At 44.6% G+C, this 61,680-nt stretch overlaps 1 protein-coding gene across 1 annotated transcript; it reads right to left on the bottom strand.

Moving 5' to 3' along the window:
• Window positions 1-12,728: 12,728 nt before the first annotated feature.
• On the bottom strand, window positions 12,729-61,135 carry DBH (dopamine beta-hydroxylase). Its single transcript, XM_029612528.1, has 12 exons — window positions 60,789-61,135; window positions 57,982-58,128; window positions 57,166-57,423; window positions 44,784-44,960; window positions 44,589-44,691; window positions 36,320-36,486; window positions 33,963-34,106; window positions 32,883-32,921; window positions 30,713-30,772; window positions 30,393-30,520; window positions 23,347-23,506; window positions 12,729-13,640 (listed from the first exon to the last, which is right to left on the bottom strand). The coding sequence occupies exons 1-12, from the start codon at window positions 61,128-61,130 to the stop codon at window positions 13,503-13,505; spliced, it is 1,863 nt and encodes a 620-aa protein (XP_029468388.1). The 5' UTR covers window positions 61,131-61,135; the 3' UTR covers window positions 12,729-13,502.
• Window positions 61,136-61,680: the final 545 nt, after the last annotated feature.

Below are 61,680 nucleotides of genomic sequence, written 5' to 3'. Positions count from 1 at the left end.
AAATAGAAATCAAGATCAAAGGGATTCTGGATGTTTGTAACAGAGGCAAGAATTTTGAATGCCTTCTGATTTGGGAAGGCTTCGGCCCCGATTTGATCACTTGGGAGCCTCAGACCAATATCTTGGATAAAGAGATGCTTCATCAGTTTCACCTTGCGCATCCTTTGAAACCTAAGCCTGGTATCCGAAGCGGAGATCGCCCTTTGAAAGGGGGTACTGTTGCGTCCGTCGCTGCTCGACGTCCTCACTCCGCCCTCCTTACCACTGTGGCGACTCTCTCCGGGCCTGATGGACGGCTTGCTGCCACGGTGTCTTCTTGCCATCTTCCTCCGGCATCCCCGGAGCGGCACAATGCTGTGGATCTGCCATGTTCCTGATGATGTAGGGCACGCGTGCTCCGAATGATGTACCAGCAAGGGCGCGAACCTCAGGAGCGTTCCCCTGAACTGACGTCATCCGCTTCCAATATAAAAGTTCTCAGAAATTGCTAACGGATTGAGTTAGCAAAGGGTTTCGCTACCTATGCTACTCTGCCTCCTCGGACTTACCAGGGGTACCCGCTCCTCGGGGGCCTCGCTCTCTTTTCTCTATTTCAGATTGATGATAGGAACCGGTACTCACTTCTCGAGGGCCCATGTTCCTGAACACTCTCTACTGCCTGGAAGCTATCACAGATACAGACAATTGTGAATTACCATTGCTCTCTCAGAGCTTTCCCTGAAACCAGGTACTTGCTTCTCGAGGGCCTAACCCTTTCCAGCTACTGAGCCTTCTAAAGACCTTATGTGAGATATGTCATCTAGTTCTGGCTATGAACACAGTATACCTGTCTACTCACTATCTATAGTTTCTCTACAGCTCAGCTACCCTGGGATAGTGGTTCCAGTACCTGAGGGACTTCAACCCTGCTGGGCATAGCAGCTCACTACTGCCACCTCTGGAGGTTCTACTTCCTGTCTAATAAAAGAATTCTGTGTCTGTCTCCGTACTCAAGCCTAGCCGGTGGTCCCTCTTGGGATATCCTCCTGGGGGGTGCAGTCATCTGCCATCGGCCCAAGGATTCACCTATCTACATTCTTCTACAGCTGAGTGTCCTCTCCAAGCATTCCACTGGTAACAGATGGCTACTCCTTTCCTACCAGGGGTCTTCAGCAACAGATTCATAACAGATTGCTAACTCCACCTCCTTCTGGAGCTAGTACACAACAGATTGCTACTCCTAGCTCTAACACAGAGCTTTCCTACAAGTTTGCTAACTTCTCCCCTTCATAGGAGTTCAACCATAACAGAGTGCTAGCTCCTCCCTCCAGAGGAGCTCGCACATAACAAGAATGCTAACTCCTATCTGATGTCTCCGTCTATCTGGCATCAGATCCATAACAGATTGCTAACTCCTCCCTCTTGTGGTGTCATTCACAACCAGCTTGTTAGCTCCTCCCTCCAGAGGAGCTCGCTCATAACATAACTTCTGTCCCTAAGCGTGTCTGCCTGTTGATGGCATGGACCTAGTAGGTTTGTTTACTAGGCAGTGCCAATCATGCTCACCATGTGTGATTAGATCCTTGCCAAATACAGAATTAGGAACCACAAATTAGAAAGAGAAATGAGCAGACAAAAACTGAATTAGAAATCCCAAGAAGCCAAACTCTGCAGTGCATCACTGGAAATATTAAAACATTATCGCTCCTCAACACTGCTGCCCCTATCCTTGTCTGCTCCAGATGCTGCTGATTCAAGGCTGATCTAGGGCCAAAGGCGCCACCTCCTTTTACCCACCCTCTGTCCTGCATCTCCCTGGCTCCTGCCCACAATCTCCCAGACCCCCATTCTTGGCCCACCATTCCTAATCCCCCTTCAGCCCACCATCCCCCTGATCCTCTCCCTCTACCCACCATCCCCCTGGGCCCTCTCTCATTTTCAACCTCTGCCCACAATTCCCCTGTGTCCCCGTCTTCTCTTCCCATTCACCTGACCATCTTCCGAGCTTCCACTTCCCCCTTCTGTCTCTCATTTCTCTTTCTGCCCACTGTCCTACCCAGCAAGATGAACATCTCCATTCCCTCTCCCCCCATCCCCCGGCTCCCAGACACCAGCCTCTCCTCCTCATTGGTATTCGCTATCTCTCCTTTGGGCCAGTAGCCCAGTGTGGACACTATGGCAAGGTGACAGCTGCAGTGCTTTCTTCTTCCAGTAGGACAGTTGGCTTGGGGACATGATTCTTTCTGCTTAACTGACCATGCAAGCTCCAAGCTCTAGTCTCGATGTCTGGACTGGAAGAGACTAGGCAGCTGTGTGCAGGACAAGGATGCAGCATTCCCTCGAGATATTGATTTGCTACAACTTCTTCAGCATCCATGCTTGCACTTGTGGCCTGGCAGGGGGTGAAGATGGCTGTGAAGGTTCCAGAGGCAGGCAGGGCCTGGCAACTGGAGGAGGACCAAGCAGTTTGGGCAGTGAAGGGGCAAGAGATGGGTAGGGCTTGGCAGATGGACCAAGCGGCTGTGGTGGCTCCATGCAAACTGAGCTGCCACTGCATGTATCTCTCTCTTGCCTTCTTTTTTTGCATCTGTGTAGAGAAATTGAAGCAGGAGCCAGGGAGGGAGCCCCAATTGGAAGCAGCAGCTGATGCACAATCTGCACCAGAGTCCCTTCTATACCAGGGCTAGACCAGACATTACTATGTTCAGTTACTGTTGTAACTCCACATTCCCTGAATGTTCCCAGATCAGTCCAGACTCCTGCGTTTTGCCTCCCTGCCAGCAGATGGAATCAGAGAAAGTTTTGCTGACATTGCCATTTAACCTCTTGTGCCATCTGCAGCTCCCCAGTATTTCTCTGTCTCCAGCAGATGGTGGATGGTGCAAAATCTGCAGCACTGAAGTTTTTGTCAGGATTTTTTTTTTCTCTTTTGAGCCTTCCTCCCAGGGTTTTTTTTTGATCCTGGTGGTTCTTCCCTTTCTGGTTGAGGCAGATGAGCAGGGCATTGGTGACCCTTTCAGAGTCTCGGTTCAGGCACCCGTGAGGTGTAAATCTGGTGGCCCAGATCCCTCTCCTTCAGAATCACAAGGCCACTCCGGCAGCTGCAGGCTTGGGGACTGATTCCCCTTTGAAGTTTCCCTGGGTTGGTTTATTTATTTATTTTTTTGCCAGGGTTGGTGGCTTCATAAAGTTTAAAAAAAAAAGCAGGCTTCTTCCTCCTCACTTCTGTGACTCAGGTCAGTGTGCAGGGCCCTTCAGGACCTCCATTAGCTTCCGATGGGGTGTGGGTCAGCCTGCGTGTGTGTTGTGCCGTGGCAGAGGAGGGGCTTTCCAGGGACCAGAGTAGGCAGCACGGTTACCGTGGTCATTTTGGATTCTTTTATGGCTGTTCCTTCACCATCCGAGGGGGAGGAGGAGCCCCCTATGGCTATCCCCGATTCATGCCGGTCCTGATCGGGGTCAGAATGACTCCGATGAGTGAGGAGCTGAGCACTGAACAGCCTCAGCCATTTTCAGCTGAGTTTGTACTTTTACTGCATGAGGCCTATTTGATCCACCAGAAGGGTGTCGGCCATCTCGACATTGAAGCGGTCAGTCGGAGGGGCATGTGAGGGGTCCCATTGCAGACTCAAGGTTGACTGGTCATGTCCCTGTGCTTCCAGAGGGGGAGAATTCGGAATGTTCTGAAGGTTTCCTTGTGGGGGCAGGGATCCCTCTTACACAGGATTTGCTGTTGACCCTGGCCCGGGAGGGGCTCAGCAGGAAATGGATCCGGAGGACATTCCGGTTTCAGAGGGCGACGATCCTAAGGTTGTACATTTGTTCCACAAGGATGAGTTGGGCCCACTAATTCCTCAGGTTCTGCAGGAACTGGGGCTGAAAGTGGCGCAGGAGGATTCGGATCTGGAAGGCACTGATCCAGTTCTGGATGGTCTGCAGGGACCACCGAAGACTTTTTCTTATCACAAATCAGTCAAGAATCTTGTGGAGAGGGAGTGGGATTCTCCCGAGGCTGGTTTGAAGGTTGGGAGGGCTATGGCAAAGCTCTATCCCTTACATGAGCAGGCGCTGGAACTGTTAGCCATTCCCAAGTTGGATGCAGCGTTTTCTGCGGTCACCAAGACGACTATCCCAGTCACGAGTTCTGCAACATTGAAAGATCTCCAGGATTGTAAGTTGCAGGTTCTTCTGAAGAGGATTTTTGAGGTGTCAGCCTTGGGCCTACAGGCTGCCATTTGTATGAGTTTTATGCAGAGGGCCTGTTTACGCTGGATTCAGCAGCTTCAGGAGCCTCAAAATAACTCTGGAGTAGATGCAAATAGGGTGGAGCATATAGAGGCAGCAGTGGCGTATGGGGCAGATGTCTTATATGACTTGGTAAGAATGTCTTCTTGGATTATGGTGTCCGCTGTCTCTGCCCGCAGGTTACTATGGTTGTGTAACTGGTCAACGGATGTATCCTCCAAGGCTCAGATGGGGTCCTTGCCTTTTAAAGGAAAACTCTTGTTTGGTGAGGAGTTGGGGCAGTTGATAAAGAGCTTGGGGGAGAATAAGGTACATAGGTTGCTTGAGGATAAACCTAAGGGTAAGAGGTTTTTTCAGGTGAGGTCTCATTTTTGTGATAACAGGAAGTCCTGTCTGGCCAGAGGTCTGTCGGAGCCACAGAAGCAGTTCTCGGCTCATGGCCATTCCTGGGGACAGTACTTTCATGGGGACAGAAGGCCCCTCTAAGATGCTGCAGGAAGTAGTGCGGCAGGAGCAAAATTTTCCCAATGATGTGAGGCTGATCCAGTCCATCGCTCCTTTTATACGGGGCTGCTTAGCACGGTTTTACATGGACCAAGATTACACAGGATCAGTGGTCCTGCAGGTTATAAGAGAAGGTTACATGTTAGAGTTTGCAAGGCTTGTTTGGGATTTGTTCCTGGTTTCCCCATGCGAATCGTTTAGATAAGCAGCTTGGATTTGCGAAACACTGGACCAGTTGCAGCAACTGGGGGCAGTGGTCCCCATCCCTCACAAAGAGCAGCGGATGGGAAGATATTCCATTTACTTTGTTGTCCCAAAGAAGGAAGGTACTTTTTGGCCAATTCTAGACTTAAAGAAGGTGAATGTAGTGCTCAGGGTTCCAGGTTTTCACATGGAGACCCTGCAGTCCATTATTGCAGCAGTTCACGTGGGTGAGTTTCATGCCTTGCTGGATCTGACGGAGGTACCATCTTTTTTGCCAAAGGTTGTTTCGGCTTTTCATGTAAATCAGACAGTAGAGCTTCCAGCCTTTCCAAAGGTGGTTGCTTCAGCCCCTCACGCGAGGGAGCTTAAATTGTTGGATGTACACAGGACATTATTAAGGTATCTGGAAGTTACTAATGATTTTCTTAGGTTGGATCATCTGTTTGTCCTCTGGAGTGGTCCAAGGAGAGGTCTTCAGGCGTCTAAAGCTACCATTGCATGTTGACTTAAGGAGACTATAGGGTTGGCTTATTTGTGCAAGGGTTGGCTGGTTCCTGAGGGGCTACATGCTCATTCACCATGCTCTCAGACTGCTTCATGGGTGGAGGCCCAACTAGTTTCTCCGCAGCAGATTTTTAGAGCAGTGACTTGGAAGTTGCTGCATACTTTTGTAAAGCATTATCATCTAGATGTCGGGGATATGGGTTGTCGTTCCATCGACGAGAGTGTTTTGCGAGCAGGACTCTCCAGGTCCCACTCAGTGTAGGGCGCCTTGGTACATCCCAGGAGTCTGGACTGATCTGAGTATGTACAGGGAAAGGAAAATTGGTTCTTACCTGCTAATTTTCGTTCTTGTAGTACTGCAGATCAATCCAGAACCCGCCCGTTCTGTGGAGGAGGAGAGTTGTTCGCTCAGTCTAATTTCTGGTTATATATAATGCAGAGGCAGAATTAAAGTTAATTTTGTTTTTATTGGATTTTGGACATTTTTTGGAAGTTTCATTCTTAAGCTTTGATACAGTTCAATATTGAGGAGCTGTAGATGGCACAAGAGGTTAAGTGGCAGAGTCTGTAAAACTTTCTCTGTCTCCATCTGCTGGCAGGGAGGCAAAACCCAGAAGTCTGGACTGATCTGTGGTACTACAGGAATGAAAATTAGCAAGTAAGAACCAATTTTCCTTCATTCAAAGAAGTACAAAACTGGACTTTCCAGTCAAAAACCAGAAAGTTGACAACTCTAAAGGCACTAATTTACCAAAGGAGAGCACACTGCATTGATGGCACTGAAAAAGCATGCGTTTATAAAAAAAAACAAAAAAAACCACATACTGCACTGATAGGAAGTTTAGCAGACCATTTCTCTAGCATTGCTAGATGTGGTAAATCCTGAAGCTGTAGGTCAAACCCAAGACTTTTGTTTGTTTCTGTATCCCTTACTACAATAGAATATCATTCATATAAAGGGCCATTTTATAATTGTGCAGGATGGGGTAAAGTTTGTGTGTAACTTTTACATGCAGGCTTTACTCTACATTTTCAAAGCAAATGTATGTGCTTAAGTTTTATTTGAAAATGCTTGGGTAGTTGCCCATGACTCTACACAAAATAACCCGTACCAAGTTGCACTTGGTCTTCATGGGTTAATGTATGCTTATACTTTTGATAATAAAGTTTGCAAGCAAATTCCAACTCTAATCCTGCCACTCTCCTTCCCCTCCAGAACCTGTATCCCCAGTATACGTAAAAGTATGTGCAAAATTTGGTTGTACATGTACCTTTAAACACAGTGAACTCAGGGTAATATTATAAAGAACATTTACACACATGAAACCATGTTTTATGCATGTGAATTAGTTCAAAAATTCAGCCCCTGCAAATCATTGTTGCAATGGATTTTCAGGCTTTGCTCTTATCCCAGTGAAATTATGTATATCATCTATCTTGAATGGAGATCTTGCAGTTTGGCTGGGGCTCTGGGCCATCACCCCATAAAGATGTGCCGGTGTTACTGTGGGGAGAAGATGGTTTTTTGGAATAGTACAAGGGTTGCTGGGGAGCTGGGTCTCAGTGGCTGCCAATATTCTGCCAATCCCTTGCTCATAATCTCTGAAGGGAAGTTCTGAGCCTGTAACCCAGTAGGAAACGAAACCGTTGGTGTTGGGGAAAACTGTGATACCAGCTTGGCTCTTGGCAGCCAAGCTTTCGATGATGTGCTAAGACTGGGATGGAGACATCACTTGCTAGCTCCCTCTTTTATGACTCACCACTTTAATTAAGACAGCTATAGAGGTGGATGTTAGAGGAGATGTATAATATCTAGCACAGGAGTGGCCAACTCCAGTCCTTGAGAGTCACAAATAGGCCTGGTTTTTAAGATTTCCACAATGAATATGCATGAGATAGATTTACATGCACTGCCTTCATATTTATTGTGGATATCCTGAAAACCAGGCCTGTTTGTGGCTCTCGAGGACCAGAGCTGGCCATTTCTGCTCTAGCACTTTCTCTGATTAGGACCCAATCAAGGACTGAAAGAGAAAAACAGAAGGCACAGATGTATCTGTAAGATATGCTATGCATGAGTTTGCAAGGGCTCAGCTTAGAAGCAGTTTATAACAATTCTCATGGAAAATCTGTAAAAAAAAAAAATATATATATATATATATAATATATATTTATATAATATTCTATGTTAAGTGAAAAAACATACAAGTATTTATCAGTTGAGAAAATGTATCTCTGTCCAGCTCCAGGCCCTGCTTCCTATTTCCACCTGCCTACAGTGAAAGAGAGTGGCGCTGAAGGACAGGGAAAACTGAGCTTAGCATTCAGAAATACCTATAGTACCTGATGTAATCTGCTTTGAAGTGGCTGAAAGGCGGAATAAAGATACAATAATAAAGGTAAAAACCATAAAGGAGCAATCTCAAGGCACGTGTTCAAAATCATAATAAAACTTATGTATTTGAGAATTCTAAGAAAAATAAGTGCCCTGGTTGTAATATGTGTTTCCACTTGACTATAAGTCTTCCTCAGGGGACCCCATGATGATCGGGTATCCTCTCAATCGGCATGTCCTTAAAGGGGTGTTTCCAAGGGCCTGAATGAAAATTGCCTTCAAACATAGCTAAAGGTATGTGCGGATTGAGCCTCACTAAAAAGAGGCATTCCTGTGGGAGCATTCAGGTTGGGGGAATAAAACAGATCAGGGGCATTCCATTTCCAAAACTACATGCGCTCAGCTACCCACAGAGGTAATAGGTACAAAGTGCACAGCTGCTTCTAATATGCATACTTTGCTCATTTTCAAAGGGAAACTAGGCGGGAAGATTCGCTTTGAACAATTGTGGAAAGCACATGAGTTGAAGCACTCGCATAGTTTGCAATTGTTAGGTGCTGCACCTAGAAAGTGAGAACAACCTGTGACACCACTGAGGTAGCTGGAAATACCCAGAAGCCTCTGCTGTGGGTTCCTGAACCTCCCAGAACCCTCTGCTAAATGTTACCACATTATTGCAAGAATATATTGTAATCCACCCAGAAGAGAAGTGCTGGTAGTTAGGTGGACTATACATTACTCTACATAAATAACCTAAGTTCAGGAAGAAACACAAGGGCTCAAAAACAATATGAAAAGGCCTATAAGCACTAAAATCTAAGCAAAACATTACTTCTAACCTATGCAAACTACTTATAAGAGAATACAAGGTACAGTTACGGTACATTCTTCTGATAAGGGTTCATGCCATTTAGCGCCCATCCACCACCAGCCCTCATGCTCCTATTTGTGACTGGTGGTAGATGGGCACTAAATGGCATGAGCCCTTATCAGAAGAGTATGACTGCATCTTGTATTCTCTTAGAAGTAGTTTGCATACGTCATAAATAGCGTTTTATTTATGATTTTAGTGCTTAGGTAGGAACTTGGGCTTGATCTGAGTAACTGCATTGGGTCACCATGTTGCTGAGGGTTCTCTGACCCCTTAGTCCTGTTTATACTAGAATATGTCCTATCTCTAAATGCTCTAGGATTTACAACTCTGCTTTTCATAAGAAAGGAAAAAAAAAAAGGCCCGTCTCAGAATGCCTGGCAACAGGATTGACAAAACTAGGCCTGGGATGTCTCTTTCCACTGGCATTGTGAAACTCCTTTGATTTATTATAAAGGAGCAACAGGAATAGCGGAGAGTGATATCTCTGCATTTGTCATGTGCACAGTGTTACGGTCCCTGGTCTCTTGTGGGCTGATAGGTTCTGATTTATAACCCACCACTGCAGAGTCTGTCATTACAACCTGTTACGAGCTGCATCAAAGCAGAATCAATGTCTCGGGAAAGTATGTTCGGGGCGGGTATTCATCACTGGACCTGTTTTATAATCTTATCTGCTGCTGGCTGCATTCAATATCATTAGCTGAATGCAGTGCCCCTGCAGGCACCAAGAGAAGGGGGAAAGAAGAGGAAGAGGCGTTCTATGCAAAGCCATGGAGTGTGGGCTCTAATCCCAGCTCAGTCTTCCCTCTACGGCCTTGGGTACATTGGGTTTTTGTCCTGAGGCATCTCTCACCTTAGTGCTGGTAAACATCTTGGAACAGTCTCTGTCTCTTTATTGCCCCTTGTCTTGTGAGTAGTGCTTCTGGCTGCATCAGAAAACGAGAGGTCCTTGGGGAGAGGTTTGAGTTACATGACAAAAGGAGAAACAAAACTGCCAGAATAGAAGTCAAGTCAGTCAGCTGTATTGTCAAGAACGCTTTGAAACGACTTCTCTGAAAACTAGTTTAAAATCCATTCAGAATACTTTCCTCAGGTCTTGGGTCTGTCTTCCTGCTGATGTCTGCAGCTTCCGAAGGAGCACCAGGGCAGCTGAACTAATCCTTCAGTGAGGGATCTGAGAGACCACTCTGCTAGTGCGGTGGAGCTTAGGCCTGCTCGAGGGACCCTTACAGAGTGTAGGCTTTGGTCATAATACTTTGCAGCTCCCTGGGCACTTTTGCCCAACTTTCCGTGCATTCACCCTTCGCTGCCTTTCCCTGTAGGCTTTTAACCACATCACATTTACATTGCCTAAATATAACTGAGTAATGAAGCTGTTCTATCATCCTTTACAAGACTGACCATCACTGCTGGGGCTACAGAAACTGAAGACCCCCACCAGTGCGTTCTGTAGCTGTAAACAGAGCCAGCCCTGAGGCATAAGCAGACCAAGCAATTGCTTAGAGCCCTGAGCAACTCAAGGGAGACCCTAGACTCATTTTGTTTTTTGTTATTATGTTTCTCTCAGACCTCCGTGTTCCTTCCTCTGCTTAAGGCCCCCCCAGTGGGCCAGCACTGTCTTGGCAGTAAATAGCTTGGGTAGAAGTGACTCCTGCATTAGCAGCTAGAATTATTTTACTGTTTCTAATGTTTATTTTTCACATAAAGCATGTTGTGGTTTCATTTCTAACAATTCCTCCATTCCCTGTTCTCGAAAGAGACCGGCCCTTTCCCCTCCCCCCCCCATGTTAATGCAATCTTCCTGTTCTCTGCATCATGTTCTGCTAGGTATCAGTGACTTTGCCTTCATTAATACCAGCATTAATCAATCACACCAGAGAAACCACAACATTCTGTATGAAACTCTTCTAAATGATGGTTGGGGAAAGGGAGGGTATGAGGGGAGTGAGATCTGAATGCGTGAAATCTCTCTGCATCACTGCTGCAGTAGACTGCAGTCGGTTTCCAAGTTCACCTTGCTCTTTTTTTTATTTTTTATAAAGGTAGAAACTGGGCTGGCCCAGTGGCTCAGGTGATAAGTGCTGTGCACTGCCATGTGGAAGGTCCTAGGTTTGACTGTCAGGTCTTTGGCTCCTTAGGGCGACTGACACTGGGGATGCTGCAGAGGTAGCGTTCATGGCCCCAGGGGTGGGAGAGGGGAGTCATGGTTGTTGCTTATTAGTGACACCTACTGGCTGGTGGATTCAGGGCCCATGACTTTAGGGTTCCTGAAGGAGACCTAGTGCAGTGACTGGCCTAACAAAAGTTGGGAAGGAATATAAAAAAGGGGAAACAGGAAGGTTCATGGTTTCAGATTCTAGCCCTGATCACAACCGAGTTGGAAGCGCAAAGGAGTGGAAAGAAACTGCCAGGTCAAAAAGGTAAAAACTGAGGCCGTCCTGGCGGTGCACTCTGCCATGCAGAGGGACCTAGGTTTGATTACTGGCTCAGCTTTTCTGTTCCCTAGTTTGGACAAGGCTGAGGATACTGTGTAGGCAGTGAGTCACACCTCCGGGGGCAGAGGGTAGCCTCTGCCATTGCATAACAGCGATGCCAACTGAGCGGACTCAGGGCTCTTGCAATGACTGGGATAGGTGAGGATAGGGTAACAATAATAAGGGGGGAGGGGAGCGGAAATCCAGGTATTTGTGAATAGAAGCTTATGGCAGCGTAGCCCAGTAGATGTGGTTCTGTGACATCCCTTAAGTTCCATAGATGGCCTTCTGTTTTCCCCTCCCCCCATAAACACAGATTTATTTCTAGGAGTATCCCAACACCTCCCCACCTTTACCATGTGTACAGTGCTCCATACATCTGGTGGCACTTTAGAAGTGATAAGAAGTAGGGATGTGAATCGTTTTTTGACGATTTAAAATATCGTCCGATATATTTTAAATTGTTAGAGCCGCGATACAATAACAATTCCCCCGATTTATCGTCAAAAAATCGTAAATCGGGGGAAGGGGGGAAAACCGGCACACTAAAACAACCCTAAAACCCACCCCGACCCTTTAAAATAAATCCCCCACCCTCCCGAACCCCCCCAAAATGCTTTAAATTACCTTGGGTCCAGAGGAAGGGTCCCGGTGTGATCTTTTACTCTCGGACCTCCGGTGCGTTGTAGAAATGGCGCCGGCGCTACCTTTGACCTGTCATATGACAGGGCAAAGGTAGCGCCGGTGCCATTTTGTTTTTTTGTCCCCCGACGGCAGGAGCATAGGAGATCGCTCCCGGACCCCCGCTGGACCCCCAGGGACTTTTGGCCAGCTTGGGGGGGCCTCCTGACCCCCACAAGACTTGCCAAAAGTCCAGCGGGGGTCCGGAACGACCTCCTGCAGTCGAATCGTGTTGCCGTACGGCCGGCGCCAAAATGGCGCCGGCCGTACGGCAACAACGCACTAGAGGTCCGAGAGTAAAAGATCACACCGGGACCCTTCCTCTGGACCCCAGGTAATTTAAGGCATTTTGGGGGGGTTCGGGAGGGTGGGGGATTTATTTTAAAGGGTCGGGGTGGGTTTTATGGTTGTTTTAGTGTGCCGGTTTTCCCGCCTTCCCCCTTCCCCCGATTTACGATTTTTTGACGATAAATCGGGGGAATTGTTATTGTATCGCGGCTCTAACGATTTAAAATATATCGGACGATATTTTAAATCGTCAAAAAACGATTCACATCCCTACTTCTTATCACTTCTAAAGTGCCACCAGATGTATGGAGCACTGTACACATGGTAAAGGTGGGGAGGTGTTGGGATACTCCTAGAAATAAATCTGTGTTTATGGGGGGAGGGGAAAACAGAAGGCCATCTATGGAACTTAAGGGATGTCACAGGCTACAGAGGTCCCATATGTATATAAAATTGGACCTTAAAATTATTGGCCAAACCTGGCTAACAAATGGTGTGAAGCTGTAGGCCAAGTTGATGGTGAATTTCTATGTTAAAAAAAAAAATGTCCCCTGAACATACAGGAGGAAGAATGAGGAGATCAAGTTCCTTCAAATATTTTTTTTCATTGTTTTAAAATTAACATCCAAAAGGTTGACCAACAGAGTATTAATAAAGGACCCTTTTTAATCAGCGTTTCCCCATTGAACACAAAATGGGAAAAGCCCTTTAGTACATTGGGCTCAAAGTATAGAAATGCAATAATTTAGCTCCAGTAATTTGGCTTTTACATTTAATTCATTTTCCAGACCCAAGATCAATGCAAGTTACATTCAGGTGCGTTAGGTATTTCCCTGCCCCAGAGGGCTTACAATCTAAGTATGTCCCTGAGGCAATGGAGGCTGAAATGAATTGCCCAAGGTCTCAAGGAGCATAAGCAGGAGAAGCAGGATTTGAAGGCCACCTGCCCTGGGTCTCAGTCCATTGCTCACCCTTGGTGGGTGAAATGCACTTGCTGGGGGGGTGGCTTTTTCTGCTAGCAGGTATCAGACACGCCCAGCAACCATCTTAAGAAAGAGATGGGCAAGTAAGACTGCCCATGGCTGCCTGTGCAAACGGCTCTGTACCATTTCTAGATACACAGCACTATACACATAAGAGTTTTCAAGGAGAAAAAAAATAGGGAACCATAGCAATGACGATACTGAAGAATTTCCTCCTATTGAAATAGCAGTAGGCAGCAGAAAGGGAGGGGCATTATATATGTATGTATAGGGAAAAGAACCGCTTTATGGTATAGTATGTGAGGTGGTTCACCTGTCCACTTCCTCCCTTCCTGTCCTCATCTGTGGCATCACAAGACTGAGCAAATTAAGACCAGACCAAGCCAGATTATTGACCTTGTATGCACTGTTTTAGGACCGGATATTCTGTGTCAGACACTTGTATTCTGTCTCTTTTCCTTGACGATGATGGGTACTGTTTCAGGGGGGCTGGTGGAGGATTGGCAGTGAGGGGAAGGCCTTGGCAGATACTGGCTGATTTTAGGCAGAGGCTGCTTCTCCCAGTCACCCTGTGGGAGAAAGTAAAAAAGAGAAAGAGAGCGTGATTATTAAGTCTGGGATGGACCTTATTCCTCCATCACTATCACCAAGGAACCAGCTTTTCCTTCTTTGTTAACAATGGGAAGATGCTGCTATTATCTGTCTACTAACGTCGGTTGTTGAAGATTTATTAAAAATATGATTGGAAATTGTTGCCATAATGGCCTTAAATTAAGAATAGAGAAGACTTCAGTGGGACAATTTTCAAAGATATTTACCTGTGTAAATGTCCTATCTGAAAATTGCCCTTCCTCTATACGTATAAAAGTGCACACACTGTTCCACAACAAACATACTTTTAGTTGTATTTAGGGGAGACATTCTTGGGAAAGGGGGGGCGAAAGTAGTCTTTTATATGGGACCAGAAGATAGATTGCATTTTCAACTTAATGCACATAACTTTCCATGAAAAAAATACTTGCAGAAAAAAGCAAGTGCCAGTATTTGTGGGTACTTTCTCTTTGAAAATTGGTACAAAGTACCTGCAAGCTTTGTCCCACCGCAGGCACGTATTTGTGATATTTGCTCTCTGTGAATGGGCAAATGTGTTCAGAGGGTCATAAAGAAGTTCCTTGATCACACAGATGCCTGGTTGGTTCACTGGTCTTGTTCTTGCCAGTATGAACCAATCAAATGTGGTACCTGAGTGATGTCATTTGTCCATTCTTAACATGGTGGCTTCCTGTGGTAGAAAGGGTCTGCTGGAAGATGTTTGGAAATGATGTCTGTCTTTCTGTTTCCTCCAGGGTGATTCATTCTGTGTTCGCTGGGGAGGCCTACTGAAGCGGCACCTGACAGCACACTGAGCAGGCCCACATTTTTTTTTCTTGAATCGGCTTCTGAGTCAGCCACTGCTCTCCCACAGAGAAAGCCAGCCAGTTTGTTTTCCCTCTTTGCTCACGTGGAGGCGGAGAGTATATTACTAATGTTTGTCCCAAAAGATTATTTGTTCCTTCTCTGTAGGAAAACATTTCAGTGAGATACAGTGTAGAAAAAAATTCTTGAAAGCTATGGAAATATGGTGTGGAAACAGATGGAAAAAACAGTAATGTGGGATTTGCTAGGTAACAATTATCTACATGTCAGAGTAACTAAGGGCTTCCCAAACGTTTAGCCAATGTGACCCCAGAGGACAACCAAAACAAATTAGCAGGAGTGCAGTCACCCTCTAACAATCACTTTACTCTCACCCCTCCCTGTACTCCAACTGATCTCCTCTCTCAGCCTCTTCAGTCTATCCTTTCTCTCAACCTCCACCCCCTTAAGAGGATCTCCTTTCTTAATCTCTTCCCCTCCAGCAAACTTTCTGTCTTTCCCTTTGCCTCTGCAGCTGATGCCCTCTTACCTAATTCATCCCTTCTCTCTTACCTCCTCTAGCCCTTTTTGCTTCCCCCAGCTGATCCTCTCGTCCCCATGCCCTTCTTATAACCCCCAACTGATCCTGTGACATCCCCTTCCTCTCCTCATCCCCTATCCCTTCTTTCTCAACTCACAGCCTCACTGCCTCCCCTACAAGCCCTTTTCTCACAACCCCCCAGTTGATTCCCTCACCCCAGTTCCTCACTTACATTACCCAGTCAATCTTCAGTCATTCCCCCTCACACCCTCCACAGCCAATGATAACATAACATTAGAACATAAAATATGCCATACTGGATCAGATCAAGGGTCCATCAAGCCCAGTATCCTGTTTCCAACAGTGGCCAATCCAAGTCACATATACCTGGCAAGTACCCAAACATTAAGTAGATTCCAAGGTACTAATGCTGATAACAAGCAGTGGCTATTCCTTATTGATTAATAGCAGTTTATAGATTCTCCTCCAGGAACTTATCCAAACCTTTTGTAAACCCAGTATACCAACTGCCTTAAGCACATACTCTGGCAATGAATTCCAGAGCTTAATTGTGCAATGAGTGAAAAAGAATGTTCTCTGATTTGTTTTAAGTGTGCTACTTTCTAACTTCATGGAGTGCCCCCTAGTCCTTCTATTATCTGAAAGAGTAAATAACCGATTCACATTTACCCATTCAAGTTCTCTCATGATTTTGTAGACCTCTATCATATCCCCTCCCTCAGCCATTTCTTCTCCAAACTGAGCAGCCCTAACCTCTTTTGCCTTTCCTCATAGGGGAGCCATTCCATCCCCTTTATCATTTTGGTTGCCCTTCTCTGTACTTTCTCCAATGCAACTATATCTTTTTTGAAATGTGGCGATCAAATTTGCACACAGTATTCAAGGTGCGGTCTCACCAGATAGGCATTATGACATTTTCCATTTTATTGCCATTCCCTGCCTAATAATTCCTAACATTCTGTTTGCTTTTTTGACTACCACAGCAACTGAGCCAACAATTTCAATATATTATCCACTCTGATGCCTAGATCCTTTTCCTGTGTGGTAGCTCCCAATATGGAACCTATTACATTGCGTAATACAGCAAGGGATATTTTTCCCTATATGCATCACTTTGCATTTGTCTACATTAAATTTCATCTGCCATTTGGACACAATCTTCCAGTCTCACAAGGTCTTCCTGCAATTTATCACAATCCACTTGTGATTTAACTACTCTTAATAATTTTGTGCCATCTGCAAATTTGATCACTTCACTCGATACCCTTTTCCAGATCATTTATAAATATATTAAAAAGCACTGGTCCTAGTACAAATCCCTGAGGCACTCCACTCTTTACCTTTTTCCACTGTGAAAACAGACCATTTAATCCTACTCCCTTTTTCTTGTCTTTTAACCAGTTTGCAATGCACAAAAGGACATCGCCTTCTAACCCATACCTTTTTAATTTTCTTAGAAGTCTCTCATGCCAGACTTTGTCAAATGCCTTCTGAAAATCCAAATACACCACATCTACCAGTTCACCTTTATCCACATGTTTATTCACTCCTTCAAAAAAATGTAGCGGATTTGTGAGACAAGAATTCCCTTGCTGGCTGTGTACCATTAGATCATGTCTATCTATATGTTCTGTGATTTTATTCTTTGTAACAGTTTCCACAATTTTTCCTGGCACTGAAGTCAGGCTCACCGGTCTATAGTTTCCCTCTCTACCTGATCCAACCCTCAAAGCCTTCTTGCATCTGATCCCTCATTTCAAACAGCCTCCTGACCAGAGTCAGCAGCAACATTTTCTTTTGGACCCTGGACTAAAGGTGGATGACCACTGGTGGGAAGAGAGGGTAGGCTTATGATGGGGCAACATTTTTCTCTTGGATAGTTTCAGTGGTGGGTGAGGATAGAGGAGCAGTGGAAATCTCCACCACCCCATGCACACTCAGCCCTCTCCACCCCCATGGCTGGTCCCAAGACCAACAGTGATCTGCAAACAGAAGCCTTAATAATGAAAGTCAGTATGGGGGTCTGTGAGCTAGTGCAAGCTCACAAGCATTTCAGTGACCCTGATCCCTCCTCACACAGGGCTTCCTGTTATCACAGAAATCCATGCAAGGGCAGTACCACTGCTAGCTCACAGGCTCCATGCTGACTTCCACTACTAATCCTGCTGCGACTGCTGGTGCCTGAAGACTTCTGCCATTTGAAGCACTAGTGACCCCAACTGAAGGTTTCGTGACTCCATTTGGGTCCCCAACCCACAGTTTGGGAAGCCCTGAAATACATGATTTGCATTGCTGGAGTATAGGACCTTTTCTGATACCATCGGGCCAATACAGTAAAGTCCGCGGGAGAGCGGGCAAATGCCCGCTCTCCTGTGTGCGCGATTCAGTATTCAAATTAGGGTCGGCAGTAAAAAGAGGTAAAAAGAGGCGCTAGGGACACTAGTGCTTCCCTAGCGCCTCTTTTTGGACAGGAGTGGCGGCTGTCAGTGGGTTTGACAGCCGACACTCAATTTTGCCGGTGTCGGTTCTCAAACCCGCTGACAGCCACGGGTTTGGAAACCGGACGCCGGCAAAATTGAGCGTCCGGTTTTCAACCCGCAAGCCGCGGGCCAATTTCAAATTTTTTTTTAACTTTTTGTAACTTTCGGGACCTCCGACTTAATATCGCCATGATATTAAGTAAAAACTGCTTTTCTGTGCACTTTCCCGGTGCCGGCAGAAATTAGCGCCTACCTTTGTGTAGGTGCTAATTTCTGAAAGTAAAATGTGCGACTTGGCTGCACATTTTCCTTTCTGAATCGCATGGGAATACCTAATAGGGCCATTAACATGCATTTGCATGTTGCGGGAGCTGTTAGGTTCGGGGGGTTGGATGCGCATTTTCGACCCCTTACTGAATAAGGGGTAATGCTAGCTCATCGAAAATGCGTGTCCAATCGCGGGTTAACAGTGCGCTCCGCTGGAGCACAGAGTACTGTATCAGTCTGATGCATGAGAGGTACAGTGAACTGTTCCAAAGTTGTGGGAAGAACACCAAACAGCCTCCAGTCAATTGGGAGAGACTGAACCAGTCCTGATATCCTAAAACTCCTTCCCTGATGCACACAGCGAGATATAGTGTGGGTTGGGTGAGAGACAAAATGTCTCACTACAGCCCTGCTTCTAGTCTCTCTCGTCCTAAAGATGGTTGGACTACAAATCCCAGAATGCATTTGGATGTGTCAATCAGTTTCTGCTGATCTGGAACCATCTAATGACCCTAATTTGATTTTATTACTGAAAAGAAAATATAAAATATACTTTGAAGTAGAAAAAATATTTTCTCCATAGATTTTACTATTTTAATCCATAAATTCTCTAGAAATTCAGTTATAAGGTGGATTCTGTATTTCCACTAAAACAGTCTTAAGCATTATCCAAAAATTCCAGTGTCTTGGAATGAAGTTGCTGAATGCTTGCATCTTCGTCCTTTAAAACTATTGTTGAAGAGCTCCTATGTGCCGCGCTTTGTCTTTTGGGCTTTGTTCACAGTTATTCAGTAGAGCAATCACGTGGCTTCGCTCAGGCTTGGAAGATGGATGAGCTTCAGGTTTTCTTAAAATCCTGTTTTGCTGGATGCAGGGACCTTTGCAGCAGTGTGAGATTACAAATTCTAGGATGGCAGTCATTGTTGATCTGAGGTGGCAACGCTATTCTTCATACCATTGACGTCAGAGAGATTATGTGCTACTTAATCCTTGCCTTCTCAACATACAACCCCATCTAATATGCAATAGAGCTGTAGGAAACTAATTATGTTTTTCAGCTCGGTCAAATGCTTCTGTATTTCCCTGCAAGATCCCATTTCTCAGCTTGATCTTCCAGCCCTGAAAAGGTCAGTGTCAGATACACACGCAGTCAAGACTGATCACCGTGTATGACCCAGCGGTAATTCTCGCTATTCCTGCAACATCTGTGATATAGTCTTGTGTCCTGCGCGGAAGGTGGGGGATGGGGAGGCAGAGCTGGGACTAGGGGAGAGGGGCGGCTGCCCCAGGTGTCAAGCCCAAGGAGGCATCATCAGAAAGGTTGCTTTTACCTATGGCTCTGCCCCGAGAACTCTGTTTGATAGTGCCGAAAATCTCAGGCTACAGAAATCAGCCCTCGGCTTCCTACTTCAGCCGCTTCCTCTCAAGCAGCATGTAAAGGTACTGAATGGGTTGGATGAGAGCCTGGAGTAGACAGAGCACAGTGGAAAGCAAAGAAGAGCTCTGCCTAATTCAGTACCTTCTATCTTGTCCCCATCCTCTTATCTGCAGGGAACAGAAAGGGGGTGAGGTGGGGTGGGGTGGGGACTTGGCGAGGACCAACATAACAAAGACAAATTCAGTTTTATCTGCATTTTTCTTTTTCTAATTTTGTGAATCCTTATTTTGTATTTGGTGAGGGTCTGGGTTCTATATGTATGACGGAGGTGAAGGATTCTGCTGAAATGTAGGTTCTGGGGTAGGGATCTGTAGTAGTACAGCTTGTTCTGTCTTCCCACTAGAAGATGTATTAGATTTTTAGGCCAGGTGGAATATTAGGAGTGTTGCCTTTTTGGCAGGGTTGTTGCTGTTTGAGTTCTGGGAGTTAATGCTGTGTTGTTTGCCTTATAGTTTGCAAGGGACTTTGCAGGGTGTTGTGTTACTTCACAAAGTGCTGCCTGGTAGTGGAGGGACTTTGTGTCAGGCTAATTGGATGATAACGTAATTTGAATGTTATTCCTATGCTGAGTTGGAAAGAGAAAACATTCCAGTTCAGCCCAGCCAGTCATATCAAACATTACCTTCAGCCAATGTCGCATGAATATCTTTTAATTGTTAAATTTAGGTAGTTCTTGGGATCTTTTTTTTCCCCCAGTCTATTTTCAAAAATCACAGAACACAAATTCGTCAGACCGTGACATGATTTCTGAAACGTATATTTTGCAAAACAAAGTTTAATTTCTAAAAGTATGCTGTCCAGTAATGTGATTTTACAGGATTGCTCTGGGAAGGGTTTTGGTGGGGACTTAATGACAGTTGAGTTTAATAATAAAAATTCAGGGGGAGCCTATGATTCTTATTTACAGCCTTAGACACTATGATTCATCTGCCTGGTTAACATCTATCCTTCAAATGTATAAACCATCAAAACAATTGTGATCCACTACCAAAAATCGTCTTGAAGTCCCAACTGGCAAAAATTAGATATTATAAGAATTAGGGCAATACCAGCTGCTGGCCCCTGACTTTGGAATAGCATTCCCGAGCATTTCAGGATTGCCTCTACCTTAAAATCTTTCAAAAAAGGTTTAAAGACTTATCTTTTTATGTTCACTTTCAAATCTGAAGATGGGGAAAAAGTTAAAACTTTGAACTTATTTCTTATGTTTTTGTGACTCTGTCTTTTACATTATTATTGTCAGATTTCTAATGTTATTATGATCGGATTCCTGTAATCCGCTGTGAGCACTCAGGTAACTGTGGAATATACATTTTAAAAAATGACATGAAATGAGCCTGAAAATTAATTGAGGAGGATGCACAAGGCTGAAGGATCTTTTTGGGGGGACCCTCCAGCCACTCATGTTTTCAGGATACTGCAATGAATAAGCTTGTGTAGGAGAAAGGTAGGGGCTGCCTCATGGCCCTGTCTTGATTTTAAGTTTCTTCAGCTATTGTTGCTGCCACTGCAGATGGATCTACAACACTGGAGGGAGGAGTGACAGAATGAGGAAGAGGGGACGGGGGCTGCCACTTGGCAGGGGTAAAGAGGGGAGCCAAAGAAGGGACTGATGTTATGCAGTAGACTGGATGTGAATAAAGAGAGAGGGGGACGCTGCTGCTGGGCAGGGGGTGGATGAGGGTGAAAGGGGGGAGTGGGGAAGCAGGAAGACCTAGGGCAAGTGGTGGTGGGGGTTGCAGGGCAAGGTGTAGGGGAGAAATAAGAGGATTCAGGGTACAGAGTGGAGTGGGGGAAGAGGGGGGATACAGGGGAAGGAGGGGAGGGGAAGAGAAGGGGATTTCTGGGCATGGGATGGAGGAAGAGAAAGAGAGGAATGCTGGGTGGGAGGGGAGAGAGAGGTACTTTGCTGAAGCTGCCAGCACTATAAGGACAGCAGTGCCTTTGAGAAGAAAGCAAACACTAGTAGGTGAAAGGGAGGATGCGTAATTCTGTATATCTGTCCCTGGTGCAGAAAAAGCTGGTCCCAGCTCTGTCGGGAGGGGAGCCATTGAGTTAAGTGTAATTCTCTCTGGGTTTGTTTTTTTCTTGCAGCTCCCTTCTCTCTGCAAAGCCATGTGCTGCAATTACATCCTGTCACTCAAGAGGGCAGAAGGCATCTCCAGTGAATCTGAGGAAGGTTCTCATCCATTGCTACTTCACGTTGGGCCAGTAGGGGTTGTGACCAGCAAGGCTGCTGGGCCTTACTCCTCAGGCTGTGAGTGTAGTTTCTGTATTCCGTCTGTTTAGTTGAGCCAGCACTTAGTGCTATAAAGTGTGAAAAAAAAAGGCATAGTCCTGGAGCCGGAGGCTAATTAATTGCCTTGGTGCACAAGTAATGCTAGTTTAATGTTTGTTTTCTGGCAGAGAAAAAGAAAAAAAGGAACTGTGCATTTAGCCCCTGGTGATTGCATATGTGGCCAATGGGAGAGAGAGGAAAGAGGCCTTGGCCACTGGACATAACTGGCCCTCATTCACCTAGAATCTGCAGCCTGATGGTAGTGTGCGTTTATTAGGTGAGCATAAGCAAGGGACAGCGGGGCTGAGTTATCGTCTCTGGCCATTTACTCAATTTCATAATTCAGCTTACAGAAAACAGCCGATCAAGTTCAGACTAATTCAGGTAAATGCAGCTGGGCTCTTCCACTGTTAATTTGCAATCACCAGAGTGAAATACACAGAAAAACAATCCTTCAGATCTTAAGCAAATACACTCGATAGTCGGCACTGGGGCTTTCTAGTCAGTCTCAAGCCATTAAAAGGTGAGTTATATTGGAGAAGGGAAGAACTGTTGAGAGTAACTGCACTGCACTCCTGCTTGACATCAGTAATGAAAGTGGAGCACAGCCAAAGGCCCCTGGATGGCTGAGATTCAGAAAGGCACTACGGGTCTCTGTCTCCTGACACCCTGACAGGGTACTGTGACGCTGCGGCCCTGCTAATTACTGCAGTTGTCGGTTTAAAAAAAAGAAAAAAAAAGTAGAAAATTCTGACAAGTCGTCTTTTTTTTTTTTTAATGTATTTTTAGGCTGGAGAATGAATGCTTTATAATTATGCTTGTAAAACACCAATCTCAGCAGGATGCTAATTAGTTTCTGTCTACGAATCAATGCAACCCCCAAAATGAATTGGGAATGATAATTAACTTTGCTTTACAGACCACTCCCCTTACAGCTCATTTATTTTTTTTTTATTTTGGAGAGAGTGCATTTGATGACTCCTGTTTTGTGGGATGATGAATGAGTTGGGATGGCAGTGGCTGTGGTTGTTATAGAGCACAGGATGGCTTCTGTACAGAGTTCTGATGGAGGCTTTCATGGTATGTCACCTCCCTGAAGGCAGTTTTGATAAGGAGGGGCAAATCGATGTGCCCTGGACAGCTAATCGGGAGGAAAATGCTGAGAAGAGAAAGAAGGAAAAGGAAGGAAGAGAAGGCAAGATTAAAACAGAGGGGTGGGGGAAGGTTAAGACAGAGAGGAAAGAGGAAAAATACAGTGCAGTGTGAAAAATTAACTCTCTATTCCTTTCTTTCTCCAGGTCACAGGTCACGTTGTAATTTTCACTACATTATCAATCTGTGATGATTTATTAATACCCGAAGTTCTTCTAGAAATCATCAGCCCAATATTCAAAATGGCACTCTGCCAGCTAAGCATTACTAAGCCAGCTAAGTGGCACAGCTGAATATCTGGCTACGGTCAGCATGCACCACTTAAGTAGCTTAGACAGCTAAGTTTTAGGCTGGACAAATCAGGGGCAAGGAATGGGCGGATCGAGGAGGAGTGGCGTTGGACAGGTAATTAACTGGCTTACTTGATATTCAGAATTAACTAGCTGATATATCCGTCCAACTCTGGTTGGGCCAAAGGGCTTTCCTAAAGTTAGCCAGTCATACATAACTGGCTAGCTTTAAGATAGCCAAGTATATTGATATATAACACTAGTTAGCTGGCTCAGTATGGGCACATATAGGTCTAACAGCAGCACAAGGCACTGAGGTTATGAGTTAATTTGAATGAGGCTTCCCCTTGAGATCTGGAGGCAATCAGTCCCCATACTGGGCACCTAACCCATGCTGTGACGTGACAACTTACAGGGAATCGGATTGCAGAGGACTGGTTGCAGTGCATGGAGATGGGAGCAGAGCTGTACAGTGCCTTCAGGACATCTCTGCTGAAGGGGGTCCAATGGATAGAGGAGAATTGCTGGGTGACCGATGCCTGGGGACACGTGCAGATCTCATCATCATCAAACCTATGCAGAACAGTCAGGAAATTTTGGTTCAGTACTTCGGGTCCATTGGTTCATACTATATTTCCTATCATGCCATGAAAAACAAAGTCAGGGAAACAGTCAAATGTTCTCTTGTTCTTTCCATTTATGTTACTTTCCTGAGTTTCCAAGCATTCCTAAAGAATGTAAACCATTTCATAGATTCATACCAAGGGCTCTAGATTTCTACCTGCGTCTCATAAGAACATAAGAAGCTGCCATACTGGGTCAGACCAAGGATCCATCAAGCCCAGCATCCTACCTCCAACATCCAGGCTACAAGTACCTGGCAAATACCCAAACAGTAAGTAGATCCCATGCTACTGATGCTAGTTATAGCAGTGACAATTCCCTACTAGTTACAAATGAGAAGGCAATTGTCAAAGCAGTTTCTGAAGGTATAAAGCATTTTGTCTGCATAAATCACCTGTCTGAAAATGGCCCACCCTGTGTGCAGGTAATACTACATGTGTTCCGTAGGCGTGTACTTGTAATGGAGGCATTTCCAGGGAGGGCTTCAGTCAGGGAAAAAAACAGGAGCGCAGTTTTGGTTAGGAAAAAGTAAGTTCAAAGCTCTGCAGGTGAGGCAATTTTCTAAATAAAAGCAGGCAAAGAATGTTCCTTTGAATATTTGTGCAGAGACCATGGTAAAAATTACCTGTAGACTTTGCAGACATTTTGACAATTGCCCACACTGTAATTTCCTTTGTCACAAAAATTAATCTTGCTAATGTGCATCATTTTCTGTTTTCCATACATAACTTCTATGTTGGATACATCAACTAGGATGTCCAGTTGTCTTTTTGTCGTATTTACAGTCTTATTTTATCTGTCCAGATCATTCTCTTTGTTTAGTGCCATGATCAACAGACATCCTCCCAGAATGCTCTTGAAATAATTCTCTAAAGTTGGTCATCCTATCAGGAACTCTAAATTAACGCAATATAAGAGCTGCCTGTCCTTCCCCTCATTGCACTGTCTACATGGGAACAGGATGAGAAAGGAGTGCAGAGTGGCCTTCAGTCTGCTCTTCAGATCCTCCACCCTGGCTCTGGCTCTACACCACTCTAGGAGGAAGGCCTTACCATTCATCATCTGTCCTACAAATGAAGAGTCAGTGACCCCCCACCCAATACACACAACAACAGATTCCGAAAATTGTGACTTTTCCACTTTTTAGGAGTACCAGATATTCTGGGTGGGGGAGACTCCAAAGTATTATTTCCTGAGGTTTGTGGAAAGAAAGGTTGGATTTTCGGATCTGCATTTCTGGGCAATGGTGTAGTGCTGGGACTGGTACAGGTAGTAGAAAAGATATCAAAATGATGGTGCTTCTGGTGGTGTCTTATTCCCTTAATTTTAAGAGGGTTTTGATTGTTTGGGAGGTGTCCTAGGGCATTTAACCCTAAGCCCGGGGCATTTTGGCAGGGGCCTCCCTTTTCTAGGATGGAGATTGGAAGAGAAGGGGACCTCCAGGATGTAGTGAACCTGGAGTAACCAGCCTACAGGCTGGTGGGTCTAGAGACCACCCCAATATGGAGGGTCTTTTTTCCCCTTAAGGGAAAAGACCTGAGGCTGATGGTATGGAGAATAGGCATTTCCTCCCCTTGAGGAAATGGCGAGGAAGAAGGAGTTCTGAAATGAGAAGTTCCCTTCCAAGGTCCAGGGCATAGAAAATACTGGAGAAGTGGAAAAATCTGAGTGAAAGGTTGAGTGGCCAGGAAGTCATGACTAGACTTAAGGCTATAATCCTCATGTCCCACATAGATGTGAGTTTGGTATTTAAAAGGAAGAGGAATCTAAGGGGAATACTGTACCTATCCTATGTGTTTGGGATGGTTTGGGATGTGATAGAAAGTGGGAAAATTTGGATATGGAGAATGTGAGGAATGTAAGCCATATAGTCCAGTAAAATGTTTGGTTTGGGGAGTTGGATGATCTAATTCCCATTCAAGAGAAAGCTGAAAGATTGATACTTTCACTCTTTGGGGAACCAGATATGTATACTATGGAGAGGATTTACTGAGACGGTTGTATCCCATGAATTATAAGTATTCAGTAAGAAAATGCCTACTCTCTTCTATGCCTGTATATTGTGACTGGCTTGAAACCCAGAAATAAAGTTTAAGAGTTTGGGTTTACCTGGGCGTGATGTGACTTTGTTGTTGATGCCTTGTTTGAGCCAGCATTGAGGGATAGTGATAGGGTCAGGGTTCATGGAGGGGAGGAGGTGGTCTCCCTGACCGGTCAGGGGAACGTGAGCTACCCCTGCTGTTTCTATTCAGGTGCACTTTACCATCTGTACGACCCATAAAACCTGCTAACTAAATTTAGGGGTTTGATCTTTTTCACCCAAGATAAGTGATTCTTGGTAATTTATGTGCCCTGGAATGAAGTGGGCTACAATTAGAAGCCTGCAAAACCTACTGGGAACCTCTGCATCTTTTCTCCCGGCTTGAGCAGATGTATTAATATGTGTTACTGGCCATCAGTAGAACTCTCTGTTGCGGTCTTAGCGGTGGACCCTTGGGCCGGTCTAGGGGAGTGAATAGATGGAAGATGTGGGCACTCCGCTGAGAGGCAGTAGGACGGGAGGCGGCGTCAAGCCGGACGTGGAGGTGAGTCTTCGCCCTGGAAGCCTGTGGAACCCCCCTGAGAGGAGCTCGTGAGGTCCCAGGCCACTGGGACTTAGGAGATCACTGAAGAAGAAGTGACGACTTCACCCTGGAAGCCTGTGGACCCCCCAAGAGGAGCTCGTGAGGTCCCAGGCCACTGGGACGTAGGAGATCATTGAAGAAGCAGCGAGGAAGAGGCGGTCCGAGGTCGAGGCAGGTGGCAAGAACAGAGGTCAGGAACAAGCAGAGATCAGGAACTAGTGAGGCAAACCAAAGATCCGGATGGAGAATCCAGAACAGGAGCTGAAGATTCGGACAGGAGCCGAAGATCCAAACACTGCAGCACGCGAAACCTGTTGCAAGGCAATTCCTTGAGAGCAGACGCCGGCTTAAATACAAGCCGGCGTCTGACGTCATTTTAGGGGCGGGCCGCGGTCTGGCGGGAAAAGCCCTTTAAATTGGGCTTCCCTGCACGTGCGCGCATGCACCAAAGGGGAGGGGTCACGTTCTGGAGCTCAGCGGCGTCTCCCTTGTGCAGACGCCACCGCGAGAAGGCCTGGGCAGGCCCGACAAGGCGCGCACCCCGCTGCGGACCCCCTGAGAGGCCAAACCCAGCTGAAATGTGCCGGTGCTGCCGTTCCGAGGCTGGAGGTAAGGACCCGGTTGCAAGACGTGCGACCGGGATCGCAACAGTACCCCCCCCCCCTCTTACGACCCCTCTTAGAAGGACCAGGTTTGCCAGGGTGACTGAGGTGGAAATGGTGCAGCAGGGACTTGTCCAGGATATGACAGGCAGGTTTCCAGGTGTTGTCCTCAGGACCACAGCCCTCCCAGGCAATCAAGTACTCCCAGCGCCTTTGATAGAACCGGACATCAAGAGCCTCCCGAACTTGGTAGATGGGATCAGACTGCACCGCCAGGTCTGCCAGCTCAGGAACCTTAGAGTGAAATCTAGAGAGAATGAGAGGCTTTAGCAGAGAAACATGGAATACATTATGAATGCGCATAGAGGAGGGAAGGCGTAAGCGATAGGATACCAATCCTACCCTCTCAGCCACGCGGAATGGACCGCAAAACCGTGGAGCCAGCCTTCGGAATGGGTCTCGAAGATGGATATTCCTGGTACTAAGCCATACCCGCTCACCTGGAAGAAAGACTGGTGCGGGTTGGTGATGACAGTCTGCCCATCTTTTGGCCGTACTAGCTGCCTTGATAAGCTTGTCTTGGATGGTGAGCCAGAGATTATGCAGTTGTTGGGCCGACATCTGAACTGCAGGCGAGATACTGGGAGTGGCTAAAGGCAGTGGCGGTTTAAGTTGTTTTCCAAACACGATGAGAAACGGAGACTTGCCCGTTACCGAATGGGTGTGGTTGTTGTAGGAGAACTCAGCTAGAGGTAGTAGACTCACCCAGTTGTTCTGTCTTTTTTTTGCAAAGGTGCAGAGAAAAGTCTTTAAAGAGCAATTAGTGCGCTCTGTCTGTCCATTGCTCTGGGGATGGAAGGCTGAAGAAAAGCTGAGTTGCACGTCAAATTGCTTGCACAAGGCTCTCCAGAATCGAGCCGTAAACTGGGGCCCTCGATCGGACACAATATCCTGAGGAAGTCCGTGGATACAAAAAATATGCTGCGCGAAGAGTTGAGCGAGTTCTGGTGCAGACGGTAGTTTGGGTAGCGGGACAAAATGTGCCATCTTGGAGAAGCAATCTACCGTGACCCAGATAACAGTATTCTCTTCAGACGTAGGAAGATTTACCACGAAGTCCATGGTGATGTGTGTCCAAGGTTCAGTGGGTATAGGCAGTGGTTGTAGCAACACCCATGGCTTCCCGACTCAGGATTTTTGTCGTGCACACACGGGACAGGAACTAACATAGGTACAGGCATCTTGCCTTATAGTAGGCCACCAGTAAAAATGGTTGAGCAAATCAAGTGTCCTTTCGTGGCCCGCATGGCCACCTGTGAAGGATTCGTGAGCCCATGCCAGAGCTCTCTTGCGGTCATGACATGAAACCACGGTCTTCCCTACTGAGCTTACTGAAGTGCTGGACAAAATGACTCTAGCCGGATCTAGGATATACTGGGGCTGTTCCTCTCCCTCCTCCTGTATGGAGATCCTGGACAACGCATCTGCCCGCACATTCTTGCAAGCCGGTTTGCAGCGGAGCATGAAGTCGAATCAATTAAAGAATAACGACCAACGTGCTTGCCTGGAGTTCAGCCGTTGTGCTTGGCATAAGAACTCTAAGTTCTTATGGTCCATGAAGACCGTAATAGAATGTGCTGCCCCCTCCAACCATTGTCTCCACTCTTCAAACACTAATTTGATCGCTAAGAGTTCTTTATCCCCGATGCTGTAGTTACATTCAGCAGGGGAGAATCTTTTAGAGAAATAAGAAGAAGGTAACAGTTTCCCAGAAGAAGCATATTGACTTAACACAGCTCCCACAGCCACATTAGATGCGTCCACCTCCACAACAAACGGGCGGAGAGGATCTGGGTGGCGTAGGCAAATGTCCTGAACAAAGTCCTCTTTGAGGTTCTCCACCGACAACTATGTACGCCCCAGCTGCATGGGCTCTTCAGAGCATGCCGAACCATGGCTGGGAGCTGTAGTCAGCGGCCTAGAGAATGCAGGTGCCAGTGATACCGTGCGTCAAAAGGGTCGTCTCTCCTTGGCCCGTTGCTGCAAGCGACGGTCAATTCTCCCTGCCAAGTCTACCAATTCTTGAGGTCATCCGGAACGTCACGAGTGGCCAGCTCGTCTTTTATCCGTGCCGCTAGCCCTTCCAGAAAGAGGGCCCGAAGGCTGTCCTCACACCAGCCCACCTCGAGGGCGAGGGTACGGAACTTGATGGCGTAGTCCGCTAAGGAGCGAGACCCCTGTCTCAATTGTAGTAATTCCGAAGTGGTGGTGGCCAGTCGTGCTGGTTCATCAAAGGCTTGCATAAAGCTGGTCACAAACTGTGGCAGGTTGTCTAAGAGAGGATCGCTTCGCTCCCACATGGGAGAAGCCCACAACAATGCCTTCCCGTCCAACAGAGACAGGATGTAGGCCACCTTCATGGAATCCGTAGGAAACTGGTTAGGTAGCAAAGAGAACCGAATGAAGCATTGGTTCAGGAAGCCACGACAGGCCTTGGCCTCCCCGGAGTAACGAGAAGGCGCCGGCAGCTGAGTCGAAGTAGCAACGCTTACCACCGGTGGGGTTGCTGGAACCTGGGGAGCCTCCGCAGGTACTGCGTCCAAACGATTGGCCAATCGTTCCACGGTGGCCGCCAGCACGTCAAGCAATGTTGCTGTTGCTGTAACCATTGGGCCATACCGGGAATGGCCTGGAGACCTGACAAGTCCGCCGAGTCCATGGCCTTGCAAACTGTTGCAGTCTTAGCGGTGGACCCTTGGGTCGGCCTAGTGGAGTGAGTAGATGGAAGATGTGGGCACTCCGCTGAGAGGCAGTAGGCCAGGAGGTGGCATCAAGCCGGACATGGAGGTGAGTCTTCGCCCTGGAAGCCTGCAGAATCCCCCAAGAGGAGCTAAAACTTAGCGTGTGCCCCAAAGGGGAGGGGTCATGTTCTGGAGCTCGGCAGCATCTCCCTCATGGAGATGCCGCCGCGAGAAGGTCTGGGCAGGCCCGACAAGGCGCGCACCCCGCTGCGGACCCCCCGAGAGGCCAAACCCGGCTGAAATGCGCTGGCGCTGCCGTCCCGAGGCTGGAGGTAAGGACATGGTCGCAAGATGTGCGACCGGGACTGCAACACTCTCTCCTTCTATTCAACCTGCCCTTTACTGAGCCATAATGGCATATGCAGGTAACCTAAAACCTAGCTGACTCTAGGGTCATTTTTATATTGAAATATATGTGAGATTTATAATTATTATTGTACACCACTTAAAGATTTTTTTTATAGCAAACAGTATATTAAATTGAATGAATAAATATTTGAACCCATTATCAGTGCATTATTTCTTCACTAACCTGATCAAAGGAATAGAGCTCTCCAAAGCTAGACACAGCAATATTAAGTTAGTCCAATAAAAACATCTCACCTACAACGTGTTTGTTGACTCTATTTCTACCTGAGCCATGGAAGAGATGACCCATCAGCGTCACACTTGTCCAGCACATTGGTGGTTTTGCCTCTCATTCTCCCTAGAGATCTGGAAATTTGTCAGTCATAGGGATGATAAAATTGCTGTAATTTAAAAAATGTCTTGATTTCAGGCAGAACCAAACCCATGGATTTGCACTCACCTGTTAATGAGATGGAAATATTTCTGCAGGTAGCTGAGCTCTGTGGTGCTCTTACAGAGTTCCAGTCTTGTCAGTGGATAGTAATGCACATAATTCACACACATTTCCTCAAAGATACTGAATCCACCCTGCAACATTAGACAGATTGGAGATGAGTGGCTCAGGGAAGAAAATCTCTTGAAGTGTGAGGAGGTCAACATCAAATGGAGAAGGGTCAACAGATAATGAATAGGGGTCAATATAAAATACATATATAATGTATTATGGTCTAAATGCAAAGAATAGAGTGTTATAGTACAAAATATGTAATAATAACTTACTACTGTGGCTTTCTCCCTCTCTTCTGTATTATAAGTGCAAGATGTGATGAGCAAATCTCCCTGTGGATTCAACAAAACACAAACTGTTTCTATGTTTAAACCTGAACAGTTTAGTGTTAGAAGTAATTGCTGAATATATCGAGGGGGTAATTTTGTAACAGTCTGCATAAATTAGATAGCAAAACAGGCCCAAATTATTACATTGAAACTACCCACAAATTAGATGGCAAATAGCAAATTATCCTATCAAAACTACCCACACACAATTACACCTGCTAAACTGTGCACAGAAATTTTAGGCGCATACTTTTGAAAATGGAAATGTATGCACGAAAGTGTAAACCTCTCCCTAACCCTGCGCCAGGAATGCCTCCACGTATTCCAAGTAAACTTATACATGAACGTAACAAATGTCTGTAAGTTTACCTGCACATCAGGCAGGCAATTTAATAACAGGCCATTTCTGTGGGTAAAACACTGCTTTACTAGAGGAACTACCTTTGAACATGGACCTTTGCTAAGCGTGGCAGGAGGGGTAAAATGTCTGCCTAACTCTGGTCAGGGAACACTGTAAAAGAAAACCCAGGCAGGACTTAGCAGACAGGAATAACAAAAACAAATGATGGAGTAACAAGCATGATTATTTTTTCTCTTGCATTTCCTCCAGTGGCTTCGGTTACTGCTTGGCCCAGGCCTAGAAACAGGAAATATAATGGTGGATAAAGATCACATCTACTCTGACCCTTTCCCCTTTCTGCTGCAATTCCTCAAACACTGCTTATTTTGTCCTTGCTCCCCCACCGCTCTGGATCCTCCGTGCCTCTCCTAGGCAATTCTTGAATTCCAGTAATGTTTTGGCCCCCATTTTCCCAATTAAGAGGAAGCTGTTTCATGCTCTCTCTTCTTCTCCTCTCTTTGCAAAACTTTTTTCTTCTTTAGGTTACTCCAGAGTCAACTTGCTTTCTTTCAGTCTCATATCATGACTTCCTGTTCTAGAACTTCTTTCTACTGAAGGTTTGCTTCATGTGCATTATTTATATCTCTAGGGAATTTGAATGTCTCTAACATATCTTCCCTCACCATCTTCTAGAATATACATATTTAGGTCCATATGTCTCATAAGGCTTGTGGTACATGAGGAGAAACAAAGAATGCCTTCAGAACATTTAGTCTGCAGAATGGGTGTCCTAGGAGTGGAAATAACTTATACATTCTTATACAATATTTAATATAAAGCAGCCTACAAGGTGGGAAGAAACGTGTTATCAGCAAAGTGCAGTCACGTGTATATATGATCTCTGTCTAGGATTCGCTACAAAGGAGACATTGTTAGAATGCAGAACTTTCCAGTAGTGGAAGGTCTGAGGAGGTCCTTATAGGACAGTGATTAATGGTGGTTGCCTTCCCCAAATGGGGATGGATTTGGTTGCCTTCCCCAAATGGGGATGGATTTGGTGATGGATCAAAAGGTGTTTCCCTCAAGGCACAGCAGAGAGCTGGAGAGAGAGAAACTAAATAGATCTGCATTCAGCTCAAGAAGTTAAGGGCTGAACTGTGGAAGGTGTGGGTTTGCTAGGGGAACAAAGTGGGCTCCCTTCAGTATGAGCTGGATTGCCAGCTAAGTGGATAAGGACCCTCATAGCAAAGGGACACATCCTATCCTGGGAAAGCCCGCAGCCTAAGTGTGATAAAGGAGATGTTTTTCCTGCTCTTCATTGGGGATGAAAGGCAGAAAAGGCCTCTGTGAGGGCTTGAGAAAGAAAACTCTTCAGTTTGGAATGTATTTAACTGACCTGAGAAGAGAGGAACTATTTGAAAATCCCTTGACTCTGGCTATGAAGCGGATTTTCCTGTGTTTTCATACTTTTGGACTGTGTGCTAGTTTTCCTGTTTTTTCTGAGATGGGATTTTTTTTGTTTTGGACTTTTCATAAATTCCTTTTTTTTCTGGTTTGGGATACAACTTGAGTGTGAACAGTTGATTTCTGTGTGCAAGTCTCCCCTTGGGCCCCATAGCATTCTGCTATTCTCCACTGGAGGGAACCGTGATTCTGGATCTGCAGGCAGGCTTTTACCACCCCTGCAGTTGCCGAAGGTGAGGCGGGGTGTTTACATATGAAAGTGGACAGAGTAAACTGTTGTCCTTACCTTGTGCTAACAGTATTACTTACCGGGAGAACATCGACTACTTTTCTTAGCATGCGAATCTCCTGAGGGTAACAAAATAGAAGTCTCTGTTAGCAGCATAGAATAGATGGTTAAAATGTGGGTAGCTTTGAAAAAGTTGAACAGGAACTGCTATTGTCTTTCTTCATCTGTGTAACCAACAGGCCTGGAAGTGATTCTCCTGGAGCACAGAAGTAGTACTTAGAGGAAACAACAATGCTGGTGAATCCTTGTCCGTGCTGTCACCCTTGTCTGTGCTCTGCCTTCCTCATTAGATATAACCTCTGGAGATTAGGCTTTCCAGCAAGCCTTATCTTCAGGGCAGCAGCCTCAGTTTAAGTTTAGAGACTCTGTTCTCTTATATCCATCCCTGTAGAACAGGGCTTCCCAAACCTGTCCTGGGGACCCCACAGCCAGTCGGGTTTTCGGGAGATCCACAATGAATATGCATGAGATGAATCTGCGTATGCGGAGTCTCCATGATATGCACATTTATTTCTTGCATATTCATTGTGGCTCTCCGGAAAACCTCAGGGCAGGTTTGGGAAGCCCTGCTGTAAAGTATGATGGCAACGTTATTATTTAATTAGATTTAGTGTCTATAAAAATGTTGCTTTTTTGTCTAAATCCCTTTAACATACATACGCATGCACACAAACTGTTATGCATTAATGACTCAGAAGGCTGGGCATGCAACACCTAGCTTATAGTATTGTGTTCACCATTTCCTAAGTATAAACCAGTTTCAAACAAAGGACATTCAGCTTTGTACAAATTAATGGAACATCTAATCAAAGTGGATGACAGTATTTCCCCTACAGTATGAGAAGGATGAAGAACATGAATGGCTCTATAGTCATTCAATAACCTCACAGAATTGGACAAGGTGCTCATATATTTGAACTCATTCATTATGTTTTCATTTTTTGGTCTGAAACCCAATATATCACTCATACTTATTCCAATGGGGGTTCACTGTAGATACCCAGGGATTTTCCAGCCCTCATTCAGCTTTGCTTCCCACAAAACTCCACATCCCCCCCCCCCCCCCCCCCACACACACACACACGTGACTCTATGCCTACCTGAAAGTGTGGGCTGTAGTGGTTATCCTGATTCACAATTTCAACTTCCTTTCCTTTGCGGATTAAAACTGTCATCACTTTCCTTCCTGTCAGGTGCGTGTGGAGCTGAGAGGCAAAAATGTGGATCCCGTCTGGGGGCAGGGTCTAGAAAGATCGGTGTTTGGGAGATGTTCAGACTTGTGCTTTGGGCAATAAATATTAAATCATCCACTTCTAAGACTAGCTTTTCTCATGCCATCACTTGCAGCCTCACTCTGACCTCCCCGCCTCCCTTCCTTGCTCTTAAATTCCATCCCTATCCCCCCCCCCCCCCATTTTCCATCCCTGCCTCTCCTCAACGTAACTTTCCATTCTCCTCTCCTCACTCCTACCTTCTATTCCTGTCCCTCGTCTTCCATCCCTGCGCCCCCACATCTTCCCCCCTCACTCTTTTCAGCCCTGCCCCCCACCCCCTCCTTTCATTCCTACCCCCACCTCTTCTTGCATCCTCACGCTTACTTTCCGTTCCTGCCAGGATCTTGCTGACGGGAGAGCTGTGCTGGAGCCCAGCACTTCTAAATGCTGCTCTCTGCTGCCAGCGTCTTTTTCTAACCCTCTCACGTGGTTCAAACAGTGTAGCGGATGGGGCCTCAACACTTTTAAAAGCTGTGTCCTGCCCCTTATTATTTGGCCCCAGTGCAACCACACAGATTGCACATCCCAAAAGCTGGCCCTGATTCTCCAAAATAGTCATTGAATCTGTTAATTTGTCACAGAAGCCAGATTTTGCAATAATACATTTTTTTTCTAACAACTTAGATGTCTCCTGGCACGTCCCTTATAAAGAGGGACCACTCGATTGAATTGCTCAGCGTTATTAATAGGATGGCCAGATGCTTCCTCCCTTTTTGGATTAGATTGAGCTCCTCATGCACTAATGTCATCAATCCAGCATTTGTGACATCACAGTTCCTTTCAAGAAAGTGAGCTGTGACAGTACAAATGTGCTGGGCTGTGACATCACTGCAGGAGCCAGGAATAAACGAATGTGGTATGAAGGCGCTTCAGCCTAGTGGGCCTTCAAGGGGATTGAACAGAATTAAATTGCCCAGCACTGTCATGTTTATAATTACCTAGTGCTTAAATCCTAGATATGTGTTGCCTCTTTGAATTGAAAGGAAAGGTAAACGCTGGTTGAGATTCAGTTCTAATGCATTTCATACTGAACTGCTGAAACATGTCTCAGATCAGCAGTGTTGTTGCAAGGAATGGGCCAGAGAGGCAAGGCTTTAAACTTAAAATGAGGAAGCTGAGAGTTCAAAGCCCCATGCCTGCCACTAAAACACTTTCGGTGGGCCAGCTCTGTCCCGATCAAGAGGTAGTGGGTGCAAAGTACCCAAGCTCCAGGTTTGATTTGTCACTTGTGTCCTCTGAGGTGGGGGGAATAAGGGAGTTGAGAAGATATCTGTGAGGAAGGGGAGTTGGAGGAAAGCAAAGGTGATAGGAGCTGAGGAAAAAAGCAGAGCTGTGAACAGGATGTGGGTAGGAAGGAAGACGAGGTGAAGGCTTAGAGCTGTGGAAAAGATGAAGTGTGTAAGTGACAGGACAAGAGGAGACTGAGATGAGCCAGGGCAGGGGTGGGGGTCCTCAAGAGCCACAGACAGCCCTATTTGCATACAGTGGAGGTGGTGCATGCAAATCAATCTCATACATATTCATGATGGATATCCTGAAAAACCAGGCCTATTTGTGGTTCTTGAGGACTGGAGTTGGTCACTCCTGAGCTAGGGATTAGCAGAGGTAAAGAGAGAGAGAATAGGGAAGAGAGAACAGGGTGGAGAAAGGAAAGTTTATTCTTATCTCATCGTTTCTAGGCTCTATTAGGTGATCTTTCATGTATAAAAACTATTGCCTCCCTCAGTCTTGGTCTGAAAAGTCTGCAGCAAGATACTAAGTAGCTCCCAGACCACAAGAATAAAAACTGCTATTTCTTGTTGGCATAAGCCCTGACCTGTATTAACCATCATAGGAGGAAACCAGACGAATGCAAAAGACCTCTGGCACACGCCCAAAAGGAACTGGAGTCCAGTGGATTTTAGATTTAACTACTCGCCTTCTCCAAATCCGAGCACAAGGAGTGTTACAATTCAGGTGCTGTAGTTATTTACCTTGTCAACAGGATTTAAACAAGACTTCCCCTGCTTCCATAATGGAGCCCAGCGTAATGCTGTCTCTGGGATCTGCTCTCAAAGTGAAGGTTTGTTCATATTTTGAACCTGGCTTTAACATGCACTCTGGGTGGCTCCCTGTGTGTACCCTGGACTGCACCTTAGCATCTCTCCAGAGTCAACCTGGCCGGGCACTGCTGCCACACTCACCATCTGAGTGCATTTCTCAATGCAGTAACCAGACAGCACAAACTCCTTCTGTTGCGGTGGGATCGCCATCACTGGGGTGTACACCAAGCCCAGCTCCATGATGCCAGCATCGTACCTCCTCAGGGTGGGGGTGTAATGGAGGAGGATCCCGGAGGAATCGCGACGGCCTGGCAGGAGGAGAGGAAGGGTTAGTACAGGGCTGCGATGGGCAGGGAATGGAAATAGCAAGTTTAAATAGCCTGAGCAGCAATGCACATGCTTCGTCCATTTGTTGGAATGAGGATTCTTGTTTTGTGGTTTTTGATGATACTTTTTTTTTTTTTTAAAGCCTCAATTCTCTACAGACTTTGCTGTGATATTGAGACAGCGAAATGATACAACTGATCCCTAGAAAGATTCTTCCTTATCTGAGGTTCCTGGATGCTGAGGAGTATGACTGCACAGCCCTGCCTTACATCTGTAAGCAGCACCAGTTTGAGCAATTCCGAGGCTCATTACAACATCAGATTTGGAGGCAGGCACCTCCTTACTCCCAAACACACATTTTGTGGCAGGGAAATCTATAAAGTCAGATTTGGAGAACTTTACTGGCATGACAATTGTACATGTGTTGCCAAAGGAATATACGAAATCATTAAAATAAAAAGGAAGGAAAAGAAGGAAAAAAATTACAAAATGGTAATAAGTAAAGGTGGAGGTTACAGAAAATACAGCATCAAGGACATGTCTTAGGTTTTTGGTGTTGTCCCTGCTCAGGTTTAATTTCTGGCTTGGTGACGGGATACTGCAATATTTTGTTGCTATAGCTGCTGTTTCTCCTCTTTCCCCCAGGATTATAAAGAGTTTTTCTTGCTCATTCTTTCTGAGACATCTCGACTTTTCTCTGTTAGCTTTTGGAAATGTGCATCTCTGATATCTTTGTACTTTGCACAAGTCAGGAGAAAATGCATTTCCATTTCTGCTTATTCAGTGTGGCATTGTATTCAGATTCTTTCTTCTTGGGCTTTCCAGTTTAGTTTTTGTCTGCATCTTTCTATTTTCAGTCCACTTTAGTTTATAACTCCATCTCAAGCTTGGTTTAAAAAAAAATCCAAAAAACACAACATTTTATCCCTCATCTGGCTTCTCTTCTCTCCCAGCCATCCCCTCCCCACTTTTTTGCCAAACAAATAAAAAAAATGTCCTCTCGCCTTGCAATGCACCTCCTTGCAGAGCAGGGACAGTTTCAGCACCCTGCTGGGGCAGCAAAATGAACAGCTTGTTTCTTTAAGCCCCCACAATGCAGAAGTAACCGCAAAAGTGTGACATGGGCAGAAGCAACACAGCGAGGGTCGGGACCAGTCGGCTCATTTAGGGTCCTCAAGGATGGCATGGCCCAGTGTCCTCACACTGATTGCTATAGCCTTAAACTGGCACTGCCTGTTAGATACGGCGAGGCATCTACAGGACACATTTTCACAGGTTTCCTCAAAAATAACCTTGTCCTTGACCAGGAGGTATTAGCTTGGGAGAAGCTTGGTCTTCCGCATGCCAATATTTGCATCCAGCTGAAGAGTAGGCTCAGGAGTAATCTAAGGCGATATTTCTTTAAAGAGAGAGTGGTGGCTGCATGGAACAGCCTCTCAGTGGAGGTGGTGGAATCAAGAAAGCATGGGACAAGCACAGGGATCTCTAAGGAAGTGGTAGAGATTGTAGAGCTGAGCAGGAGATGTTTATTTATTTATTTAAAATCTTTTAGATACCACCCAGGGGCGGATTGTGGGAAAATAGTGGCCCGGGGGATTTTTCTCCATACTGGTCCATGGGTACCCAATTACACATACAATTTGGTGAGTCACCAAATACAGAATAAAGGGACAATAAAATATACACAGAAATGCACAGACAAACTAAACTGGAAATCACAACAAGTTAGACTGTATGTAATGCAGCAAAGGAAAAACAGAAAATACCATCATTCCTCATAAAACATCAAACAATAAAATCAAGAACTATAAAACATCAATCACAATAGGAAAGTCATACTAAAAATATATATTTCAAAACTGCTGAACAATAGAACCTCCAGTAATTTAACTCATATACAAATTTTTGAAAACTTCCCAAACACCAATAAAATATTTCAAAAACAGCAGACATCAAATAATATTCAATAATTAAAACTAATCAGGATAGAAAACAATCCCCGGTTCTCCATACCTGAGAACTTTTAATTCCAGTCACCTTGAGATGGTCATGAATTAGTTGTTCTCTAGTGCAGTGGTCCCCAACCTTTTTTGCACCAGGGACCGGCTTCAAGCAAGACCATTATTCCATGGCCCGGCAGGGTGGGGCAGGGGCGGGGCTTTGGTCATATGGGGCGGGGTTATGGATGGGGTTGGATTTTAGTGCATACTTATCATTTAATTATGACATTTATAATGTGAATGTGACTCAACTTACCATAGGTTCAGAATGAGTGGGAGCACCGGGCTTGTTTCCCTGGATCAGTGGGAGCACTGGGCTTGTTTTCCTGCAACAAGACGATCCCATCTAGGGGTGATGGGAGACAGTGACACCTGAAGTGTGTTCCTTATGTCCAGTCTACTCCGTAATCTCGTGTCTGAGCGAGAGTTGGCCCTTTCTTTCATGCGTATATGTGAGGTGGAAGGGGCTCTCGCCTACCCATGAAAGGCATGGCGGCTCTCTGCCTTTGTTAATTCTGGTTTTGTGGCTCTGAACGTGTGAAAGGGCATTACCCTGTACAACTTACCATACAAAAAAGATATTTTGGTTCTGATGACATCTGAGTAAAAGCAAAAAAAACTCTTTTTACTACCAGGCAAAATAGCCTTCCTTATGGAAAGACAGTAATTTACCACTAATGCATATCCTATTGAGAAAACACAACAAAACAATTGATACAAATGCCTACATGCTAGTTAAATACCTCACCTCGGTCACACACCCTTCACCAAGTACAGAAAAACCACAAATTATAAATATGGAGACAGAAAATGGAATGGAAAACCAAAAAAGCCACTCTTCATTTCTCCAGGTTCGCACTGAATGCAAAGAGAAATATAACACCTAACAGACTCTCAGGATTTGCAATAATGCACACAAACTAACCCGCACAAAGTTTCACCTGTATTATGGGACACACTCAAACAATAACAACCCTATCTAAGTAATACACGTATTAAACCAGGCCCTAAACACTAATACATTTCCTATTGGGAAACAGAATAAGCCAAGCTGCTATAGAGCCCCACACAGAAATAATTGTAAAGCTACACTAAACATGTTACAAAACAGCTGCTGAACAGAATGATATCCAACAATTAAAACTCATAAAAATTATTAAAACATGTCCAAATATCAATAAATATTTCAAAACTGCAGACATCGCATAATACCCAATAATTAAAATGGCAGTCAATCAAGAAAAATAACCTTAAAAAGCCACCTTTACTACCTTCTCCAGCAACTCTCCTACTCCTTTCCCTTCCAGGCCAATAGCACTCACCAGAAGCAGCAAGGGCTGCTGAAGCTCTGTCCTCACAGTCCTCTTCCTTAGCGCCCACAACCAGTCAAACCCCCCCCCCCCCCCCAATTAGACCCCACGACCAGTCTCGGTCTCTCTCTCACACCAGTCATCTTCCTGACCAGTCTCTCTCTCTCACACACAGAAACACATCACCACCCTGACCAGTCTCTCAATCACACTCATGGTCTCTTATATACAAGCTCTCAATCACACACAAATGCTCTCGCACCCATTCACACCAGCTATCACCCTGACATCCATTCACACCCTCACACACAAGCTCTCACCCTGGCATCCATTCACACCCACACACACAAGCTCTCACCCAGGCACCCATTCACACCCACACACACAAGCTCTCAGCCAAGCACCCATTCACACACAGACCACAGCACCAGCACTCAGCCAGGCACTCATTCACACACAGACCACAGCACCAGCACTCAGCCAGGCACTCATTCACACACAGACCACAGCACCAGCACTCAGCCAGGCACTCATTCACACCCAGATGCACCAGCTCTCACCAAAAACTTCTTCCTTCACTGCAGGGATGGGCTCCAGTTCCGCCGCGGCTTTACTCTGGCGGGCCTTCTTTTTTCGCCACCATGGGAATGGACTCTCGTGGTGGCCTCGGTTGGGGTCCGGTTTCCTCTTTGCTGCCATGGGAATGGGCTCCCATGGCGGCTTTGCTTCATCAGGGTTGGGTTTCCACTTCACTGCGCGGCCTTGCTTCATTGGAGTTCAAAAACTTCTATTCCTCCCACCCCACCCCTGGGCATTCAGATGCCTGCCTCACCGGCCAATCAAAGGCTTCCTCCCTTCTTCCTACTCCCACTGGTAGGGAGGAGGCTTCCGATTGGCCTGCGCGGGGGCAGGCAGAAAGAAGGAGGCTTCCCATTGGGCAATGGGGGTAGGAAGAAAGGAGGCTTCCAATTGGCCCGGGGGGGGGGCTGGAAAAAGGCAAGAGGAAAGTAGAACGGGGTAGTGGGACACTGGGAGATGCGACACACCGGTTGAGAAGCCCTGTCCTACAGGGTTGTGTTAGGCACAGCGACTCCGCAGGCATGGGGCCGCTGTGAACACCAACCATGTGATCGGGCCAATCAGCCCACCGGGGAATGCCCGAAGCCCCGATAGGCCAATCCGCCCCTGATACCACCTGTACAATTATTTATTAGATCTAAGCGGTTTACAAAAAATAAGAAGATACAAAAGTTGAAGAAATGGAAAACTACAATAGGGTTTACTGAGATAGTTTAAGAAGGGTTAAAATATAATATAATATAATTAAAAAATAAATAGAGTTAAAAAGAGCTAAATACTGTAATAGAGGTAGCTAATATTCAGATCATGTGTTGTGTGAAATGCCACTAAAAGCGGAACAAAATAAGTGCATTTTTAACGCTTTTTAAAACTCTTTTAGATTTGATTGAGATGTATATGAGCAGATTAAATAGTCCGTATGGTCTTTTTCTGCAGTAACATTTCTATGTTTCTATGGATGTGGCCTCTTGGTCTCTGTGTACTAAACTTACACTTATGGGTATCTATGGTTAAATATGAGGACTACGGAGGAGCAATAGCAAGTTTATTAGTTGCTTTTGTCTTCTTTTATGGTAGCATTTCCCCGTACCATTTACTGAATTGTAGTTTTGGTTTTAGGATTAACAGCACAGCGGTTTATGTAGAGAAAGGAATGGTTGTTTTTGTTTTGGGATGCTAAACTGAGGGGCCATCCAAGCTCCTTTTTAGTTGTGGGCTCCCAGAATAGTCCTGAACTCCAGTGCCATAGGTGAAAAAAAAGTGCCATTGGCCCAAAAAAGCTCCCGAATGCACTTTCATAACACGGGGCAGTTTCAGGGGCTTCGCTGACTCCTGGAAGGATAGGTGTAGGAGGACAGAATTTGAAGGCTACCCATGACACTTTTTGTTGTGTGCAAGGAGAATGTGCTGATGTGTTTACACCCTGGGCTGAGATAATTAAGATAAAAAGTTGCAGGCAGAAACCAGCACCAGATCTGTGGTGCCAAAGCACAGAAATATCAGTGGATAATGATTCTTCTTGATAGTAATCTAAGGTCCATATTCACTTACTAGCTGGATTGCTAAATTAGTCGGATAAACTTATCCAGCTAGTTTTGGAGGGATATTCAGTGGTGCGACTGCACTATTGAATAGAGAAGGCTGTCTTATCGATAGCCGGATAAGTTTATCCAACTAACTTTAGGACAGCTCTATGGCACGATCAAAGTTATCTGGCTATGATATCCGACTAATTCTGAATATCAGAGCTAGCCAGATAACTTATCCTGCTAATCTAAATCCTCCTAGAAATGCCCCTGGAACATCCCTACTTTGCCCGACTAACCTTTGGTCGGATAATGAGATACATTAAAAAGTTGGCTAAATGCCTCTGAATATGGACCTCTCTGTGTTTAAGGCAGACAGTCGAGCTCACATAGGCTGAACACTGGGAAGAGAGGCAAAGCGTTAAGGAAGGTATGGAGGGATGGGAACCACCAGTTTATTAGGATCACATCTCATCAGAACTGGGCAGTAAGTTTCAGCTGGTCCTGTAAGAGATCCCACTGTATATTTTTGACTGGGTTGTGCTAATTGGATGGGGATTCTCAGGCTTGGAGCCATTACTGAAATGTCTCTCCACATTTATAGAAGTCATTACCGCCTACCCTCTAACGCAGGGGTAAGGGTAGGCGGTAATTTAGCAGGTTAAAGACGCAGCTAAACTGCAGGTTAAAAAGGCGATAGTCGGGACGCACGTTACTGTATGGGAGGGAATAGCTAATCGGAGCGTTTACATATCATATACATGCCGCGGGCGGAAAAGGTTACCCGTTGATTTAAAGAAGCGGTAAGGATGGGTTAAAAGGGATAGTGAATCGTGGGTTGGACTTACGCGGCCAAATTGCGGGTACAAAGTGGGTTAGAGATGGGGTAATCACGGCCACGCTTTACTGTATCGGCCAATTTGGGCGGTCAAGCAGTGAAGGCGCATGAGCGAACGCCGTGACCTCGGAGATCCATCCGGGTGCTCAGGTCACGGTGTGCGCTCATGCGCCTTCGCTGCTTGAGCGCCCAAATTGGACGTGCGTTCATGCACCTTCGCCGGTGTTTGGGCGCTCAAGGGTCAGGGGTGATGTCACAAGCTGCAAGATGGCGCTCGGGAGGCAGTGAGCGGCGGAACGGAGGGAGGCAGGCAGGCAGGTGAGCCGGAGCTGCCCCGCATGCAGGAAAGTTAGGGGAGCCGCCGCCCTGCCCCCTCCCGCGCACACACACACACACACACACCCCCGGCCCTGGCTCCGCCGCTCTGGCAATCTTCCAGTTGCCTGCCGGTGCGATTTTTTTGGCATGATGAGCTCGCACCGCCTGTACGTCCCATTTGGGCGCTCAAGCCAGTGAAGGTGCCTTGAGCGCCCAAATTGGACGTGCGTTCATGCACCTTCGCCGGCGGGTCTGCTGGAAGCCACTTTCGCCACCGGCTGTCCCCGGGAGACAGGGGAGCCGCGGTGGGCGCCTCGGGAGGAGGGGAGAGAGGACTGGGGCTGCTGGAAGCATGCAGTAAGTTTACTTTAGTTACAATTTCTATTTTCTTAATAACATGTCGAGTCGATTTTCGCCCTGCGCCTTGCTTCGGGAGGGGGGAAGAGAGGACCATCCACTTCCTGGTACCTGTCATTTCAAATGTCATTTGAAATGACAGGTACCAGTGCACCCATTTTACTGCATAGGCGCTGTATAGCGCTCTATACAGTAAAATGGATTGCGCTTCATGGACGCTTCTTGGACGCGCTTTGGATGCGGCTTGCATTTGCATGCCATTTAAATACTGTATTGAGCGGTATGTGATCTGAACTGTGCGTGTGGCAAACGAGGGTGTGCCCAGCACTATCGCACTCTTTCTACCGCGTCCTTACTGTATTGGCCTGACTCAGGATAAGACTTTGGCTAGTATGGACTCATCTTTGGGAAAGTGCTGGTGGGAGATGGAAGAATCCCATGACATCCAGAGAGATTTGAGAAACTTGCCCCCCTTCGGTACATCTTCCTCGTGATAGGTGCCAAAAATGGTGCAAAGTTAAAGCTCCATAAAAGAGCCCATCTGAAAACTGAAAATCTGCAAGACTGCCCACCAGCTGTTCTGGGCAACTATCTATAAATTCAATACATCAACAGTGTCACAGGTTTGGAAGTTAGAGAAGACGTTCCATTCAGAACTAAAAGATGCCTACTTTCTTGGACATGCATGTGTGTGGTCCCCAAATGTGTGAATCTGAAAAAAAAAAATTACCCCGGCAGAGTCCTCCTATCTCTTTTTCCCCCAACATGCCCTGAAAATTGGACGTGGATGCAAAATGTTACTAGGGTCAGACAGACACACCAATTTCATATGCCTTCTTTTCCTTCAGAAAGATAGACCAATAAATACATTATTTAGTTTTAATAGGGACTTTTGTACAGAGTTCTGCTTTCTTATGATTCTTTGTGACCAATGTATTCAGTCACCTCACGCAAGTGTCCAATGTATCCTTAGTTCAAACACACAATCACCAAACAAGAGTCAAAATGATATTAATACTACTACTTATCATTTCTAGATGTATATATATTAATAAGACCTAAATAATTAAAGAGAAAAGAAACAGGTTTTATAAGTCACCTGCTTCCAGTCTTGTCTTTCTGAAAGGTTTTTCCTATGCTCCTGCATGCTCTTACCTTCTAGCTGGAGCGGATTGTGGTAATGAACCTCAAGACGTAAGGATCTTGAGGATCCAGCTCCCCCAAAAGCCAGGCCGACATCATCTGGGTAGGGGAATGCCTACAAATGGCAGGAGGAGAAAGTGTGAGAGGAGGAGTGGCTGCCCCAGAGCAAGGAAAGGACAGTGGTGGCCTCCAATCTGTGGCACAAACCTGAGCACCCATGGCCCAGGCGGCCAGGACATGTCGACAGAAGTTCAGCCGTTCTGGTTTCATCTTGGAGTCGCAGGGCCCATTATAGTGGGGGTAGGTGTTATAGTCTGCAGCGCATTGGAAGAGTTCAATATGATGGACAATGGCCTCATTACCTTTGGTGATTGTTGGCTCATACTGCAAAGAAAAGTCAGTCATTGTCTTCACCACCATTCAGCCAGCAACATAGTCATTAAACAAGATGGTCAATGTTGCCTATTTAGCTCTTTTCCAATAACATAAAATGTAATGCTAAAAGAAAACTGTACCTTCTATGTACTGTATAATATTTCAAAATTGCACATGGCAAGCTAGAACTACAGAAAATGCATTGTTATAAATAAACTTTCAAAATATTAATAGAAAAATCAATAATCATTTCTACATATATAAAGATCACTTTCAAAAAATTATTACATATCAAGCTTCATAACATATAAATAGCATAATACAAAAAACACACAACCCTATCAAAACATATAAAAAGAACAAAAAAGGATCATCAAAAGAAGTCCACTGATATTATTTAAACAATATAGGAAACTTGGATTTCTATAAACAAAAAAGTAAAAAATCCCAGAGAGACGCAAACGCCCAATTTGTAAACCAGTTTAAGTGAAAACCCAATTGAAGATCCGATCCAATCTAAACTATATAGTCCACCATCAAATGATCTCACCATAAGATTTATCATTCTGCTATAAATATAGCGGAATGATGAGCTGTGGCCAGAAAAGGGGCGGGGGAGTGATAGTGTACAGCTGACTGAATTGCAGTGGTGCATTTTTGCCCACCATAGTTGCAACTGCGCCACACACTATCGCCCCCATAGTGCCACTGCAAAAGGTGGTGTTATTTCTGGTGCTACTGCTGGCAATAATGTGTAAAACATCGCCTGCAGCAGTATCGGTATAACATTTTTTGTTACCCCACCCAAACCTTGTCGTAACCCTGCCCCTTTCCTCTTTTAAATGTTAAAGTCACGATGTGGTCGTTATCGCAGTTTGAAAAATGACCCCCTCAAAAGGCCATATCTCACAGATAATAAAATTAAATTCATCATTTCCAGCAATCAATAATTCTTGGCCAAATTTTTGTTGGCTTGAGATCTGGAAATCCTTTGACGTTAAATTTGCCTGGTAATCCTCCAACAGTTAAGCCAAGTTTTTAGCTTGAATGCTGGAATCCTTTGATGGTTAAAATCTTATAATGGTTAAGTCCCAACATGGTCCATGTTTTGCCCTTTAAAGGGCTGCCTCAGGAGGAAAATCTAAAAAAAACCACTATATAACCTACAACCCTTAAGTCAAAAGACAAATTTACAAATAAACACAAATATTTAAATACCTTACACCATATGGAACCATTCTGGCCTAAACCCAACAATCAACCAATCAGGAATCACAACATCATTACATCGTGCAGCAATTAATACTCCTCTTCTATTTTCTATAAATAATGACATATGACTTATAAGAAAACTCTCTACTCTAGTCTCAAATTAAATCCTAAAGGAGCAACTGTTTTTAAAGAAAAAATCCAGTATTGTTCAGCTCATATAAAATGGTTATTAAAATTATCTCCATGTGGGTATATCTTTAATTGCTGTATCACAAAAATACTCAGCTCCTCAATCTCATGCTTAGCATGAAACCAATGGTGTGTTAAAGAGGCTTCCAGATATGAACCATATTCAAACTACTGCGATGCGCAAAAATCCAGGTTCTCCAAGGGCTTAAGGTTTTCCCAACATATATAAGGGAACAAGGACACAAAATAATATAAATATCATCATATGAGGCACATGTATTTATATTTTTAACTGTAAACTATTTTGACTCAATGATAAAGTGACATATAAATCCTAAAAATAAATAAAAAAAATATCTTTTCATAGTACACGGATGATCAAAAAGGTTGATGACAATGAAAGAGCGCATACACTACATGAGCCACATGGATGATGTTCACCTACTACATCTAAAGCAGATACATCTCAAATCAGAGGAGTATAAGGTACTTCCGAAGGAATGAATGCATTAAAGGACTGACCAATTATCCCAGCATTACCAAAAAATTTGAAGAACACATATCACTGTGCAACAGGTTTCTTTTGTAATAAAAGATCCCGATTTATAAAACGGATATATTTTTAAGCTCTTCTAAAACTCTAGCCAGTTAACCACGATGAAGAAAATGCTCCATCGTATCTCATGCCTGAAACTTAAAATCAATCAATGAAGTACAGATTCTGTGCAACCAAAAGAACTGACTGACAGGAATATTCTCCCTCATCCTCCTGGGATGACAGCTGTCAAACCAAAGGAGAATTCCTGTCAGTGGGCTTATGAAAAACTGAGGTCACAAAGATAGTTATTTACTAAAGGTTTTCTCCCATTTTGTGTTTATGGGAAAAATACTTAAGGGTAGATTTTAAAAAATTGCGCGATCGCGTACTTTTGTTCGCGCACCAGGCGCAAACAAAAGTACACTGGATTTTATAAGATACACACGTAAATCTGCGCGCGCCGGCCGGCTGCCCCGCTCCGTGTTCTGATCCCGGGGGCTGGTCCGGAGGCCACGGCCATGCCCCCGGAATGCCCCCGTGCCGAAACCACGCCCGCGTCGCCGCCTCCAAAATGCCACGTCACGCCCCCGAAACGCCGCATCATTCTGCCACGCCCCCGCCACGTCCCCTCCTGCTCCTTTTAAAAAACCCCGGGACTTACGCGTGCCGGCGGCCTATGCAAAATAGGTGCACTAGGGCCCTGCGCACGTAAATCCAGCTGGATTTACGCGCGCAGGGCATTTAAAATCCGCCCCTTAGTAAATAACACCTGAAGTCCCCATCCACTAATTTAACCCACATGTTCAGAAAAGAAATCTGAAATACATCCAATTAAAAAGTAAAACATAAATCTGGATCACATGAGTTAAAAAAATGTAAAAAACTCCTTAAAGGTGTCAGTGGAAGCTTTATCGCTAACCTCATACATAATAACTAAGCAGGATTCATACCTGGGTGAATGGCTGCGGACAACGTCCGAAAAATAATAGATATTATGTGGTTAGTGAAAAGCCACAAAATCCCATCTCTCTTCCTGTCATTGGATGCAGAGAAGGCCTTCGACTTAGTACATTGGCCTTTTCCTTCCACGTCCTTCGGAAGATGCAATTTGGAGATTTTTTTCAAAGATGGATACAGCAATTATATAATACTCCCAAAGCCTGTATAAAAATAAATGGAGGCTGTTTGAGGTACGAGACAGGGGTGCCCCCTCTCTCCTATTTTGTTCGCCCTATTTCTGGAACCCCTAGCAATAAAAATTAGAGCCAACACGGCTATTTCAGGAATAGAGATGGGAAACCATTCCTCTGAACTCTCACTATTTGCAGACGATGTATTACTAACAATAACAAATCCAACAAACTCACTGCTAGTCACTGTCCAGAAGCTAGGAGAAGTTAGTTCAGCAGCCGGATTCCGTATCAACTGGGATAAGTCCGAAATACTAAACATCACAGTTCCTAATAAAGAGGCACCGGCCCTTAAAACATGCATGCCATTTAAATGGGCCCAATCCAAAATCAAATGTTTAGGGATCTACATAAGTAATCAAGAAGACTTTAGTATAAATTATAAACCTCTACTGGTAAAATTGGGCAAGGAAATGGAAGAATGGAGTTAGATACCACATCTCCTGGTTAGGATGAATAGCAACTATAAAAATGAATGTGCTACCTCGCATTACATGCCTGTTCCAGACACTCCCAATTAATGTCCCGACAAAGACGCTGAAAGTCTGGCAAACAAAATTATTGCATTTTATATAGGGAGGCAAACACCTGAGAGTGGCTAAGAGGGTTTTATATCAACACAGATCAAGGGGTGGTCTCGGAGTACCAAATTTATTGTGGTAACTGGCAGCGGCACATTTGAGAGCTATAATAGATTGGCATAGCAAGGATAGGATTAAAATCTGGGGTAAACCTTCTGCAATTTTTAGTAGGGGCACAACCAATATCCTCATTTATATGGCAACCAAAGAGATCAAGACGGCTACCGAGACAGATACCACCATCACTGGTGGCTGTTCTAGAGGAATGGGAGAAATGGAAACCCTCTTTGGTGGGAACGAGGGAATATCACTATAGCACTCCCTATTCCACGATCCGCAATTCGCCCCAGGGAAAACAAACCCCACTTTCAAACAATGGCAAGCCCTAAGGATTACACACTGGGAACATGTTTGGAACCATGAAGGGTTGTTAGCTTCCCAGAACTACAGGCCAAATTTGGCCTACCGGACCAGGCATTATTCCCGTACCTCCAATTACGCCATGTTGTGATGCAAAGATCCGAGAGCATCTCGGGCAAGGAGTCCCCTATTTTGAATCTCTATGCAGACATGCCAGCCCTGTAAAGGGAATAATTTCCAAAATTTACAATTTCCTAAACAAAGACCTACCAACCAAGCCAGCCTATATTAAAAGCTGGGAACAGGAGTTACAAAAAGAATTAACTGCAGAACAATGGCTGACCATATACACCAATATTGCTAGGGGACTAATCTCTTCCCAATTACTAGAAAACAGTTACAAAGTATTATACCGATGGTATCTAACACCAGAACACCTACATAAAATTAACCCGAAGCATGCCCAAACATGCTGGAAAGGTTGTCACACCATAGGCTCCTATATCCATCTCTGGTGGGAGTGCCCTAATATACAAGCATACTGGAGAGCGATCCAGAACTGGTTAGAACAAATGATCCTCAATGAAATAGTACTGAGCCCTGAGACCTCTTTATTACATACACCTCTTACACACATAGGGAAATATGATCAGCTGCTGGTAAGAGCTATGGGGCAGATTTTAAAACCTGCGCGCGGGCACAGATTTGTTCGCGCAACCCGGCGGGGGCAGTCTGGGGAGTGGGGCGTGGTGTGGCCTGAGCCTCCAGGCCACGCCCTGCCCCACCCCCCAGACTGCCCCCGCCCCCCAGACTGCCCTGCCCCGCCCCTTTGTGCAAGCCCCGGGACATATGCGTGTCCCGGGGCTTACACGCGCCGCCGAGCCTATCCAAGATAGGCTCGGTGCGCGCAGGGGGAGGCGGGGTAGGTTTTCGAGGGTTGCGCACATATCTTACGCGCATAACCCTTTGAAAATATGCCCCTATATGTGTAGCGGCCAAGCGAGACATTGCATTTCACTGGAAAACACCATGGACTCCCACTCTTTCCTTTACCCAAGATAGAGTTGAGCAACTATATGTCTTATATAAGATCTCTGCTAATCTACATAAATTTGTACCTAAATTTAACCGCATTTGGTCCCCTTACACGACATGGAGGCAATCTGTAATTGAGAAAGTTAAGGACTTAAGGAAAAAGACAAAATCCTTGTATAATTTAGTTGAAGTTTGTTTAGAGGCCTACAAACCTCATATCATGTCTCATGCACTTGGTTAACCCCTTGTTGCAATTGTGGTCAGGTGGGGTGGGAGGGGTGGGGGGAATTGGGGATAGCGCTTCTGGATTTAAAGCGTGGGATACGAACCCTTACATTACATTTCGATGTTTATGAGAAATATTGTAATTGATATATTGGTATTCTGTTTATGCTCTGTTGGAAAAATAATACATTTTGAATTATATATTAAAAAAAAAAAAGGTGTCAGTGGAAGCTCTCCATCTAAAAAATATATCATCAATGCATCTAAACCAGATGACCACATTTGCTGAAAAGGGAGATGTATAAACAGAGCAATCTTCAAATACAGTAAAATATAAACAAGCGATATCGGGAGCCATAGTAGCATCCATTGCACTTCCTTTAACCTGCTGGTAAAAGCTCATCTTTAAACCAAAAATAATTTAATGTTAAAGATATACGAGCTAACTCTACTAAAAAAGCTAGCAAGAACCTGTTGAGAAGATGGTCTTTTTTCAAGATTAGTCTTGAGAACCTGGATAGCTTCAAGTTGAGGCATATTTGAATATAAAAACCCTATATCCAGACTGTCCCTTCAAAGTCATTCAGTCTTTTAGAAGTTATCTTTATTCACTTTTAAACATACAAGAAATGTATGTGATGTTTCGGTATTATCCTATACTCCTTCAGTTCGAGATATATCTATGCTTTGGATGCAATGCTGGACATCATCCAGGTAGCACATGCAGTGTATGCACTCTTTCATTGTCATTAATCTTTTTTGATCATCCGTATACTATGAAAAGATATTTGAAGAGTTTCACTGCACATGTCTCAAGTAGTGTTATTTATATAAATTTTGTGTCCTTGTTCCCTTATATTCGTTGGGAAAACCTTAAGCCCATGGAGAATCCGGATTTTCACACATCACAGTATTCTGAATATGTTTCATAACTGGAAGCCTCTTTAACACACCATTGGCTTAATGCTAAGCATGAGATTGAGGGGCTGAGTTTTTTTGTGATACAACAGTTAAAGATATACCTGCATGGAGGTAATTGCAATAACTGTCTTGTGCGAGCTGAACAGCGTTGGATTTTTTATTTAAATACAGTTGCCTCTTTTAGGACAACTTGAGATAAGACTGGGGTATTTTTTTTTTAATTCAATCTTTAATGAGACCATAATGTACTATACAATCAAAAGTACAAAAATATCATATGAGTAGCTGAGAAGCAAAATTCAAACTCTGGCTAATAAACACCATCAAAGTCATTCTATTATACAATAATTGTAGTAAGAGAAAAGCAAAGCGGAACATAAATATAGACAGCTTCTGCTTGTCCTAGTACTACAGAATTTCTCTAGTACTCAACTCATGATGACTCAAAATAACACATGTAACAACAATGTGTCTCATATGTTTTCCTTATAATCCCCCTTTCCCTAACCCCCCTCCCCCCCCATCTCACGTGAGAGTACCATGAGAGGAGCAGTCCAACCACCCACACCAAAGAGTGTGGAATAGGCATTCTGTATATCTAGGCTAGTCATGCTTACTTTATTTTCCACTGGGTGTAAGGAGACCATATTCGCTGAAAAGAGGGGAGACGCTTATTCTTCTATGTGGTAATTCGGCCCAAGCGATAAAGCTCTTCTGTGCGGGCCTAAACTACTGCAATGGAGGGAATTACCCTAGTCTTCCAAACCCGCACTATTTCGCACCTTGCCACTGTGTATACTAATGTAATTAGCTGCTGCTGATATTTGTCTCCTAGGGGGCAAGGTTCATTGAGCAAAATTATCTTGGCAGAGAGTATAATCTCCATCTGCAAGGTATCCCTAAGCCAATCAGTAATCGCCCGCCAGAATGTTTGAACAAAAATACAATCCCACCAAGAATGGAAAAAAAAGTGCCAAATTCACCACACCCCTTCCAGCATCTGAGAGCTCAGGCCGAAACCTGTGGAGGCGTGAAGGGGAAAGACACCAGCGATATAATTGCTTATATCCATTTTCGATTAAGGAGGCTGAGATTAAATCTTTACTTGTCTGCCTGAAAATTTCTGGCCAAAAATCTTCCTTCTGTTCACCTCCAAGATCCCTCTCCCAAGCCTTGATAAATGAGGGTTTCTGCTCCAGGTCCCGACTGAACAGCTTATGAATTCTGGGCATAGGTTGATGCACTTTATCTGCGAGTTTGCGCATAGATTCAAATAAGGTGGTACCTCTTGTTAAGTCTCCCTTCAACCCAGAGGTTGTTACAAAGTGGCACAATTGGGCATAACGATATACTTCGCTATCAGGAAGATTATATTGCTCCAGTAGTGATTTGAATTCTAACAATCCACTGGGGCCCCAGAGCTGTTCGCATTTAAAGACACCCCTCTTGACCCACAGTGAGAAAACCTTATGTGCTGTTCCAGAGAGAAATGACCTATTATGAAAAGAATTGATGGAAAAGGTCTTTGAACCTAGTAATGTTATCTTCCACCTTTCCCAAATATGCAATGTATGAATTAAGGGCTCAGGGAGCGAGGAGATCGGGAGCCATGTTTTCCTAGGTTGCCACAGTAGTGCAGTGAGTGGCATCCAACCTATTATAGCCTGCTCCAGATGCACCCAGGGTTAACTTTCCCTCTCTTTATGACAATCGATAATAGGTCTTATTTGGGCTGCCGCATGGTACCACTGAAAGTTAGGGAGCCCTAGACCTCCTTGTTGTTTATGTTGGAACAATATCCTCTGAGCTAGACTAGGGTATTTCCCCTTCCAAAGAAAATTTTAAAAGCCTCTTCTGCCATTGTTTCATAACTGAGGATGGGATATCAATTGGGAGGGTTTGAAAAAGATAGCTAAATCTAGAAAGTACGTTCATTTTTAAAATCACAATCCTTCCCAACCATGATATGTGGTAATGATCCCATTCCTCTAAATCATTGTTCAGACAGGATACTAGGGGTAGAAAATGTAATTGATAGAGGTCCTTTGTAACTCCGAGATATACCCCCAAATATTTTATCTTTAGCCCACTTAAAAAGGTAAGCCTTCCAAAGCTCCTTTGCATGTAAATCAGGGATTGATATATTCAGTATCTCAGATTTGTCCCAATTTATAGAGAACCCAGGGCGATTGATTCTGCAGGTCTTGTAATAGTGAACACCACATCATCAGCGAACAATGACGGCTTGGAGGAAAAATCCCCCACCTGAATTCCCTCAGTCTTTGGATTATCTCAAACACTCTGGGCTAAGGGGTTCTATGAACAACACGAAAAGTAGGAGCGACAAAGGGCAACCCTGATGGATTCCCCGACCCACTGAAAAAGCCACAGAATAACCTCCATTTACCTTGACAACTGCCTTGGGAGATCATAGAGTTTATATAACCATGAGAGTTTATATAACGCATTCTCTGGAGAACTTTGAATAGGAAGGGCCAGTGAACTAGATCAAAGGCTTTTTCTGCATCAATTGCCAACAACATTTGAGGAATTTGATGCCACCTAGCTCACCAAATGGAATCTAAATGTTTGCGAACATCATCTGTCGCCATCCGGCCAGGAACAAACCCGGCCTGGTCTGGGTGGATAAGACAGGAATTAAAACTATTCAACCTGCTGATTAAAATTTTGGCCAATAGTTTTAGTTCAGTGTTGAGGAGAGAGATAGGTTGTATGAACTGCACAATGAGGGATCTCTACCGGGTTTCACAATAATAGTGATGCCTGCCAAGTTTGAATTCTGCAGCAAAGAACTATCTGAGCGCAGTGAATTAAACATGTTAGTTAATGGGGGAGCCAGCTCTGTTGCAAAACTTTGATAAAATCGGGCTGAAAAACCTGGGTATTTTCTTTTTAAGTCATATGTCTCTACACACGAAAAACAGAAGGGGAGTATCCATTGCAGCATGATGAAATGGTTTTGCGATTCCTGATTGGTTGATTGTTGGCTTTAGGCCTGAATGGTTTAATATGGTGTGGGGTATTTAAATGTCTTGTTGTTTTGTGATTGTTTAATGTATATAAATTTGGTATTGGTGTTCTTTGTAGAGATATGCTTATGCTTGTTGTTTAAGCATTTGAAAGCTGCACTGAAGTGGGTAGCTCATTATACTCGGGATGGTAACTTTTAAACAGGTATGCAGGCGCACATGTGTGAGCGTTTGTTGGCCTGTGTCCAAGGATGCGACCATTTTATATCATAAATGCATACATGCGTGCATGTTTTTAAAAAAGCCTGACTGAGCGCACATGTGCGCGCAGTTTTAAGTGGATGTGCGCAAATGCTGCTTCTATCGCATAAGTAGGAGTTTTTAATAGACATGTGAGCTGCCATTATCAGTTTTCCTAGTTCATTCCCAGTTTGCCCAGGTAAGGGATAGGACTTCCAACTCTCCCTAATTTAATAGCCTCCCTTCTCCCTTGTTAGCCCCAATCTTAAAATCGCACTAATCCACCTAGAAGTTTTTGTTTTAAACTTACACGTCATCTATAACAGTGGGTTATAAGTTTTTTTAGATTATTCCCTCTAAGGCAGCTTTTTATAGGGCAAAACATGGACCATGTCAGGGCTTAACTGTTAGAGAATCTTCAGTGGGGCTTGCCCGTCAAAGGATCTCCAACTGGAAAATTGGGCATCCAAATAGCAGATGAAATTTAATGTGGATAAGTGCAAGGTGATGCATATAGGGAAAAATAACCCATGCTATAGTTACACAGTGTTAGGTTCCATATTAGGAGCTACCAGCAAGAAAAAAGATATAGGCATCATGGTGGATAATACATTGAAATCGTCAGCTCAGTGTGCTGCGGCAGTCAAAAAAGCAAACAGAATGTTAGGAATTATTAGGAAGGGAATGGTGAATAAAATGGAAAATGTCATAATGCTGCTATATCGCTCCATGGTGAGATCACATCTTGAATACTGTGTACAATTCTGGTCGCTGCATCTCAAAAAAGATATAGTTGTGATGGAGAAGGTACAGAGAAGGGCGACCAAAATGATAAAGGGGATGGAACAGTTCCCCTATGAGGAAAGACTAAAGAGGTTAGGACTGTTCAGCTTGGAGAAGAGACGGTTGAGGGGGGATAGGATAGAGGTATTTAAAATCATGAGAGGTCTAGAACGGGTAAATGTGAATCGGTTATTTACTCTTTCGGATAATAGAAGGACTAGGGGGCACTCTATGAAGTTAGTATGTAGCACATTTAAAACTATTCAGAGAAAGTTCTTTTTCACTCAATGCACAATTAAATTCTGGAATTTGTTGCCAGGGGATGTGGTTAGTGCAGTTAGTATAGCTGGATTTAAAAAAGGTTTGGATAAGTTCTTGGAGAAGTCCATTACCTGCTATTAATCAAGTTGACTTAGAAAATAGCCACTGCTATTACTAGCAACAGTAGCATGAGATAGACTTAGTTTTTGGGTACTTGCCAGGTTCTTATAGCCTGGATTGTCCACTGTTAGAAATAGGATGCTGGGCTTGATGGACCCTTCCAGTATGGAATGTTCTTATGTTCTTATATAAATAAATTGCGCAAACGGGAAACAGCCAGAGTCTGCCTCCTTATTCTTTCTGGCTGTTTCCAAGCCGCTATTGCCAAGTTACCACTCTCCCCTCTAATCTCACTTCATCCCTTACCTCTGAAAGTAATTTGGTGGGTGGCCTACTTGAAATGAGTTGATGGTCCAAGTTTAGTCCTCAGTGGAAAGCTGTCCATAATGTAAGACAAAAAATTGCCATTATATCTGACACTAATTGGCATCCCTGTGACTATTCTCAGCAAAGAGGCCAAGGATGGAATGGTCACAGAAGCTGAATAAGTCCCTCAGCCCCAGAGGTGTTTCCTGCAAGGCAGGATTGAGGTTCTTTTCTCAATGGTTTGGAGGAAGCTCACTCAGCTGATCCCTGTGCAGTGGGTACATGGAGTACTTTGATTCTCACTACTGTCAAGCACCTTTCATGAACAGTAAGTTCTCTAGAATAATTATATATATAAGTGTACTTGGGAATTACGACTTTTAAATTCCCTTAAGCTGCTCCCCAGTAAGCAGTTATGTGTAGAAGCATAACAAATGGCATACAGTGAATACATTAATCAGGTATTACAATATGTGAGATCATCGTAACATCCTAGTAATATAGTAGATGACAGATCATAAGTATCAATTGGTCCACTTAGTTTGCCCAATTGTTTTCATCTACACTGATCTAGCTAAGAATATATCTCATCTGTCAACTGTACAAGCTTGACTATCTGCAGGATATTGCTCCTTATCCATGTCAGTTAGTGTTTTCTTCCCTCTTTGTCCTCTACCATTATGGGGAGGTGAGCATAAACATTTCCATCCTTAATCCAACACTCAGGCTCCTCATGTCTTAACTCTGTTCCTACCACTGCCCTTCACATCTTCCCAAGTATCATAGCTCTGTGGACCAGTTGGCTCTTGTGTGTGATGCCATTTGTGATTTGCAAATATGGCTTGTCCCGCAGGTGCAGGCAAACTATCTTTAGACAATATAATGGACATGCCAGGTATCTGAGTTATCAAGAGCCATACAGACTCTCCCCAGATACTTTACAAATTATTAGACTTTGCACCCTAATGTACACCAGTGGTTGAATTCTCAACTGGTTATCTCTCATGTCTCTTTCTAGGGGGAGGGGATGAAAGACCTATCCCAATTCCTTGTTCTATTCTTTTAGTAAATATTAATTGCTGTATAGTATTCCTGACTTCTGGCCTGCTCTGTCTAATCATTTGCTTCTGTCTGATCTGTAGTTTAAGTTATTTTTTAAATTGACATTGTCAAAGAGTACACACAGATGGAGGGGGAGAAGGATAGGCAGCTGCTGACAAATCCTGTTAGCTTTATAAATGTACTTTCTGGCTGAGCTCTTACCATGACAATGTGGTGTTTTTGGAAATCGTTGGGCAGCTCTACAACATAGCACCAGTACGTGGTCTCTTGGCTAGGGATGACCACATGGGGTGCTGTTATCGCCATGGTCCTCACATCTGCAGGGAGATGAGGGGGAGTGATATCAGGTTTCAGTAGCTGTACCCTTTGCAGTCCCTTGCGAATGGTAGAGACATCGATTGCCTCAAGGGAGCGCGTTGGTTTCTCCAAAAACCCGTAGATGAGATGAATGGTGCCATCCTGAATGGAGAAAAGAATAAGTGCTCAGGGCTTCATATCGCATACAATAGTGCTGGTTTTACCCGTACATCTTTTTACTTTGTTGTACCCCATTCAGCTCTCATCAGAGACCCATCATGCCCTGCTTCAGGCAGTCTCTCACAAAAGGATGACCGTGCTAGGGAAGGGGTGACCCACCTCCTCCTATACTAGGACTCCAAACCAGCAAGGACTGACTGAATCAACTCTGAGCCAGTCTTGGTTTTACTTTGTTGCACCTATGGACTTGTAAGTCCTGCTTTTCTTAGGGTGACCATCTAGCTCCATGCTGAAGAGGAAAAGCTGAGTCAGAACTGGTTTTACCCTACTGAATTTCTCAATTCATAGTCCTGCTCTTCTTAGGGCAATTGGAACCAAAAATACATGGATGAAATGGAATCTCATTTCAAAAAGGCTTAGGCACATATGGAGAAGGGGAGATACTCCTTGTGAATCACCTGTGACAGATAAGGTCAATTAGCACTGCTTCAGGATTCAGTCAAGGTATGGTTTATAATGGGGCTGCACTGTATACTGTACCTCAATGAGGTAGTCTTTGGGGTCACAGGTGCTGAAGGGTCTTTTGAAAAGCAGGTAGAAGCCCTCGGGTGTGTTGTGAGCTTTCAGAAGCTGGTAATCCTGTTGGGAATCCATATGTAATTTCCCCTTTTGGTCACTCCATGCATCCTAAATTCAATATTACCGAGGGAAAATAAGAGAAAAGTTACTGCTTCACCGAAACACACGTTCTTCTCTCTCTATTTAACAGTCACACTAAGATGATAACTTTCAAAACTGCTCGCGTCCACCCATTTACTTGTGTATATAAGTGCATGCAAAGTTGCTATTGTATTTTATAACCAGTGCTAAAAGGTTGTAAAACACTTGCATATGCTTGCATATGTAAAAACCATGAGCTGTGCAAGTTTGGACTTATCCGGAGAAATGCCAGTTTACAGTATTTGGCTAAGTAGCAACATGTATCCAGCTAAGTCCCAAAAGGGCTATTTAGATGGACAAGTAGCGCTTTTCAGATGTGTCCAGCGATGTAGGCCTGCTGCTACTTAGCTGGATAAATCAGAAAATAGCCAGATAAATACTGCTATTTATCCGAATAAGTTTGAATTTGTCCTTCTAAGTAATGGGAAAGGTGCTGCTTAGCCGAATAAGTTGGAAATTAGCTGGATAAGTGTGCCCAAATCGTTTACCCACATATTTGTACTTCCAGTCTTACAAGGATATGTGTGTAGATTTTAACCCTTTTACATCCTGTATGTCGGCTTTTATACACATAAGTCATAGTATTTTATAACATGCATGCAGCAATGGAATAACCAGTTTTCGTTCGCCCGGTCCATCTGCAGCTCATGAAGACCCTCCTGGCTGTTCAGCCTGAAGTACCTCTATTGCACCCAGACTTCTACAAGTCATTTTTTCACTTTAACAATGTTTATAATCACTTACACCAGATATTGAGTAGAAGTAATTATACGCATGTAAAAGAGGTATGCGCATCACTTTGGCAGGTTTTAAAATAGCAATTTATGCGCGTAAATGTTGGCCCACCCCTGGCATGCTCCTTTCTTACAAACACAAAGTTGCTCACAGCCCCAATTTATATGCGTAAGTTGTAGTTTTGAAAATAGCGTGTATTTGCATATGTGCTATTTTATGCGTGCAGGTGCTAATTTTTACATGCTCGACATTTGAAAATTCACCTGTCAGTCCTATTCACATTCACACAAGCACATATGCTCTCCCCTCTGAGTATAACAGTCACACTGAGTCCTGTTAACATACATGTACACATTTACACAGGCATGTATGCATGCATGCCTTTCCTTCTGGGTATAACCGTTACAATGAGGTCCATATTCAATGTCATTTAGCTGGATAACTCAGAAGTTATCCAGCTAAATGGAGATTTGGGAACTTATCCAGCTAAATTCTAATCAGATAACTTTTTATCCTTCTAAAATTTGGCTGGATAACTTAGAGGCGCTCCAGGAGCATAACTGGGAGGCGAAGGGTTAGCTGGATAAGTTATCTGGCGATCTCTGGTTAGCCTATAGACCTGTCCTAAAGTCAGCCAGATAAACTTATCAGCTGACTTTAAGATAGTTAGATATATTCAGCTGTGTGGCTATGCCACTTAATATAATAAGCTAAGTTAGCTAGATAAGTTTATCTGGCTAATTAATTGAGCTGCACAGGAGCTGAATATTGACCTCAGTGAGTCCTGCTCACATAAACAGGTTCTGTACAGAGCCAGTGCAAGAGTATTTGGCACCCTAGGCAAACCTTTGGTCATGCACCTGTCTCCTCCAACTTACCTATTGGCTGCAGCTTTGGCACAGTGCTCCTTCCTACCACGTGGTAGTGGCTCCAGTACAGCGCTGCCTTCTATGGCAATATTGGTTCTGCTTTGGGCCTTGTGCTAGCTGAATTTTGCCACTCCCAAAATTTTATTACTCTAGGTGACCGTCTAGTTTGCTACTAGAAACACCGACCCTAGTTCTGTTCTATCTGGGTCTCGCAGTCATACTGAGCCCTGCACACAAACATTCTCTTGCTCAGTCTCTCTCTCTCTCTGTCTGTCCTATCTACATACAGCAATCATAGTCAGTTCTTCCTTCAGACACACACTGAACACAAGGGCTATAACATCAAAGAACTGCAAGGATTTGTCATTTTATATTATAACAGATATAGCTCAGAAATGCACAGTGTTATTATTATTATTATAACACTTAATATACCACATAAACCAAGTCTTTACTTAGTTTACAATTTAATTAAAAATCATCTCTTTCAATCATTTCAGCAGAACTGGATAAATCATGTAATAAACAGCTGTCTGTGAAATCAGTAAAAAGAATGCCCTTATGTTTAATGCAGTCTGTTCATAAATAGATACATGTGCAGCCATCTCTGGCATGGAAGTGCATGTGATCTTTAGATCATGGACTGCATAATAGCTTCAAGTGTGAAGACGGAAGAAATTAATATTATTACACACACTGAATTTAAATTGACCAGTCTGAGAGACTAATGCACAGGGAAGTTAAGCTACTTGTCTGAGATCAGAGAAGCTTGGGACAAAGCTGGGACTGGAATCCAGGAGTCCATGAATCCCACACCCCCTATTCTAACCATTTGACCACACAGAGGTTGGTTTCAGAAGAGGGAAGACCCGCAGAAACCGGGCTGATGTATTGCTGGAACTAAGGCTTCTAGTTTGCTTCTTTGAGAGTCAGGGGGTTGATTATTGCATCATTTAGAATAGATAAGACTCTGTCTGTGTACCCAAAAAATGGTCATAAGAGAGCAAAGAAACATAATCTTACCCCAAAATAGGAGTTATGTCCATCACTCCAAAGCACAGCCAGATCTGCACCTTCAAACTCTCCCCGGTCTGACATCCCAAAAAGCACCCCAAACTTCAGCTCCTTGACCAAAATCTGGAAGTACACCATCTCCTCTGGGTATGTGACATTCCATGAGAGCTGCAGGCTGCCTTCGGGGTCCAGGGGAACCTTGTAAGGGAAACTGTTCTCTGTAGGAGCTGTGCCTTGCAGGGCCAGCAGTAGAATCAGCAGGAAGACGGCTACCATTGTGAAATAAATGGAGACCACCTCACGGAGCTTGAAACTGGGGAAGGCGCAGAATCTCTCTCCAGCTGTCTGCATGCTTGGGAGGAGCACTGTGCAGCACCACACTCCTGGGTTTTACCTTTTATGTACTGGCCTTCCTGGGTAGGTCGGGGCAGCAATACTCTTTAATTGCATTTGGCTGTTGGGAAATCTGATTGTGTGTTGTCCCCCTGGTCAAACACTTTTCATTCCCTGCCTCTGCCTAATTGCCTCTAATTGCACATGGACACTGTCAATGAGAATTGAAGTCGACTAAACAGATTTTATCGTCTCTTAAATCTTTAGGAGTGCCTGATCTGAAAGGCACAAGCAATTCACCTGCAAGCAGTGGGTCTCTGTGATGCGGCAGCCAATTCCTTGTTTCAGGGCCCCTAATTAGCTGCTGTGGTACTTCAGTCTCCCACCGTGGCAGTCCCAGTCCCCGATGAAGGGGCCTTGGTTCCAGCCCCATATGACTCAAAATCAGTGCTCTGCTTCTTTAAGGGGAGCTCAGTCTGGGCAGTTGGCAAGACATAAAATACATTTCTGCTACAGTTCCGGCTCTCTTCCCCTGTTAGGAACCTCATCAGGTCCAAATGCAGTTTTT

The sequence above is a fragment of the Rhinatrema bivittatum genome, chromosome 8 (assembly GCF_901001135.1).
Source record: "Rhinatrema bivittatum chromosome 8, aRhiBiv1.1, whole genome shotgun sequence".
NCBI lineage: Eukaryota > Metazoa > Chordata > Amphibia > Gymnophiona > Rhinatrematidae > Rhinatrema > Rhinatrema bivittatum.
Note: the sequence above shows the minus strand (reverse complement) of the source record. Positions and strands in the feature narration are given on the sequence as shown.

Excerpts from the sequence above, each read along its gene's own strand:
- DBH (XM_029612528.1), bottom strand. The coding sequence starts at position 61,130 with ATGCAGACAGCTGGAGAGAGATTCTGCGCCTTCCCCAGTTTCAAGCTC. Across the intron at positions 44,692-44,783 it reads CCTGGGCCATGGGTGCTCAG|GCATTCCCCTACCCAGATGA; the intron begins GTTTGTGCCACA and ends TGCCATTTGTAG. Across the intron at positions 34,107-36,319 it reads TTGAGAAATGCACTCAGATG|ACCCTGCCCCCAGACGGGAT; the intron begins GTGAGTGTGGCA and ends CGATCTTTCTAG.